Source organism: Sorex fumeus, unplaced genomic scaffold (assembly GCF_029834395.1).
Source record: "Sorex fumeus unplaced genomic scaffold, SorFum_2.1 ptg000151l, whole genome shotgun sequence".
Lineage (NCBI taxonomy): Eukaryota > Metazoa > Chordata > Mammalia > Eulipotyphla > Soricidae > Sorex > Sorex fumeus.
Window position 1 is genome coordinate 4289772 of NW_026606208.1, and position 72089 is coordinate 4361860.

The 72089-nt window shown below is 39.7% G+C and overlaps 2 protein-coding genes across 2 annotated transcripts in view; both read left to right on the forward strand.

The window, feature by feature from the left end:
* The first annotated feature begins 18157 nt into the window (after nucleotides 1–18157).
* SERPINB7 (serpin family B member 7) lies at nucleotides 18158–46734 on the forward strand. The gene is made up of 7 exons (XM_056106988.1): nucleotides 18158–18325; nucleotides 24436–24486; nucleotides 26299–26415; nucleotides 40959–41076; nucleotides 42812–42954; nucleotides 45539–45685; nucleotides 46336–46734. The coding sequence occupies exons 1-7, from the start codon at nucleotides 18158–18160 to the stop codon at nucleotides 46732–46734; spliced, it is 1143 nt and encodes a 380-aa protein (XP_055962963.1).
* A 7730-nt stretch (nucleotides 46735–54464) lies between these two features.
* LOC130016301 (ovalbumin-like) overlaps nucleotides 54465–72089 on the forward strand; it is a 24609-nt gene continuing 6984 nt past the window's right edge. Inside the window, exons 1-6 of the mRNA XM_056106975.1 lie at nucleotides 54465–54616; nucleotides 57033–57170; nucleotides 60870–60987; nucleotides 67061–67111; nucleotides 68189–68311; nucleotides 69051–69168. Coding sequence (XP_055962950.1) covers nucleotides 54465–54616; nucleotides 57033–57170; nucleotides 60870–60987; nucleotides 67061–67111; nucleotides 68189–68311; nucleotides 69051–69168 — 700 coding nt within the window. The remainder of the gene's footprint in view (nucleotides 54617–57032; nucleotides 57171–60869; nucleotides 60988–67060; nucleotides 67112–68188; nucleotides 68312–69050; nucleotides 69169–72089) is intronic.

Here is a 72089-nt window from a genome sequence, read left to right on the forward strand (position 1 = left end):
GTGGGCAATGGCACAGCCAGATCATATAGTGCGAATAGGCAGGGTCATATTTTATGCTGGAGGAGGAATTGGTCACACTTCACAATGGGTTGTATAGTATGGGTTGGAAAAGTCAGATGCTGTTCTTGAATTTTATACTTGAAAAAATATGGAAGATTGACTGGGGGAAGTTCCATTGATGGAGAAAGGATAGGTGGTGGGGAAAGGAGGTATGGCGAAGTTATCATTAGGGCAGGTTTTAAAATAAGAAGTTTGAGATACTTGTGAGATGGCAAGTGATCTCTAGAAATCAGAAGTTCAAGGAAAGGTAAGGTCTGAAGAGAAATCTGAGATCCTCAGTGCTGGGAGGTCTTGGAAGTACTTGCAATGGGTACATTATTTTGAAATGTGACTGGAAAAGAAAGAAGAATTGACAATGAGCCCAGGAAGAGAATGGGAAGTCATGGAGAAGGCAGAAGGTGTGGTACAGGATCCTCAGAGAGGACTTTGACAGTGGGACTGGGGAAGGGCAGTAGAAGAGACACTGAACGCGAGTGTTGTGGTTTTGAGCGTTTGTTCTTTTTACAAGTGAGTGCTACGAACACTCTTAGATTTAAAATACTGCTGTAAAGTAAGGTGATTTACTTTTATCCTTTCCAAGCACAAATATTTAAGAGGAGGATTAACTAATGATTCAATTTCACTATTGTAGTACTGTCCTCCCATTGTTCATCGATTTGCTTGAGCGGGCAGCAGTAACACCTCACAACAAATTGTGAGACTTGTTGTTACTGTTTTTGGCATATCGAATACATCACGGGTAGCTTGCCAGACTTTGCCATGTGGGCAGTTACTCTTGGTAGCTTGCCGGGCTCTCCAAGAGGGGCAGAGGAATTGAACCCGGGTCAGCCACGTGCAAGGCAAATGCCCTGCGCAGGTACTGCTGTGCTATCACTCCAGCCCAATTTCACTACATTACAGATTTATTTTTTTCTCAGTCATCTCCAATTGGAGCGCAACACAAGTTATTTAAATGCAATGACAGAACAATATTCTTTAAAATTTTTTTAAATTTTCCCTTTCTTTCCATGTTGCTGTTGTTGCTGCCATGATTGGGGTCATACCCTTGCAGTGCTCACTCACATACTCATGGTTGTGTTGTGCTGGGGATGGTTGACGTTTGTCGTGGTCCTTAGAGTTCCCAGTGGCTGTGCTGTCTGGGTCACTGGTGGATGAGAATCCAACCTGTGTCCTCATGTCTGCAAGGCATGTGGTTGGCCACTGGTCTATCATTGATGCTCCAGTAACATTGAAATGAAGTACTGAATTACACTCATGCTCATACTATAAGAAGATAATTGTGATTTAAGAAGCTAATGAGATTTATGTTCATTTATGCCACACCTTTATTTTTAGATTACTTTAGAAAACAATCCCATCACTTTGTGGTTTCAATGGATTGTGGTTTATCACAGACTTCCTTTGCAGTTATCTGTGGAAAGGGAGAGAAGGATGGATTGAAGTCCATACTGGCTACCCTTAACAGCATCACAAAAACCTATGCTTCTATAAATCAAATGTTGGTCTTTTCCTCTGAGTTGCTACATGCAATCATGCAATGGTTGAACGTTCCAATAGGTTTTATCTGTCACATTTTCCTGCTGTTAATTTTTCTGAAAGAAAAAAAACATATTGTAGAAATATAAGTATTTTGTAAGAAGTAGTAAACAGGTGGAAGTAACTAAGATATCTTTTAGAAAGTAATTCAATCACTATAAAAACTTCTATAGAGTTTATTTATTACCTAAATATTAAAAAATCTTCAACATTTTGTGATTCTATGTCTAGCTGGTCTGTTCTTATTATTTTAAGAAATAGATAAGCTTACCACTTTAAAGCTACAAGTGACTTTAAAAATAGGCTTGTGTTTATTTTACAATATGTCTTGTGAAGTTGCAGGTCAAAGACAAATTTAGAAATGCATCAGGTACTTATGATGCATTGTACCTAATGGGTAATTATTCCAATTATTCCCCTTCCTTTTAAGTAGTTGATGCTAATACATGAAAATAATTTGTGTAGTGACTTTAATAATAGACCCCCAGAGAAGGAAAAGATGAGTTAAAGAATCATAGCCAATATAAGTTAAAGCTTTCAGTGATAACCTTGGATTTGATTTTAATGAGGCAGAATTGACGGTCAATGAGCAATGAATTTCCCTTTGTTAAAATTAGCTCCTTCGATAGCACAGCGGGTAGGGCATTTGCCTTGCACACGGCCAACCCGGGTTTGAGTCCCAGCATCCCATATGGTCCTCTGAGCACCACCAGGAGTAATTTCTGAGTGCAGAGCCAGGAGTAATCCCTGGGCATCGCCGGGTGTGACCCAAAAAGCAAAAAATAAATAAATAAAATAAAATAAAATAAAATTAGCTCCTTGTACCTGAAGTAATTAAATTATTTTAATACATTAACAACTGATTTCTGGAGACTTAAAACTAACTTTTCACCATACCAGCTTTAAGAATTCCATGACTTGGGAATGTTTTCCAGGCCAAGGAACCCAGAAAAGAACAAGTTTGACCTGTGTTTCTAAATGGGTCAACTCTAAAGACTAGCATTGCAGTACAATTACAGATGTGTGCTATTTCCCAAGTTATGAAAACAGAAACTCTGCATGCCATTTATATGGTATGAACTAAATTGAAGGCAGGTCTGAGAATGAAGCTTACCCAATCTTTAGGTAAAAGAAAATAATTCTTCCAAGACTTATACTCTTATGAGTGATGATTGATCTCCTGTTTGAATGAATTTTTTTCAATCACTTAGGGCCTGAATTCTCACTCTTGGGAGTGGAATAATGAGAAGGTGAAGGTATTTGGTTTTATAATTTAGGAAAAGGGTATGGGTGTACACTGTGGTATCTATTCCACATTACTCTAGTTGGGGGTTGCAATGCCATTGTTGTTTGGTCTCTGATTCATATTAAGTAAACATTGGGTGACTAAGTGATTTGTTCTTTCTTGGGAAAAATCACCTTTCTGTTTGTTTGATTTCTGGCTGTCCCATCTATTTCTATGTCCCGTATATGAGCTTCCTGCCCCTCCGAGGTCGTGCTTGAGGTTCTGAGGAAATTTTGTTTTATTCTTCTGGGGTTGGATTGGCTATTTCCTTGAGTAACATATAATTCAACGTATTACTTAAAACCATAGAAATGAATTTCATTATACTCCAACAAGGATGTTTTCCTTAATGAATGAAATAAAATTTCCATGAAAGAAGTGAGCAAGTGAAGATAGTCAGGAATGATTTGAAAATGGCATCTGTTTTGAGGATCTTATTCTATCAAATCATGAAATATCAAATCATCTAGCTTGGATTGATAAAAAGTAGAAAGACAAATGAGTTAAATAGGACACAGCTCAGAAATAGATGGTTACATAGTTAAAATTGAATTTATGATGAATGAGAATCTCACATGATTAGGGGAAAGAGTTTCACGGTCACGGTCACGGTCCTCCCGTTGTTCGTCGATTTGCTCGAGTGGGCCCAGTAACATCTCCTTCGTGAGGCTTGTTGTTACTGTGTTTCGCTTATTGAATACATCACTGGGAGCTTGCCAGGCTCTGCCCTGCGGCGAGATACTCTCGGTAGCTTGCCGGGCTCTCCGAGAGGAGTGGAGGAATCGAACTCGGTTGGCCATGTTGGCTGCATGCAAGGCAAATGCCCTAATAGCAGGAAAATTGACTGTCATTATTGCTATGGTTGAACAAATTACAGAAGGAAATAAAGCAAAATAAATTATATGTGCTCATATAAACAGTGCATGTTCCTTGTCTTTATTTTTTATTATTTTGTTTTGAGACCACATCTGTTGTGCTAGGGCTTACTCCTGGCTCTGTGATCAGAGATCACTCCTGGTGGTTACTGGGGGAATACGTAGTGCTGGTGATCGAACATGGTTGGCAGAGTGCAAGACAAGAGCCCTGCCATTGTACCATCTTTCTGACATTTACAGTGCATATCTCTTACCTTTAAAGATCAATTTTCTGTATGTTATTGTCATCTCTAGCCACACGGTGAAGGCAATTTTCTAATACTTTGCTTGGGTTGGGAATGTATCAATCCAAAAATAGTCGGAAATAACTCTCAATTCTTTTGTTTGCTGTTTTGTTTTTAAATGATCATGTCCAAGGGCTGGAGTGATAGCACAGCGGGTAGGGCGTTCGCCTTACACGCAGCCAACATGGCCGACCCGAGTTCGATTCCTCCGCCCCTCTCGGAGAGCCCGGCAAGCTACCGAGAGTATTCGATATGCCAGACACAGTAACAACAAAGTCTCCAATGGAGACGTTACTGGGCCCGCTCGAGCAAATCGACGATCAACGGGAGGGCCTTTACCTTTACCTTTTATCTCTTATCTTTAAAGATCAATTTTCTGTATGTTATTGTCATCTCTAGCCACACGGTGAAGGCAATTTTCTAATACCTTGCTTGGGTTGGGAATGTATCAATTCAAAAATAGTAGGACACAACTCTCAATTCTTTTGTTTGCTGTTTTGTTTCTTATGCGGTTGTAGAGAATTTTCTATTCCTCAGGTCCTGTTGAGACCTAGTAGACTGCGGAATCTGAGTCAGAACTCTCTTGTGATTCATAAACAAGTCAAGGCTTAACTTCTGTCATTTGACAAAGGGAAAGTCTAAGGGGGGAGCAGCTAGAGATGCTGCGGAAGAACCTTGGATGGAATCTTGGTTCAGTGAGAGAAAGAAGTCAGTTTGTCAAGGGTTTAATAATTCTTCTAAAAGCATAAAGTGTTGATCTCCAAATGGAGGGAAATGATCTCCAAATAATCTTCCTTTTAGCTCATTGTGTATCTCTATGGAAATTATGGAAGAAATGAATCTACGTTTACCTCCCAGGCTATGGAATTGACACATTGAATCAAAAAGTATATATTAAAAATTATTTTTCAAGTAGAAAAATATAGCTATAATGTAGTTTGGAAGAGTTTGCTGAGATTCAGAAAAGTAATTTTGAAAGACAGTAAAATAACAGTGTTGAAAAACTAAATAGATCATTTAAACTTCACCTGGCACGTTGTCACCATAGGTAAAGATTTATGAGCATAGAGGTTTGAAATTTTTATTTTTCATGAAAGATAACAATATTAGAGGGAATTATAAAATAATTGAGGAAATAAAATGGGACAAATAACTGCATTTATTTGGGAAATTAAAATTTCAAGGAGGAAAGTAAATTCTAATTTTTTGAGTAAGAGTTTAGAATTAAATTTTGAGAAATCTCCCTGTTGTCTCCTCATAAATATTATAGAACTAAAAGCTAAAAAAAGGAAATTTCACTGAAGAGCAGTAGAAATGGCTCAACATTATTCTGTTGTACCCATGATGACCTGATCAAATCATATAGCACACATGAATGGAAACCAGTAAGGTCTCTAGAATATGGAATTCTGATGAGAAGAGATTGTAGAAGTTTCAACGATTGTATCCAATGAGTCTGGGGGAGAATACTGTATTTTGGTATTTATTGGAAGTGAAAGCTCGGATTATGCATTTCAAAAGTCAAAGAGAAGTAAAAATGAAAGTAGAGAAAGGAAAGCAAGAAAAGACAGACTAAACATTTGGATGTAAATAAGACATAGAGACCTAGAGTAAAACAGCAGAGCATAAGTCAAAGAGTAAAAATAGAACTACCATGCAAAGTATTTAGGATGAATTAACCATGACACAACAAGCAATTAAGCCACAGAACTTGCTGCTACAAGATTTTATTCAAACAGATAACTGAGATAAATTAGAAGGATTAGACATGGCAAATGCACTTTTTATCAAAATTTGAATGTTTGCAATTCAGAACAAACAACACCAAACAAACATAACACATTGACTTCAACTTTCAGAGAATATCCTGCCATATTTAGGTGTGTAGGAAAATTCCCTAATGTATTATGGCTATTTGTACTGATGAATTTTAATAATTACCTTCACACTAATTTTTATTAGACTATTTGTATTCCCAAGGGTACTCCCTGCAAACAGTAGAAGTGTACAGAAGAAAACTTGATGATGAAAATGAGGATGATTAATTATGTTGACTGAAGAAGTAGTTAAAATGTGCAAACCTAGTCTTCAAGAGTAACTTTGATCAGTCTTTGCTCCAACTCCCAAGCCAATGCCTGGAACCATTAGACACGCAGATCTTCACAGGCACCCAAAATGGTTTCTTTCTTTAGGCTGTTAGAATGTGAAATGTATATTTCTGTTTTCAGGAACTTATTTCATTTATTTTTATGTAAGTTACTTGCATGGATCAAATCCAATTTTAACATTTAATTGTATTTTATTTTTTAATGAAAATTTAAGACATGTTCCTAAGGGTCAAGTCTAAAATAGATGTCTGTATCCAACAACTAGATTCCACAATTATTAACACATGGCTAATCTTGTTTCCCCTCTACCCCTTTACTCATTTCTCATTCTATCAGATTATTGAATTATTCTGAATAAATATTAATAAAATGTTCATTTACTATGTAAGGTCTTCCTAATATGAGCATCTAAGAATAGCTAATTTTGAAATCTCAGTTGCTGCCATTGTAGCAGACTGCTTCTGTCTTTGTGTATTTGGACTTATTATCAGCTTATTGTATGGGGGCTTATCAAAAATAAGCTTTTTGTCTCTGTGCTTAAAGATCATTCTTGGTAGATCTCAGGGGGTCATAAAGGCACCTTAGTCCTAGATTACTTATTTTCAGAAAATAGTGCACTCTTGAAATTTTAAACAATTTGCTCCAATCACAGCTTGCCAATTTTTTGTGCCCTGAGTGCTACCATCACTTGTTTAATAACATCTTGCCTTCTAAGGTGATTTTGTCCATGTTCTTCTGGTTTATCAAGTCCACTTAGTTCTTCTTATACCTAGTGTGCAAAGCCTCACTCACCCTGCTCAGGAAGTTCACAGGAGTTGGGGGATGGAAGTGCCATGTGCTGATGTCCATGGTCCTGAAAAAATTTCTGCTTTGGGAAACTGTCAAGAAAGTTGTGTCTTCTTTTCCCCTATGTTGTCGTGTCTAACCTTGACTTCATGTTCATCATTCAATAGCTCTAAATTCACATAAAACTTTCCTATATTAAAAACTCAACTTCATTTTATCAGACCTACTCTTGAATTTCCATCTGATTCTGCAGATATGTCACTTACCTTGCTACTTACCTCCTCTACAAATATTTAATTTCTAGTCACTGATAGTTGTCTGATCTTTTAAATCTCATTAGTGGTTTGGGTCCTTGTGTAGCTGATACTTACTACAGTAGTGTCTCAAAGATTCTTTTCCTTCTTGCTCTACTTAGGTTCTCTGGGAATTTCAGGATGGTTTTGATTATCCCCCCCCCCCCCACACACACACACACACAGCTAGGTGGCCACTGCCTCAGACCTTATTGGAAAGCCAGAAATGAGCTGGTGGTGATGGGGCAACTGCAGTCTCATGGGAAGGGGGGCAGTACCGGCTTGTCCTTCATGCCCTACCGAGGTCACAAGTTGCCCCCCACGAACGGCTCTCCGGCACGACTATAACACCAGATGCACAGAAACCAATCTCATAATTATCTGGCTCTTGGCAGAAATTCATCCAGACTTACCTAGTAAAATATCAGATATTCAAAATTGCGAGGCCGACATCATATGGTTCTCATAACCAGCTACAGAAAACAAATTATTTCACAATGCCTTTTCAGCAATTCTGATTGTGGGGGGGGGGGGGGAATTCTAAACAACAATGTTGCATCTTTTATCAAAATAATGAATGTAATCAATGTAGAGAAGAGTTAAGTGGAAATCATCGGCCTCACAGGCATTGGGAGGGGTAGGAGGGGGGTATATTGGGGTTCTTGGTGGTGAAAATCAAGTACTGGTGAAGGGAAAGGTGTTTGATCAGTGTATGACCGAGACTTAATCTTGAAAGCTTTGTAACTTTTCCCACAGTGATTCAATAAATAAATATAACAACAACAACAACTCGATTTGCTCGAGCGGGCCCAGTAACATCTCCATTGGAGACTTTGTTGTTACTGTGTCTGGCATATCGAATACTCTCGGTAGCTTGCCGGGCTCTCCGAGAGGGGCGGAGGAATCGAACTCGGGTCGGCCATGTTGGCCGCGTGTAAGGCAAATGCCCTACCCGCTGTGCTATCGCTCCAGCCCCCTATGTGTCAGTCCTCCCCCTGCCCTTTAACAAGAACATTTTAAAACTGGGAATTCTTTTTGAGCATCTCAAATTTAATACATCCACAGTCAAACATATTACTTCTCTCTCGCCATGCTTAATCTTACTGCTGAATACTTGGTCTCTCTTGATAATATCATTCAAGAAGCAGATTCTAGATGGATAGCCCTTAATATCTCATTTTAGGTGCTTAATAACTATTTCCTGAATACATCACTCACATTACTTCCCAAAGGCTTTTACTTATGGTTTTTTCTTTTCTGGGGATACTTTTCACTTTCATTTTTCAAGTTCAAGATCAAATACTTGCTCCTTTGTGAGTTCTACTTAAGACTCTTGTTTCCAATGAATACTTTTAATTTTTCTCTCTATTCTTTTATTTGCTTGTCTTTGTGTCATAATACTTATTTCATTCGAGGTAATTTAACAAACAATATTTGTACAGACTGAACACAGTAAACAACATTGAAATATAGATGGTGAGTAGGATCAGGAATGCTTTCTTACCTACCTGTCTCCTACTTTATAGAATACATAGCTTTATAACAAGAGACACTTATGTATTGAATTTGATTACTTTTTTTTAAACCGTTAAACAATGATAAAAATGTTGTTTATCTAGTTCAAGAACTATCACTACTATCACAACTATTGAGGACTATCACAACTAAAATATACCTTTACTCATAAAGCTACATATACTGAATGCCTATACTTGGAGCAGAGAGTGGCTTATTTCTATGTGGACCACTTTGCAATATTTTCCAGTTTTCTGTTATTTTTTTATCCACTTTATAATATGCCTTTGCAGGGGTTATATTATTATCAATTTATTTGATGATATACCTCAAATAGGCTCTTTATTTAAGATATCTAAGTTGAGTAATTTGATGCTATATAGCCCCTTATCCCCAAGTTATAACTACTAATGTAATTGAGGCAAGACTTTTATCCAAGGTTGATTATGTATTAATGTCCATGGATATTGGACAAGGGAGAGTAAAGTAATGAAGAATCTCTTATTTTTTGACCATAAGGAGAAGCATTAACCAGATGCTGTCTGCATGATATGCTCTGGGAGATGTGGCCACAGTAAGGTTCATAATAACTTGTGAACCAGTAAAACCAATGGCAAGGTAAATTGTCATTCTAGGACAAGGAAGGAGAATTGAAATGACAGTTCCCATGGATGAATTTCCTTCTTAAACTTATGCCAATTTGGGATTGGTTAGTTCTAAATAAGCTGGTGCAAACATGAGTGGGAGGGTTGTCTGAGTTAAAGAGGAGAAGCAAACAATGGTGAGAAAACCTTTAATTATGGTTGGCTCCTGGTAATTCTGGGAAGATTATCCAGGGTGTCACTCATAGTCCTTGCTTTGTACCTACACGCCATTTCACCACTTGAAAGTACTTTGCCTTCACCACAACACCCAAAAGGAGAGAACAAAATGGTATGTCCTGCCACAGAAGCAGAGTGGGATGAAGGGGATGGAGGTGGGAGGGATACTGGGATCCGTGGTGGTGGGAAATGGGCACTGGTGGAGGGATGGGTATTTGATCATTGTATAATTGAAACCCAAGCACAAAAATTTGTAAGTCTACAACTGTACCTCATGGTGTCTCACTAATAAAAATAGAAAATAAAATAATAAAAAAAGAAAGCACTTTGCCCTCTCAGTAGGTGGATAATAGAAAGGAGGTAGAATTAAAATATTTCAGCTCCCTCTAGCCAGTTCCCACTGCCATCAGAATACAGAGAAGAGGAATTCCATGTGAATATTTCCATTTAATAGCATTATATCTCAGAAAATTAACTGTAATCACTAAATCAAAATTCAATTTCAGGGATTATTTCTGATGCTATTTTCCTTACTATTAAATTGCTCTTAAATCACCATGGAAGTGAACAATAACTATTTGATTTTGGATAAGTTGACCACAAGATCTTCTTCCTGGAATAGAGGCAAAACTAGACAAAATGGGAAAGGAAATATGAGGTGATGGAGTATTTTAGTTCTAATAACGTTATGACAAATGTTAGCTATACCTTGGAAACCATTTAGTCACAGAACTAGACTTACTACGGTTTCACTTGTGACCAACTGGCAAGGGGGTAGGGGTTAAATAGATCTGGACCAGAATGTATGACCATACTTGTTCAATTCTTCTGGCAAATATGTTGCCGAGAAATCAATCCTAACCTACCTTTGCCTATATCTGGCCACTTTTCAAGGGGCAGTGAACTCTAGCTTAATAGCAGGGAGGATCTGGGTGTTGCTGATGTGGTTTTCCATTGCCAGATCAGAAGGGTGGAGAATAGACTGGCAGGGTGACAAGAATGAATAAACACCTGAGTTTCACTCCTATCTGAAGTTTCTGAGTTCAGGGAATCATTTAGTGAAGCCAGATGAGATTACTAAGCCAACAGACATGTCTCTGGAAAATTCCAAGCCAAAAAAATTTGGGATGAAGAGGATGAAGGGTTGGGAAGACGAAGAAACAGGGAAGCTAGAAAAATAATTTGGAGGTCCAGATGAACATCTGAAAATATTTCATTGAATTATGTTTAAGACTCTTATGTCAGCGCATGTATTTTCACAGGGTAGGGTTGAAAGAAACTAGGCCACAAGAGGACAAACTGCAATAAAATTGTGCTGTAGGAGCGTCGAATCACTGCAGTCTTTAACTGATTGCAGTTCCCTGCCTCAAACTGAGGCTCTTTTTTGAGACAAGTCCATATATGCTGTAGATGCAGAAGTATATTTGCCGGCCTACACTAAACCCATCGGTTTTTAAAAGAAGATAGATGGGAAAATGGTCTACTCTGATCTGATTCACATATAAACTGAATGAACTCCATAACGAACATCTTAGTCAGATGATGTTTTGAAAGTTGGTGTGAAAACTACACGCATACAAGCTTCTCTAGGGACAGTGCTTACTGTGAGTCACAGGGAAGCATCCTGACACACATCAATAAGCAGATGCTCGGGCAGGGTGGACCTAGGGCTAGGCTCTAAGGCCAAACCCGAAACACTTGCTTTTAGAATCTACTCCACTTGGAAATGCCAGCTGGGTTTCATGGAATGGTGGTAAATCTGGCATCCATCTCACTGTCCATCAGTGACTGCAGGGGAGACTCTGAGACAGAAGACGCGGGGAGTGAGGGGATGGGAGATAGGTGGGAGCATTTGTCAGGGAGGAGGGACCCCTTCATCCTTTGGGGAAGGAGATGAGGTGCTCTTCCCTCTTCTGGGTGTCAAAATGCTGATGTGATCACAATTGTCAGACCTTCTTCAGAAAGACATGAGAAAGGGCCAGCCACCCTGGCTGAGACCTGGAGTCCTTGCACATCAGCATTGGCCTTTTGGTGGAGTTGATTGCCCCTGTTCACATCGTCAAGTTTGGGGGAAGCTAGAGGAGCACTAATACGTGAGTCTCCTGTTCCCTGCTGTGGCACAGCATCATGGGTCACCCCCCAGTCCTTTTGACACTCTCCTTGTGTTTCCTGGCCATATTAAAGCACCACCAAGAACTACTCTTAGCTCTGTGGTGGTGCTTGGGAGACCTTATGGGATGTTGAGAATCAAACCCAGGTCAGCTGCATCCAAGGCTGTACTTCCTACCCACTGACATCCTATCTGTTATACCATCCATCGCTTGAGCTCCGGGCACTCTTCTTGACCTCACTGCCTCTCTGTTTATGCTCAGCTCAGAGCCCCGTTAATCTTTCATCCAAACATCATCTCAGAATGGGCGAAGGTGTGGGGGATGAGCTTCAGCGGTCGAGCAGTTGCTTTGCATGTGTGAGACCCTGGGTTTGACCCTGACACTGGAGAACAATCTCTCAGAAATAGATCAGTGATCAATTTTATACAGTGCTCACCAATTCTGTTTTGAGGGAATTTTTTTTATCTTTTAAAAGATATGAAATACAAGTTGGAAAAATAAAAGGGCATCCATTGTCTGCCGATCTCTTGGCAACCCAAATAACTCAGGCCTGCTAAAATCTCTGAGGCTCTCATCATTCCACAGACACGATACTTCCGTTGTTCCTCAGTGGAGCTGCTGGAGATAAGGAGAGGAAATAGTTTCCTTCTCCTAAATAGCCTTCTACCTGAGCGAGAATCTTTAAAAATGAATTGTTGCTTAGCTTGATCTTCTTGACAAGAGGATCTTTCTATGCGTATTCTCGGGTTTTTCAGCTTTCTCTCTCACTATGGCATGGTGAGTTCAGTGAGCAGATGAAGCCCATGTAGGGAGTCAGGGAGTATGATATGTGTCTTAAGAGATGAAAATTAAATACCACATGCTGTGTGAAGCGTGGATCCGCAGTTTACTAGTTCCATTATGGCCAATTTCTTGTCCCAGTAAGGAGAGGACAGAGTTTAGTAATATCCCACTAAGACAGTGTTTTCCAGGATGTGGCAATTTTAGTTCTCAAACCATGAAAGTCCCACAAACCGAAGACCAGTAGGTCATCCTAGTCACAATCTCCCAGTCATCACCATCACATTTGCAAGTAAGTAGAATTTACTACTTAACTATAAGCTTTAACTCTTGACTCCCACCTGCCCATTTTTGCTGAAAGCCCTATCCACACCTTCTGTGATAAAAATACCCATGAAGAGGCTATTGCATTATTGCTTCAGAGAAATAGCAGCAGCAAAAACTCAAATTCTAGAAGTGGGAAAATATTGTAACAATGGACAGTTCCTTAGACTGTAGATGATTATAGATAATATAGGAGAATAGGGGCAAAGTTGAGGTGGAGCAGAGGTGAGGGGATTAAAATTATATCCTGCACCAAACACCATGCTGGCGATTCTCACGTGTATTCAAAAATATCTTACAAATATTTTTAAATGAAAATACGAATATAAATATAAATGTTTGAAAGTATTTTTTGAAATGAAGGAGTAAATGAAGCATGGAGAAACTAAGTTATTTGTTCAAAAAACCATAGTGAGTAGAATTGCCAATTTCGTATTTTAACCTTCAGATTCAAAGCTTCTCTCTGATCTAAATGGTGAAGTCGTAATGAGATTATAGAGTGTCTCAGGTGGGGCAGCAGTCTTTGCCTCCTCCTCCTCCTCCTCCTCCTCCTCCTCCTCCTCCTCCTCTTCCTCCTCCTCCTCCTCCTCCTCCTCCTCCTCCTTTTCCTCTGCCTTCCCATCCTCCTTCTCCATCTCTCCTCTTCTTCCTGCTCTTCCTCCTCCTCTTATTTCTTCTCCTCCTCCTCATCCTCCTTCTTCTCCTCCTCTTCCTCTTCTTCCTTCTCCTCCTCCTCGTTCTTCTCCTCCTCCTCCTCGTCCTTCTCCTCCTCGTCCTTCTGTTCCTCCTCCTCCTCCTCCTCCTCCTCCTCCTCCTCCTCCTCCTCCTCCTCCTCCTCCTCCATCTCTTCTCTTCCTCTTCTTCCTCCTCCTCCTCCTCCTTCTCCTCCACTTCCCCTTTCTTCAAAACTGGGAAACTCTCACCTGCATTGTCTTGAAACCTCTTTGATGAGGTATAATTGTGGGGAGCTGTAACACATGTCTGTACTTATATCCAATCTCAATTGCTTTTAATACTGTTTCTTGTACCTAAATAGTATGCCAGTGAGGCTCTACTTTGCTTTTAGAGTCTGTCTTCGATTATTTGTTTTTCCTGGAAGATCCCTGTGTTTCTTGGATATTGTGTTTCTGACCCATCGCATACAGTGTTCTGTTGCTCCTATAGAGATACACATGCTGTTTAGCTCAATATTCAACATTTAATCATTGCATCTTAAGAGAATTATCCACGAATAAGCTATAATGTGTGGTATGCACTTCACATATACACTTTACAATGTAATCTTTTTATTCACTAAGATTCGCAGTTCATGTTGCCACTAGTTTAGTTTTCTATGCTCCCGCCACTACTGATGTATCGTCTGATAGAAGCAGTTCTCTCTCCTTGTGCTTAAAATATTTCAATGTGATATTAGAGATTTCAACTCTGGGACAATCCACTAGAGCATTAAAACAGGCAACACAAATGCAGGCAGCATGGCAAAATTACTTAGAAATGATGTATCAGGGTCACTGGGGGCCTGGATTCTTTAGACTCCCTGGGAGTACCCCCTAGTTTGAGAGCTGGAGTAGCTCTTGCCCCTGGTCCTATGCCCCAGGAGCCTTCAGTTTGTCCAAACTGAAAAGAAGTGTCCTGAGAGACACAGTCTGCCTAGTTCTTGTGTAAGGAACCGAGAAGGAATAACAAAAAAAATCCTGGCAAAAGTCAGCAGTGGAATTTGAAAAGCATGCCATTCCAGATGTGAAAATACCAGTTGTACCACAATGGTTGGCTACCCACACGTACTACACAAAAATACGATGGGCTGCTAGTATAAAATTCAATGAAACTTCATGCTAAAAATAGATGATTTTGACGGCTTAGAATTGGTGTGCAGCTAATCCCTGTACATTTCTTTCAATTTGCTCTGTCAAGGGCCTGAACGTAATTCCATTTGAATGACATTTAAAAGTACCATGGTCATCACAAAAGGAAAGGGAGGGCCTGAGTCAGAGGCTTTATATCCCAGAGTAATGCAAGGAACTCTTCAGACTCACCCAGCCGGCTGCTAACTTCCTCTATGAAGAGAGTAAGGTAAATATTTCTGAAGCACACAGCTTAAATCTGGAGGGGCGGGGAGACAGAGGAGAGAGAGAAGTTAGAGCATAGTGACTTCTCTATACTTGAGTCTAAACTCATTAAATCATATGGCATTTGTGTGAATTCTGTTGTTAGATTCTCTTGGTCTGAACTGCTTGAGGTTGACTTTATGTGACATGTTGTGGGAAGAATGACAGGTACCACCATGTAGAGAGAGTGACCACAGACTTCCTGTTCCATGTGGGGAGTTGTGTACAAACTAGGTTCTGTATTTCCACTGTGAAAAGTGTTGATTTATTTGGTTTGCTTTGGGACCACACCAGGTGGTGCTCAGGGTTTCCTCCTGGCTCTGAGCTCTGGGATCCCAGTCCTGGTGGTGTGCAGGGATGGAGCCAGGGTCAGACTTGGCTCTGCAAATCAGGTGCCTTACCCCTTTGCTGTCTCTCCAGCCCCACAATTTTTAATTTAGAATTGAATTTTGTTTTAATCATCCAATGTGGTGCTCATCTGGTTAGGGATCTATCATGATTGAGTTCCATGTTTTTAAAAGAAAGGGAAACATTTGAAAATATCTTTGTAATGAAGAAACTGCACAGCATACAATTTAATTTATATGATGGGGTCGAAAATTAAATGTGTTCACTAGTAGTTACCCATTTTCTCCCTGTATGTATATATGCATGTTTATAGTTTGGTAGATATAGTTTGTTTCAAAATGATGTACCACAAAATACTATTTTCCCTTGTACAGACAATATTATAGTAAAAGTAGATAATTTTTTAACGAAATATTTATGAAACATGATTTTTTCATTAGTTATGATAATTTAAGTCTGTAAATGTTTATCATACTTTCATGTTTAATTCCATTTTTTTGTCCTTAATTTTTCTTATGTTTTATGAAAAATATTTTTTGCTCTATAAAAAGGTTATAAAAAGTTCGATATAACATCAAAAATTAGTGAGAACATAGGTATTTTTTGTTTTGCCATAGGTAGCATGTTGACTATAGGAAGTTTCTTAGATTAAAATCTATCATAAATAAGAAACAGTCTTCAAAGACCCACTGGTTTTTAGATTCTTAAATCTTGTTATTAGGGACTGAGAAATCATGATTATTTAAAAATTTGTTTTGACTTAGGAAACTTTAATTTGACCACATACCTGTATTTTAAGTTAAACATTCATGCAAAGAACTTAGGATATGGTACATATTCATAAAATAAAACAATAATCTAGAACAAAGTTCTTTTGTAATTTGAAAATAATTTTCTTACAGAGCTATGTCAGAGCAATGGTATACTGGTAGAGTTATAATAATATTTTTGTTAAAATAACATTGTTTTCCTTTTCAACTTTCATTATGCAACTGGGACTTCAGTCATTGGATGTTGAGGATGGATTGTTTGAATTTGTGCTTGTTAATACCTTAAAATTGTGAAAAGTAATTAAAGGGAAAAATTAGAGTTTTGGTATCAAGCTAATATTTATTTGACACCTTGTGATAAATGTTGAATATTTGCTGGTGGAATTCAGACTTTACGCCAGATATGAAAGAAACATACTTTCAGTTTTGGCTTACAGAGCAGTTATATAGAGAAAGATAGTAAAAAAAATAATTATGTGAGGTGGAACATACACTTTGGTATTTATTTTCAAAGTGGATGAACGTGTCTTTACAAGAATGTTAAGGATATATCATCTAGTGCCATTTATCATTTTAAATGTTATTGCTCAAGAATTTACAGTGGTCTAGAAGATCTCACTCAACTTTCTCGTAGTGATTACTTATCTAGTAGCGTTTCTTTGCCATTATTTTAGCTGAGACATAAAAGTTTGTATGCTTTTGCCTGAAGTAAACAAATTTATATATGGTTGTTCTTTTTTTCAAGGAAATGCTAGTTTTGTGAGAGGATTTCTAGGATGATTAAAATAAAGGCAAGTGAAAAATTGTGACTACTACTTGTTAAGTTATTTAAAGAATGACTTTTTAAAAACATGAAAGGGTCCTATCCTTAGGGTATAAAATAGTAAAACAAATTTATAGGAGAGATGGGAAGAAGCTTTTTTTTGACTCTGGAGAAGCCCGTGTTCTCTTTTGAGAACATTTCTCTCTCTCTTTTCAAAATTCTTTAAGTAGCTTTTTAAAAATAAAAGATATTTTACTTAAAAAAATTGGGGCATGAAATGAGAAAAACTACACTATAAAGAGCATTTATACTTTGTGATATGAATCTGTCAAGGACCTCCAGTGAACCTTGGAGGTGGGTAACAACACAGGCTTATTTTGAAGTCTTTCTGGTTTTTTTTCTTACCTACATAGCATGATGACATATACTTACAGTGCGCTATTAAATATTCTTCTAACTATAAATATTTGGAAATAATTATTATCATTTTCGATTTTGAAATTACTTTCTAAGAGTGATTTATTTCCTTTACTATAATTTTCATCAACCAGCAGCATCAAGTCTAGGAAGTAGTTTGATGAGAGACCAAAAGAACCTAACATACATTTTTGCTCTAAAATTAAGGCAATTATTTAAAAACTATTTATCCCAAATTACGATGATTGAGAAGGTATGCACTAGAGCCTACTGGAGGGAGTGTTGAATGTAATATTAATTTGATTGTAAGTAGTATTTCACTCTATTTAAGCTTACAAACACAGGGTGATTTGAGAGTATGAATAATGGAATAATAGCATATCACATATATATGTAACAGTGTAGATAGGGGTAATAGCATGTAGTCATTGTCTCTAGATGCATAAATGAAGCTGTAAAAGTGCCGAAGACAGACATAGCATCAAGGGGAAGGGCAGATGAGTCCTGGCTACGAGTCTGAGCCCCCTGGCAGAAACGCAGAGATATTGCTCTGAAGAATGTCAATGTAGAAAAGACTCTTATCAGGCCTGCTAGAAAAGACAGTTTCACAGGGATGTAAGAGGTGTATTGCCCCCATAAACGGTATCTCATCACTCTACGTTGTTGGCTAGAGCCAAGGCAGAAGAAATGGAACTTCACCTTTAAAAGTCAATGAATAGGGGCTGGAGCAATAGCACAGCGGGTAGGGTGTTTCCCTTGCACTTGACAGACCCGGGTTCGATTCCCAGCATCCCACATGGTCCCCCGAGCATCGACAGGAGTAATTCCTGAGTACAAAGCCAGGAGTAATCCCTGTGTATTGCCGGGTGTGAGCCAAAAAAGTCAATGAATATTGAAAGCCTAGTTCTGACAGATAATGCTTCGATACTCATTTCGTTTCCTTCTTGTCCTATAGGCTGCACTCCCTTCCACAATGGCCTCCCTTGCTGCAGCAAATGCAGAATTTTGCTTCAACCTGTTCCGAGAGATGGACAATAACCAGGGCACTGGAAACGTCTTCTTCTCTTCTCTGAGCATCTTCACTGCCCTGGCCCTGGTCCGGCTGGGCGCGCGAGGCGATTGTGCTGCCCAGATTGATAAGGTCAGTTGTGGAGGTGCCACCGCCCATGGCTTCAGGCACTCGGCATGACAGCAAATTGTTTTTCCCCTAGAGCCTTACTCCAATGGTCCCTGGAAATGATAACACATACCTTTAGTACTGTTGGGCTCAGTTCTTCGGTATTTAGGTGCTGGTCTCCCCGCCCACAGTCCTCGGATCCTCATTCTTGAGTTCCACCAGCTCTGGCTTGAAGCTGGTTGAATCAATGAATGGATCTATGCATGTGACACCAGTGGCTCCCAAGGAATAGACCCTTAATTAGTCATGGATTTACAGCATAATATTTTCCCAAGCGTTTCCTACGGAGGCAGCAGCAACACCTGGAGAATCTGTTGAGATGTAAAAGTTTGGGCTTTACTCCAGATTCAAATGAGTCAGAAATATTTTCCCAGGACCAGCAATGTGTTTTATTTTTTAAATAAACTCTCCAGGTGCACATGAAAGCAGGGATCACTGCCTAAGACATGTGGATGAGAAAGAAGTCAAAGGAGAGGCTAATGAAGTCCCAGTTTAGGTGCAATTTAGGAGACATGGACACCAATGACATATTAGCAATTGCAGAGAGTTGCCTGCCTGGGTCCTCATCACAGTGTCGCCCACACCAAATTCAAAATGCTTATGAACTCACCTGTGCATGTCCCTGAATCAGACAGCGTAGCCAGTGACGGGTCAGGCTTTCCTCCCCCGGGAGCTAATAGGCCACATAGCAGGTCCCAGCTCCATCTGCAGACCTTGTGTCTCTTTCTACTCACAAATGCCTCTCCTTATTTTAGTTCATAGATGAGAGCTGGCCTGAGAGACCCTGGTGTAACCATCTCACCCAAGGACTCATGGAGAATTATTTGCATAGATAATATAGTTAGATATATCACGTAGATATATTGCATAATATATCTCTGTGACTAGAGTCTTAGGGTGCCATTTTCTCAAGAACTGGAGTGGTTCACTAGTCCAGGTCACTGAGCATTTCACACTTAAGCTCCTGAATAACCAACCACTGACAACCAGCTCAGAGTCCGGCTCTGGGATGACTCTGTGAGTCTTACCTTAGCTTGAATTCATACGCTGGAGTAGGTAATAACTCCAATGGGTAAAAGGGGCGTCAGTCCTTCTCTCTGATAGTGAATGGCAGAGCTACAATCCAAACGGAGTGAGAGGATTCTAAGCAGGGCTTCTACCCCTCACTCTATTGACACTTAGGCTCAGACAAATCTTTGTGTTGGGGGCTGTGGTCTGTATTGTTTGAACTTTGTTAGAGTTCTTGACTTTCCCCCCTTTAAGTACCATTGATGTCTCTCTCCAGTTATAGCAAGCAAGTTTATCTCCAGAAACTTTCAAATATAACCTGCAAGACAGAATCACTCTCCCTCCAACACCTCACATTGAACACCTTTTACTTTATTTATTTATTTGTGAATCACCATGAGATACAGTTGTAGACTTACAAGTTTTTGTGCTTGGGTTTCAGTTATACAATAATCGAGTACCCATCCCACCACCAGTGCCCATTCTCCACTCCTACCAATCTCACTATCCCTCCCACCCCCCATCCCCCATTCTACCCTGCCTCTGTGGCAGGGCACTCCCTTTTGTTCTCTCCTTTTGGGTGCTGTGGTTTGCATAAGAGGCATTGGGTGGCAATCATGTTCGGTCTAGAGTCTACTTTCAGCATGCTTCTCCTGTCCTGGGCGGATCTTCCCAGCACCCTTTATTTGGTGCTCCCTTCTCCATCTGAGCTGCCTTTACCCCTAGAGTGGAACACCTTTTATTTAAAATTACAAGCTGAAACAGTACAAAGTGTATGATTGTTGAAATAAAGCCAGTATTTTGATAAATGTAGAGCCTTTGAAAAAAATCTAGCAGCTAATATAAAGGGATGAATTCATTCATAAAAATACATGTCTTTCTTACAGCTAAGTGAGGCAACTGTTTAGAGATAGAGCACTGGGAGTTAGATTAGATCTAAATCCTAACCTTAGGAGCATTAGTTCATCTTTGTGGGACTCAGAGTCCTCACCTATAAACTAAGGGATTTCTTCGATGGTATGCGATTGAAAACGTTTTAAAGTGGTTCCTTTATGAATCACTTTAAAATGGTCCCTTCAGTCTGTGGCACAAAATGCATAGGGCTCATACCAATAATGGCACTTTGGCACTAAAAAAAGATACAGCTATTTACTATTAAATGATTTCTAGGCTGTTGTCTGTGGCATTTTCTAACACTTTTCTACCATGTAAAGGTCTGGTAGACCAGGGTGAAAGTTCACAGAAGGTGGGTAATAATGACTCCATGAGTTGACACCCTATTAAATCCTGCTCCTTCTTACCATTGATTACTACATGTAACTTCTGTTATTACAAATTCCTATAGGAACCACACAAGAGAATAAAAAACGCAACTATAGTTAAATATTTTTTTAATTTAAAATTTTTTCAACTACTTGAGGGGCTGGAGCGATAGCACAGCAGTAGGGCGTTTGCCTTGCGTACAGCCAGCCTGGCCGAGCCGGGTTTGATTCCTATGCCCCTCTCAGAGAGCCCAGTAAGCTACCGAGAGTATCTCACCTGCACGGCCAAGCCTGGCAAGATACCCATGATGTATTCAGTATGCCAAATACAGTAACAACAAGTCTCACTATGGAGACGTTACTGGGCCCACTAGAGCAAATTGATGAACAACGGGAGGACAGTGTTTGTTTGTTTGTTTTTCAACTATTTGTACAAATGTTCATTCCTCTGAAAATTATCCTTTCAGAAATGAATTTTCAGCTTCCCTCCCGTACTAGCCCAGTTAATGTCTCACTGTAACCTGGTCCTTGACAACTCATATTGTATATAATGTGTGTATATTAGAGAGAAACCCAGCCTGAACCCATTTCAATGAGATTTCTAGCTTCTCCATAAGATGCTTTTCTTTAAGTATCACTATGGACTGCTAGTCTCTTACATTTTGATGCTCAGATCAATGATCCCTTTGAGATTAGGAGAAAGCTCTATAAATGTGTCATTTTAAAGCAATACTTCAATAGGACTCTTCACCATCTTTCCTTTCTGACAAGATCTTCTGGTTTTGTCTTGACTTTTCCTGAGTCTGAGGAGGCTCAGCTATACACTATGAGGTCCTTGTTTCTTTACCAATAATATTATCAAGATAGTATTAGATAGTGGTATTAAAGTCCAGAACTGGCAGGTGGGAGAGTAAATGAACTTAAAACTCCATGGAACCTCCTCTCCTGTGGAGTGCGGTGGGGAATCCATATTTATGTACAAGATCACATGTTCAGCTCAAGCATTTAAAAATATTTAATATTATTGCATTTTATCTTCTTTTTATATAAGAAGCTTTAATATTATCCTCCCCTTTCTTTTCTCTCATGTAGCATTTCCACTGGAACGTGTCAAATATTTTTTCTACACCATGGTTTCATATCACAATACTATTTGACAGTTATACAACTTTGTATTTTCTAAAGCGATATTGGGTTTTGCCAGAGGCACTTAAAATAATCATCATGATATGGGAATAATTTGAAATAAGAGGGAAAGAGTTAGAATTCTGGAGAGCAAACCATCATTCAAAAGATTTTTCCACAAAACTATTTGTATCTTATTCAAAATAGAATAGCCCAAGGATCAATATAATTTTTGATACTTATGTCTTATTTGGTTAATTATTCCTCCCTCACCAGTTTCAAAAATCTGGAACTGGACCCTCCCACCCTAAGACTCTCATTTTAGGAAAGAAAGAGACAAAGGATCACCCAAATTCAAGATTGGTGGACACGGGCTGATGGCGACTGGTGCTCTCTCACACTCTCTCAGGGAGGCAATGACTTCCGGGGGCAACACCTTCTATTTCCATTCTGGAGACACTGAGAGAGAAGCATCGTCTATTTTCTAGCATCAGTATTGCAAAGGAGTAAGAATGAAAATAAATGAGAGTGATGTAGACTCATGCTGTTCTTTCCTCCTCTTCTTATAACAAAATAAGCAATTCCATTGAAGTGGATGTTCCTTGTTGAACTTTCTAATGACATGCTAGCACTTCATTGTTCACTCATGGAAGGAGGCTAAAGGAGCATTTACCCATGGTGAGAGTGTTACTTAATGACAACAAATTGACTTTAAAACTTTGAAGACAATTGCTTAAGACTTGAGTCTATGCAGTGCCTCCTCTTTCTATCCATTGGGAAGAGATAATGAACACATTCTTTAGGACATTGGAAGCATTCATGCTTGGCTCAGGACACAATGAGGGAGGTGACTTACAGTTTTCATTCTCCACAATAGCATGGAGCTGGGAGAGAAACAAATGACACCTGGGCTGTGTCCAGCGTGATGTCTTGATGCCTGCGAGGACCCCAATGGTAAATTTTAAATTGACCCCTAATTCATATCTCAAATTCATTTTGCCTAAGGTCTCACCTCATCTCGTGTGAATTATTATTTTAGATTAAGAAGCTGTGAATAGAAATTGAGGTAGGTTTCATATCTCTGTGACCAATTAAGATCAGATCTAAAGAAGTTGCTATTAGTGAGGTAGCTGAAGCTGTGGAGTTAAAAGTTTTTCACAGAAGCACTGGTAGCCACCTTGTCTAGTTTCCTTAAAGCCCTCCCCAAATCTCTTCAGCCAGGTTAGAAAAGTCTTTCATCCTTGGTCTTTGCTCCAATTCCTTACTGACATGGCAAAATTCAAACATAAGCACAAATGGGTCCCCCAAAGTCCAGAAGCTAATGGAAAATCCAATCACTGAGATTTTTGGAGCCACAACAGGGTCATCAACATAAACCTCCATCATCTGACACTTTTATTAGAACTTTCATACATTTGGTCGGAGGAATGTAAGTTGCACGAACTCTGGGTTGGCACAGTGTATTGTTTATCTATGCTGGAGGGGTGGGGTGGGATGGCACAAATTCAGTTTGCCTTGAATAGTTGCGTAAGTGACTGCCTATATGCCATACACATTCTATCTCTCCATAATAGAAGAGTCATTTGCATTCAGGTCCTATAGAAATAAGAACCCAGTGAGAATTGATAGAGAGTAGTAGGAAAGTCAAGACCCAGCCTGGGAGTCATTGATGAAGTAATGGAAATATGAGAACCATACTTTTGAAAGAAAACAACTAAAACCTTTTAATTTTAATCAATTCCAGGAGCATAAACTTCAGCCCTCAAGTTTCAATTTGGTTTATATGTAAAATTTCCTAGATATTCCATTTTTAACTCTTTTTCCAAGCATAGAAAACCTTGGTGCCTACACAGCACCCGTCTTTGCCTCCTGTTTGACTATGCAAAATTTTCACCTAACAATTCTCCTCCTTTTAATCCTTTTCCAGATTTAATTTGTAAATAATTATAAATTGCTGCTCTTGAATGACCAAACTAAAATAATCAAACGCATTTCATTCTGTACCTATTTACTTACAAACTCTCCCAGTCTGTGTGCCTTCCTCATGAACAATCTGTATATCAGTCAAGTCAATCAGGACCTTGAGAGCTTGTTGGGAGGTTCTAGCAGGGGAGCCCAGCCACTCATTTACCCTCAACAGAAGACCGGCCCATCTCTTTTTGTGGAAGGCCGCCCTTCCAAGCAGCTTGACAGGAACGCACATGGAGGGGTGAAGGAGTAAGGGATAACTACCTAGCCTGCCAGAGCAGCTGAGTCAACTCTGGAGATCAGTGGTGTGAGATGTTGCAGCCAGATAGCCCTCACAGCCTTGTCTAGTCCTACCTTCTCTGTGTGCTAATGAATAAACACTCCAAACTTACTCTTAGTAATGAAGTGGCAGCTCCTCATTCTCTAACTGCATTTTTTGGGAATAGGGAGAAAGGAGAGAGAAAGAGAGAGAGAGAGACAGAGAGACAGAGAGAGAAAGAGAGAAGGAGGGGCTTCCATGTGCTGCTCATGAGTTCTAAGGGTCCTGCTGGAGGGCTCTACCCACCAGTGCTCAGAGGTCTCAAGGGCTGTACCTAGTGATGCTCAGGGAACCATGGAATGTTAGGGATACAACTGGGACCGACTCCAAGGATGCCATGTGCCTTATTTCTTTGTCCCCATGAGCTGCTAACTTCCTTTCTCATTCTACAGATGCTCCACTTTAATCCCATTTCAGGACGTGGAAACTCTTCTAATACTCAGGTAAGGACAATATGCTCTTCTGGAAAAGAGACTGTGAGACGATCCTTAGAAAAATGAACAGGTCACCAATTGAGTGTCAATAATGCTATCGACTCTTTTACCTTTTTTTTGTGGTTCCGGTGTTTCATGTCAGAGATCTCACACATGCCAGACTTATGCTCTGAAACACATGTCCAGTACTCACCATCCTTATTTTGTTATTATTATTTTTTTAATTTTTATTAGTGAGACACCATGAGGCACAATTGTAGACTTACATATTTTGTGCTTGGGTTTCAATTATATAATGATCAAATACCCATCCCTCCACCAGTGCCCATTTTCCACCACCACAGATCCCAGTATCCCTCCCACCCACAGCCCCCCATCCCCCCTCCCTCTGTGGCAGGGCATTCCCCTCTGTTCTCTGTCTCCTTTTGGGTGTTGTGGTTTGCAAAAGAGGCATTGAGTGGCAATCATGTTTGGTCTATAGTCTACTTTCAGCATGCTTCTCCCATCCTGGGAGGATTTATTTTGTTATTTTTAAATTTAATTAATTCATTCATTTTTGAATCACCATGAGATACGGTTACAAAACTTTCATGATTTTCATGATTGAGTTTCAGCCGTACAATGATTGAACTCCCATCCCTCCACTATTGTACATTTCCCACCATCAATGTCCCCAGTTTCCCTCTCAACACCCCCTCCCCACCCCACCCCCTGCCTCTATGTCAGGCACTTTCCACGTTACTTTCTACTTTTAGGCATTATGATTTGCAATACAGATAGCGAGAAGTCATCATGTTTTTTTTAAATTTAATTTTTAACTTTTTCTCTCCGTCCTTTAAAAATAATGATTGAGAGCTCATTATGCATATCCCACATGCAATAAAATTAAAACGTTTCCACCACTTTCCTTCGTTGCTATCATTGTTGTTGCAATGACTGGGGGCTGCCCAGGTGTCCTAAGTTGCTGAGACTTTCCCAGGTTCTCAAATACAATATTTGATAGCAAACTCACGAATTGTAATTCATTCATTCATTCATCATCCTGTTATTCGTCGATTGCCTCGAGCAGGCCCCAGTAACGTCTCCTTCATCCTAGCCCTGAGATTATATTCAAGGCTCTTTAGGAGAATGAGACCCATCATTGTTACTGGTATTTGGCATATTGGGTACGCCACGGGGAGTTTGCCAGACTCTGCCCTGTGGGCAGACTACATTCGGTAGCCTGCAAGTTTGTCCAAAGTAGGAATGAGATAATAAGATGTCATAAAAAGATGTCCTGATAAGATGTCCTTGGCGCTGTGTAATCCCATCAACGGCCAAGACTCAGAGACTATAAAATCCAGCTCATGAATTGTAAGTTTACCAATATTTTACTGGTGTGTTGGCCAGATTTTAGCAAGAAAACAGACCATGAGCTTTGCTTTATTCTTTGATGTTCATAGCTAGCTTATATTGGTAAAATTAACTCGTCCACACTATTAGTCAAATTAATAGTATTCTGGTAACAAATTTAAAATTCATTATTTTTATTTCAGCAAGTCCTTGAATTAGCTTTTCCTAGCAGACACTACTATGGGAAAAAGTGAGAGGTCACAAATTTAGGTAACATTGTTTGCTGCTTTTTGAGACTCAATTTTTCATCTTTTAGGGTGCTTGAGGGGTATTCCCAGCTTTGGGGTCATTCCTGTTGGTGCTTGGGGAAACCATACAGTATCCAGGATAGAATCCAGACCTCAGCACGCAAAGCATGTGCTCAGCTCTTAGCATATCTTTGCAGTTCAAGAACAGATTTTAATATATATTTTAAATTTGAAATAACAGGCAGGACTCCAGTCTCAACTGAAAAAGGTTCTCTATGATATAAACTCATCCCACAAATATTATGATCTCCGCATCGCCAATGGTCTTTTTGCAGAAAAAGTGTTTGACTTTCATAAGGTAAGTGCAGTCTCCCATGTTAGAAGGTTATTTTTACTCTATTTCTCACCTCATCATTTACAGAAAAGTCTGTACCCTTTATTTTTAGCCACACAGGCATAATTTTTCTCCCTTTTGCCACTATGAATTATGTGCCTGGGGTTTCAAAATGCCATCACCCCGTTTCTCAAAGTATGCCTGGTTTCTTCACGGAAGTATCGTACATATCCAGGTCATCACGCAGACAGGTCCCAGAGAGAAGTCCCCTGGCAGTGATGTCGGGGTGGGATTAAAGGTGGGATTAGAATGGCAGGAACCAGTGGCTGATTTAGGATTGCTCTTGGATAATAGGAAAGAGTTTATCTTCTTTCCCTCTGAGGTTGGAGCCCACTGCGGTAGACTTGGTCCTACTTCTTCATTCCCTTTCTTCTAACTCATGCTTTTTTATCTCTCCTTCCAGCAGTTATTATTATTATTGGTATTATTATTTTTTTCACCGGTTGAAAAGTTTCTAGTTGGAGACAAAGCCAGGTACATCCTGCCATTTACAGAGGAGCTTCTCAGCCTTGGCACAGAGGTGGGGTGGGTTCCCTTGAGGTCAGCAAGCTCAGTTTAGTAATTTGATAAGAGTGTTTGTGTTGATCACTGAACACAGAGCTTGCGCACCAGTAAACCAGAGTGATGCAGAACTCACTCCAGATGCTCCTACCCGAGAACACATGTTTATCACTGACCACAGCAGCAGCTGGGTAGTATCCTTCAAGCAGGCACTGTGCCCACTCTACTGACAGTTTGCTCTCTCTCCCAGTTCTTCTCTTCGTAGACTACTAACACGCTCTGTCACGGAGCCTTATATGGGCTAATCTCCACTTGTGTCTTTGCCAGCTCTCTGTGTTCCACCCACCACCATTGTTTCTTCTGTCATCACCCACTCAAATTCTTTGACCCTCCCAAGTCCTTTTGCAACTTGTCAATCATGAAGCATTAAGTCACCTGAGTTTTCAGTCATCCCAAGAGAACCCCACAGGAGTTTATAGAGACATCCCTGGATGTTCAGCTCAACACTTGATTTCTTTATTCCTGTGCCTGTAAGTGTGTCTCTGTAGGGTCAGCCAATTATTTTATTTAGTCTTATTGTTTACTCAGATTCTTTAATTTTTGGTCACACATGGTGGTGCTTGGGGTCTACCGTCAGTTTTATGCTCAGGGGTTGCTCCCAGTAGTGTTTTGGGGACCATGTGGACCCCAAATCAACCTAAGTTCTCCTACATGCAAATCTTGCACCCAGTATTTTGAACTCTAATCCTGGCTGATTTAAAATTTATTTTTTATTAAGGTGCTGTGATCACAAAATTATTCATAATAGTGGAGAGCCCGGCAAGCTACCGAGAGTATTCGATATGCCAAACACAGTAACAACAAAGTCTCCAATGGAGACGTTACTGGGCCCGCTCGAGCAAATCGACGATCAACGGGAGGGCCTTTACCTTTTTACCTTACCTTAGTGTTTCAGGCAGAAGTGTTCTGACACCAATTCCACCACCAGTGTCAACTTCCCTCTGTCCCTAGGACCTGCTCCCCTTACTCGGACCCTGATTGGCTGTTATAAGTAAAGTTACGTGTCTCTTATCCTACTACCTATACCAAATTTCCATTTTTGAGGTGTGATTAAAAACATGGAAAATAAAGACATTGAAAAATTTCCCTCCAAAACACAAGTTAATGATTCTAAAAATTTGATAAAAATTTGGTTATCATCAATTATTTTCCATCATTCAAATAAGTTCAAAAATAATTTATGTTTTTATATATTTTGTTTTTATAAACTTTTTACACTCACATCTGTTATGGATAAATTTATTCATGATAACTCAAAATTATTATGAGAAGACTCTAACAATGTATAAATTGTCTTTACAAAAAGCATACTATTATCAAATACTTCATCACAATCTTTGTTATTTTGTTCTTTCCTTTTTGCTCCAATCCATGACAATAGTCACTGGATCAGACCTCCATATATTCTTCAACCCTGTCACCTTTTGGGTAACTTCATTGCCCCTGTAGATGTTTCAGCTTCCTTTCTCACAGTTTCTTGCTCTTTTTCTTCTTTTAGTAACTGATACTTCTTTTAGTAACTGATACTTCTTTTAGTAACTGATACTCAAGACATACCCTGAAACTCATCAATACCCAGAACTCTTCCACTTCTAAAATCTACACTCCCATTCTGTGACTACATTATTGTAAAAAACTATGCACGCAGAAGGTTGTGTGTTTGCTGGCTCTCTGGACGGCTCTATCTTACCGCCAGCGTTCGGTGACCTAGAGCTGCTCTGTATGGCCTGGATCGGGAAGGCTGTTGGCTAAGGGCAGATGTAGGAAGAGATGAGCGCCAGGCTGGTTGATCTTAGCAGCAGTTAATTACCAGAACTTTATCCCATAGAAAAAATTTATGTTATGGTTCTCTCAAGCACTTGTTCCCCTTGCTAGTCTCTCCGTGGTCCATCTTGCAGCCCTGCTCTCTCCTCTCTCCAGCTCTCTTGTCTCTCCAATCCCCTTGCAGTCTGGGCTGACACTCCACCCAGTCAGGTAGCCAAATCAACATAAGAAAGCCCTTCCTGAGGGCCCATCTAAAAAGTTTTCTAAAGCCCTTCCTGACTGCCCAAGGGCAAAATACCTCCTAAGGTGTTTTTCTCTTTTCCTCAGTTCAATAAATATCAACATATCAATACTAGCTATTTTTGCATGGACACAGTAAGAGATGACATTGAGACTTGTAGGGCAGCTCTCCTGGGAACATCTTGCCACAGACAGACTACAGAGCTCAGGCCAGATTAATCATTCCTAACCCTAGCAGGGTCCAAATCTAGTTCTTACTTTTTGGATCATGACAGCATTTGTCCATGACCAAGCTCTTAACTTATAGTTAGGCATTATGGCGCTTTGTCCAGGCGCATCTCGATGCCAGGGTAGCACATGCCTTACCTGCTTGCCCTGGTTCCATCCAGTCCCTCGTTGGGACCCTGCTTTGGGGGCACTAGGAACTGAGTGCAACTGAGTTGAGAAAGCAGATGCCCAGGAATTGAAATTATCACTGAGAGTCACATTACAAAAGCATGTCTTGTGTCCATACAAAAAGGACATTGCTCTGAATAAACTATGCAAAGGACTTAGGGAGAAGAGAAAAAACAGTATTTACAAGTCAACATGATGTCGGTGGACCCCATGGGTGGCTCACAAGAGTCGGGAGGAGAGAAAGATGATCACTTTCTCTCACTCCGCCTCTGCCACCCGAGTCTCTGGGTAGGCTAGGATTGGTAAAGTCTGCAGTGAGCACCTGCTCTGCAAGAGCCTAAGCCCCGCCAGCCCCACAAGGTGGCCGTCAAGCCACACCTGAAGTCCGCTTGGTCTTCTTGGCACGGGAGTTTATCCCCGCCACCCGATTACTTGGGGAGCCATGGACTCAAGTTGGGGAGAGAATTTGCTCTTTGCAGGAAAGGAGAGACCAGTCCCAAGCCTTACCCGGAGTTTCTAGGGTTCTTGTCTCGCTCGCAGAAAAGAATTTCAGGAGTAGACGAGCAATGAAGTAACAGATTTTATTTGGAGGCTTTTGGAGAGGGAGAGAAAAGGATAAGCAGATGAGTGGGGGGATGGAGAGTAAGAGAGAGAGAGTAATGCGTCCAGAGAGAACCCAGGCTTCTCCGAGGGTGGAGAGAGCCCCAAATGGGCTCTTGAGCTGGCTCTTATAGATACTTCTGACTCAGAATGTTCTGGAATCTCCTTGGGGCTGGGTCGCTGGAGTTAACCGGATTGAAAGGGAGGTTCGAAGAACCTTCGAAAAGGAGGAATTTCATGGGGAGGAGGCCCATATCTTTAGGGTCTGGGGATGGTATTATCAGGTCTTTGTTTTCTGTATCCACAAGGTGGATCAGTCCTAGAATTCTTCTTCCATGAAACTTTGTTAATTCAAGTTTCATCACCAAGGGCCTTTCCCTATCTTCCTGCCTACATCAAACAGAGCACAAAGAAGCTACAAATAAACACAGAGGAATGAGAGCACTGTGATGGGAGCAACCCAACAAACCTAACCTACCCGAGGCTATGCAGGAAGGACAAAACAGTGTTATCCTACACATTATCTCTTGCTTTTACTTCTCTCCTTATTTAATCCCCACTCTACTGCCTGCTTTTAATAGCGCATACATTCGCTCTAAACACACATTTTTCTAAAGATTTTTTTCTTTTGAAATCTATCCTATGTTTCTGTTTTTATTACCCTGACGATAGCACTGTAGCACTGTTATCCCGTTGTTCATAGATTTGCTCAAGTGAGAACCAGTAATGTCTCCATTATGAGACTTGTTGTTACTGTTTTTGGCATATCGAATAAGCCACACGGGGAGCTTGCCAGGCTTTGTCGTGCTGGTGGGATATTCTCAGTAGCTTGAGGGGCTCTCTGAGAGGGACCCCGGAATCGAGCCCGGGTCGGCCGTGTGCAAGGCAAATGCCTTACTCGCTGTGCTATATTTTCCAATGTATGGAGCATACTATCTTATTTTTCACCTTCTTTCCTTCCACAGCAGTTGCAGTTTGGCCTCTAGCTCCTTCTCCCAAAACTGCCTTTATCAAGGTTAATATTGATAAAGTTCCGAGCCATAAAAACTTGAATCTTTATTTTATCTGTACTCAGCACTACTTGATGCTCCTTGGGACTTTCTTCCCTTCTGGTTTTCACGGTATTGGTTTCTGGGCTACCTTGTCCTTTGTTTCCTTTTAGTCTTCCTTATCTATGTTCCTCTACTCATCTCTAATATTTTATGTTCTTTAGAGCTCATCCCTGAAGTGTCTTCCATTTTCACTCTCCCTGGAAGAGATGATCTACTTGGAGAGTCTATAGTTCCTTGACTATTCAAGTTTCCCAAGCTCCATAACATTCTTCCTCCCACCTCCAAGCCACACACATCTCTGTCCTCAGGTGTGAATGTGCCGATTCTTAACACTCCCTCTTTCCTCATCCCAGCTCTCTGTCTCTTGCTTACTTTCAGGGAATGATTCAGTTTTTCCTTTTTCCTAAAAATAAATTTCATTGGTGAATACCTATCGGATCTTCTTTTTTAATAAGAAAATATTTGAATTACTTCAAACTCACACAAAAGTTGCAAGTATTATTAAAATAACATTCTCTCTCTCTCTCTCTCTCTCTCTTTGCTTTTTGGGTCACACCCCGCAATGCACAGGGGTTACTCCGGGTTCATACACTGACTGTGCTCAGGGGACCATATAGGATGCTGGGAAACGAAGCCAGGTTGGCCATGTGCAGGGCAAACACCCTCCCCACTGTACTATGGCTCCAGCCCCACATTTTCTCTTTTTTGCCTGAACTATTTGAGATACCTTATCACATTTGAATAACTTGATATGATTACTAAAATGGTGACATTCTACGTAACAGCAATATAATCATACAATTCAGAAAACTAGCATTGTTGTACTGCTACCAGATCAATTGAGTTTTACATTAGTCTTTATTACAAAAGTATTTAGTTCACAATCACACATTATTGATTCTTATATCACTTCAATCTCCTTCAATTTAGAATAATCTCTTAGCCTTTTCTTGGTTTTTATAATTTTGACATTTTTAAAATATATTTTTTAAGGTCTATTATAGTTTAGAATGTCCAAAAATATAGTTTGTTGGATGTTTCTTAATGATTTGGTTTTCTTTTACTAGTTGTCTTGATATATAGTTGATAAATAACATTGTACAAGCTTAATGTGTATAACATGTCAATTTGATACCCTTTTATGTCGCTAAATGATCATCAACACACTATTAGCTAACACTGTTATCAAATTTTATAGAGCTATGATAGATTTTGTTTTGTTTCTATTATGGTGCTCTTATTGTGCTCTAAAAGGATTTTGAATTATCCCATTACAGGTTAGTGTTACCTCTGATGACTTCATTCAAATGTTGTCTTCTAGGTTTCTCTGCTGTTAAACTATTTTTCTTTTGCTGTTAAGAGCTTTGATGGAAGTCTTTTGAGATGTGAACAGTCTGTCATTGTTAAAACTTACTTATTTAAAAATTTATATCAATATGCTCATCCTCAAATTACCACTTAAATTTCATTTTGTGTTCATTTCACATGTACCTCTCTATCTTTGAGTACTTTATCAATTTATGAAACTATTAAGGTTTTATCTCATCTTTTTTTTTCTTGTCTTTTTTGGGGCGGAGGGACACATCCAGTGTTGCTTAGGGATCACTTATGGTAGTGCTCATGGAACCATATGTGGTGCTGGGGATTGAAGCTGGGCTGGCTTGTGCAAGATGAGCGCTTAAACTTTTGGTACTGTCTCTCGAGCCTGATATCTTTCATTTTGTTTTAGCTATAAAATCATGTATTTCCCTTGCACAGTTTTTAAAAATGTATACAGTTAAATTAGCATTATAAAATGCATCAATTCATCCTGATCTCTCCAATTCTAATTTAACCCAAAAGTCTTAGTTTTGTTTCTTTTTATGTATATTTATGACTTCCATATGTGACAGTAATAAATCTAAGACTACATTTTACACATACACACATACATATGTATATATATATAATTTCTTACTTCTCTATATGTTTCAAAATAATTCAAATTCTTGCCAGTGATCTGAAGTACCAAGATTCTCCTACACCTATGAGAGTGTTTATTGATGTTATAACTTTTCCCACTGTCTTATGTGGCTTCTTTTGAGGCTCATTCTTTTTTCTTTTTGGGTCACATCTGGTGATGCACAGGGGTTACTCCTGGCTGTACACTCAAGAATTACTTCTGGAGGTGCTCAGGAACCGTATGGGATGCTGAGAATCGAACCTGGTTGGCTGTGTGAAAGGCAAATGCCCTACCTGATGTTCTATCACTCCAGCCCCTGAGGCTCATTTAAAATTCATTTTCTCCAGGGAAAATTCTATGATCTTTTATATACTTATAGAAAGCCCTGTGCACTATAATTAGCTAATCTGCGGACTGAGAAATGTCCTAAGGCAATATCTGTAGCCTCCACTTTGAAATATAGCAGTCAATATTTGTTGACTAAATACTTACGGGGACTTGAAATCACAGAACACTTTGTTCCTTAAGATCTTTCTGCCTCTATGAAACTTTTGGTTGTTTCATAGAGGGACAGGCACAATCAAAATAAATTATACTTTACCAAAACATCACATACTAATTGTGGATTTATGTCTATAAAATTATCATAAATAAAAAATGCCAAAATCTCTCCCACAGGGAAAATTTAACAGGAAAGTAGCTTATCTGATTAACCATCAGTTAATTAATTTATCTGATTATCAAACTGAATTTCTTGGGAGTCAAAATGATAACTCTTATGTCTTTAGGCCAAAAGTCCCCTCGTCCTTTGGCATCATAATGATTAATAATAATGATGACATAGGAAGTGTATAAAGCAATTAATTCATGCAAGCAAAAAAATCTACATAATTTTTCTTCATCAAATAGACAGGGAATTAAAAATTATCATGTATAATGAAGAAATAAGACTTCATCCAGTTATTATTTGATTGTAAGTAGTACTCCTTTCACTATAATTTGAAGATTATCAACAATTTTAAAAGGTGAAAAAAATTGCTGAGAGGGATGTTAGCATCATGTCTGTCTGGGATGCTCCTTATGTTTCTCCCCTTCGGTCTACAAGTGGTAAGATACTCTTTTCAAATACTCTCCCAGATTGAAGAGTATGGAATACTTCCTAATTTATTTCAAAATAGCCAGTATTACTCTAATATCTAAAATGAACTAGGACATCAGAAAAAGGGAATAATGCATACCAGTGAATATAATAAACATAGATGCAAAAGTCATTAAAATATTAAGCAATTCAAAAAATTAAGCAATTCAATGATACATTAAAAAAGATCATGCATGTGCCATAATAAAATTGAGTTTTACTGAGACATTAAAAATACTTCATCTTGTGCAAATCACTGATATGATACCTCACATTAGCAAAACAAATGAAAGCTGTCAGATGTGCCAATAAGTGCAAAAAAAGCATTTGATAAAATTTAACAATTATTTTAATACTCTATACAGAACAGAGAGGAAATGAATGTACCTTATACAATGAAATCAAGTAGTGTGTGGAATTAATAAAGAACTAGTATTATTACTCAAAGATAACAAAATGAAAACTTTCCCCTAAGATAACAAGATAAGGACATTCGCTTTCTTTTTAAAATTACTACTTTTAGAGTTACAATGATGCTGAAGTGTTTTGTTTTATTTTGTTTTGTTTTTTGCATCACACCTGATGGTGCTCAGGGTTTACTCCTGGATCTGCACTCAGGAATCATTCTTGGTGGGCTCAGGGAACTATATGGGATGTCAGGGATCAAACGACTTGGGTCAGCTGAATGCAAGGCAAGCACCATATCGTTATACTATTGCTCTACCCTCACTACTGCTCACGTTTGATATCAATGTAGAAGGTGATATAGAAGCTCACGTACCATTTCCACTTAATTCCCATGACTCTCCTTCCCCATTTTCAACTTTAGTCCAACCTTCCTTTCTTCCCACTTTTCCCCCATTGTTGACTGGCAGTTATAATTTTGATACATACTGTTACTTTCCCTAGCACCAACATGTGCTCCAAACCTTCCACCTGAATTACTTGCAGTCAACCCAGTCAGAACTCCCTTGTCTCAACCTGGTAGTCTCAGGTCTATATTTTAATAAGGGATGGTTGCAGTAATACTACTATGATACTAGAACTTCTGGCCAAATCAGTTAGTCAAGAAAAATAAATGAATGGTACGTGCTTTGAGAGAAAATAAATTATGACTATTTGCAGATGATTTGTATATAGAAACCCTTAGAAATCCCAAAAATTCCTAGTAAAAAGCAGATTAAATAATATTAAAATACATGAATGCTTATGTACAAAAATTGAAGTTTAAGAGACAGACTATAATAGCTAGGAATAAATGTAATCAAGCTCATGAACACTAAAAGTGAATAGACATTATGAAAAAACTGAGAGACAAAGAAATGGAAAGATTGTATGCTCATGGAATGGAATATTTAACATTTAAATAAAAAGGTCACTTAAAATAAAAAGCATATCCATTCAAAGAAAACCTGATAAAAATTTCAATGTCATTTTAAAAGACTAGAATAAGCAGGATTTTTATAAATGATTTTTATATCATTTATAAAAATCCCCAAATAGAACAATCACAAGGAGAAAAATAACAAAAATAAATATACTCTATTCCCTGTCTGAAGCTATACTATCAAATTATAATACTAATAACAACATAGTTTTGGGTGAAAACAGACATGTTTTCATGTTAATCAATGAAATGTTAATCAATGTTAATCAATGAAAAAGAAGCGAGGTCCCAGAAACAAAGTAAAAAATATATGGATGACTAATTTATGGCAAAGAAATCAAGAATATACAATGGAGAAAAGATAGTCTTTCAATATATGGTGTTGAATTACTGAAAAGTCACAGGCAAAAGAGTAAAACTAGGCTATTATGCCATACACATAAGTAAATCCAGGGGCCAGAGAGATAGTACAGGTATCAGGGTGTTTTCCTTGCACACGACTAGCCTAGGTTTTAGTCTTTGCACCCCGGATGGTCCAAAGCTCAGCCAAGAGTGATCTCTGAGTACAGAGCTAGGATAAACCCTGAGCTCCACTTGGCATGTCCACAAAACAAAACAAAACAAAACAAAAATTCAAACTGGATTAAAAATTTATGATCTGAAATTATTAAACATATAGTAGAAAAATTACGTGGTAAATTCCTTGAATCTATTTTTTGAGGAATAGATTTCAATGGGAGAGAAAACAAAAAGGAAAAAAATTCCACAAAGAAACATACAAGGACAAATGGAAAAGCCTGTGTACTGTGAAAGAAACCATCATAAAAATAAAAACGAAGCCTATTGAACGGAAAAAGATAATTTTTAATCAAATAGCTAGCAAGCGTATAATATGCAAAATATATAAAGAACTGTAGCACTATCCTCCTGTTGTTCATTGATTTGCTCAAGCGGGCAACAGTAATGTCTCCATTGTGAGACTTGTTACTCTTTTTGGCATATCAAATACGCCACGGGGAGCTTGTCAGGTTCTGTTTTCGGGGCCGGATATACTCAGTAACTTGCTGGGCTCTCTGAGAGGGATGGAGGAATCGAACCCGGGTCAGCCATGTGCAAGGCAAACTGCCAACCTGCTGTACTATTGCTTCAGTCCATATAAAGAACATCAAAACCAATCTAATAAAAAAAATAGGCAGAAGATCCAAACAGACATTGCACCAAATAATCATACAATGGGCACATTAAATCATGACTTATCACAAAGGAAATGGAAATCAAAGCCATAATGAGATAGCATCAGACAGATATTAGAATCAAAAATGTCAAAAGGTAAATCTAAAATGGTAAACTTTTTAGTATAAAAAGCATTAAAAATAAGGCTGGAGCCATAGTACATTGGGGCGGGTGCTTGCCATGTACGCTGTTCCCCCCCCCCCCCCCCAGCACTACCAGGAGTAATTCCTGAGTGCAGAGCCAGGAGTAAGCCCTGAGCATAGCCAGGTATGACCAAAAAAAGAAAAAAAAATACTAAAAATATTCAGAAGTCCAGTAATTCCACTTCTGTTTATCCAAACAAAACAATGCACTAATAAAAAATAGATAAATGTGCCCCCATGATCACTACAATGTTATTTTAAAAATCTAAGATAAGAAGACGATGAATAGATAAAAATGCATATGTGTGTACATATATTAGCATAAAATGAAAGACTTCTCATAGTTTTCAAGATGATCTGTCTTCCCATTGTTCATCGATTTGCTCGAGCGGGCCCAGTAACGTCTCTATTGTGACAATTGTTACTGTGTTTGGCATATCGAATACGTCACGGGGAGCTTGCCAGGCTTTGCCGAGCAGGTGAGATACTCTCGGTAGATTGCCAGGCTCTCCAAGAGGGGCGGAGGAATCGAACACCTGTTGGCCATGCAAGGCAAACGCCCTACCCACTGTGCTATCGCTCCAGCCCAGTTTTCAAGATAAAAAGCTTAAATTCTGCCATTTGTGACAACATGGATGGAGCCTGAGGACATTTTACTTAGTGAAATGAACAAAATAAAGTGCCTTACCCACTGTACTTATTCTGGTCCCCAAAGCAGTAATTATCTATTTATTTATTTAGTTTTTTTCTTTTTGGGTCACACCTGACCATGCATGGGGGTTACTCCTGGCTCATGCACTCAAGAATCACTCCTGGAAGTGCTCGGGGGACCATATGAGATGCTGGGAATTGAACCTGGGTTGGCCTTGTGCAAGGCAAATGCTCTACCCACTATGCTATGGCTCCAGCCCCAAGCAGTATTTATTTTTACACTTTATTTATTCATTTTTTAATTGAATCACCACGAATTATAAAGTTATTCGTGATTGATTTTCAGGAATAAAATGTTCCAACACCAATCGATCCTTTTAAGCAGTCTTTTTTTTTTTTAATTTTTATTAGTGAAACACCATGAGGTACAGTTGTAGACTTACAAATTTTTGTGCTTGGGTTTCAGTTATACAAGCAGTCTTAAGCAAGAATAAGAATAAGTGGATAACATAGACATGACTGTAAAAGATGTAAAAATTTAACATAAGCAAAGCCTGGGCATCATATGCTCTGCTTTCAAATTATATTCTAAATATATAATAATAAAATCAGTGTGATAATGCCATAAAATAGATACAAGGATTAATGGAACAGATAGAATACCCAACAATATGCATATGTATCATTTAATTTATGACAAAGGGCAAGAACATGCAGAAAAGTACAATATACAATAAATATTGTTTGGAAAACCGTGACATAATACACAAAAATTAAAAGTAGACTGGGGCCGGAGAGAAACTACTGTGGATAGGGCATTTGTCTGGCATGCAGACAACCAATCTTTGGATTGATTTTTAAGTGTAGAGCCAGGAATAATCCCTGAACACAGTTGGGTGTCACCCCAAAACAAACAAACAAACAAACAAACAGGAAGTAAGCTAATACTTTACACCAAACACAAAAAATTAATTCAAAATAAGATAAATACTTGAGTGTCAGTTTTGGAAGTTCTAAAAGAAAATACAGGGAGTAAATGTCTTGACGTGGACGTTGCTTTCTTGGTTTCTACTTCAACAGCAAAGTCAAAAGGCCCTCCCGTTGATTGTCGATTTGCTCGAGCGGGCCCAGTAACGTCTCCATTGGAGACTTTGTTGTTACTGTGTCTGGCATACCGAATACTCTCGGTAGCTTGCCGGGCTCTCCGAGAGGGGCAGAGGAATCGAACTTGGGTCGGCCATGTTGGCCGCTTGTAAGGCGAACGCCCTACCCGCTGTGCTATCGCTCCAGCCCAGCAAAGTCAAAAATAGAAAATAAATTAAAAAGACTACATTAAATAAGAATCTTCTGCACAATAAAAAACCATTTCAAAATGAGAATACTGTGGGATGAGACATTTGCTAATCAATATCTGACATGAGGTTAGTCTCCAAAATATGTGAAGAACTCATACAAATCATTAGCATTAAGAAATCTGATAAAAAGTTGGCTACCTACTCTGGAAAATGGTTTGGAGGATTCTCAGGAAACTGCAGCTAGAGATTACATGACTCAGTGATTCCACTTCTGAGCGTCTATTCAGGTAGCCCACATATTAATTTGAAAGGACACTTATGCACATTTATGTTAATCACAAAATTATTTATAATAGCCAAGATCAGAAACTAATCCAATGTGTGTGTGTGTGTGTGCGTGTGTGTGTGTGTGCGCGCGCGCGCGTGTGTGTATTCACACAATGGAATACTACTCAACTATCACTTGATGATTCCATTACGCATCGATTTGCTCTAGCGGGCACCAATAAGTCTCCATTCATCCCTGTCACGTGCTACTGCAGCCCAATGGCGTTTGCTCGTTCTAGGAACACAAAGACCCTCAACTATGAAAAAGATAAATTTTGCAGTTTGCTGCACTTTGTATGAAATTGGAGGATGTCCTGCTAAGTGAAGTAAGAAAGTAAAAGATCAATACTGGAAAATCTCTTTCATATGCCAAATACAATGAAACAAAGAAAGGGTTTATACAATCTCCATTGAAAACAATTCCTGAGACATGATCATTAGAACTGGGTACTTCAATGAGAGAAGTGCAGGGCCGGGGGTGGGGGGAGCCTTGAGCCACTAAAGAAGGGTGCTCACTTTCTGCTGCAAGTATCAGTTACTTCCATCACAGTGCAAATGATGGGACCTATATAGAGGCATAGACTGTGGAGATATCTATCACAAATTGAGGTTCAAAACAGATATTCCATCAAGGAACACGTGCAGATGGCTAGCAGGCACATGAAAAGATATTCATCATCACTCATAATCAAGCAGCTATAAATCAAAACCATGAGCTATCACCACGTGCCTGTTAAAATTGCCACTGTCAAGGCAACAAGCTGCAACAAGCACTGGCAAGGATGCAGAGAAAGGGAACCTTTGTCCACTGAGGGTGAAAATGTAAACTGGGGCAGCCACTGTGGAGAGCGGCATGAATATTTTTTTAAAAAAAGTAAAAAATAAAGCCACCCTCTGGTATACAATATGGTGCATTTGTGAGAATGTTCTTACTTCGGTCTATGTGTCTGAAGGAAATGAAAACACAGTAACAAGCAAGACAAACATGGTCCTGAGTTTCCAGAACGTTCTGTTTGTAAAGAACTCAGAAATTTTCATCTGGATGTAGTCTGATAACAGCTTGTGAAACAACGAAAGCAAAGGGAGAGTTAGAGAACTTAGGCTGGACCTAGGGCCGGCTTGTAGGAAGAACAGACATCCATGCTGGGAACTAAAGGACAAGGTGAATAAAGGGTCTCTGTAGGACTTTCCAGGTAGAAGAAATATCTTTCAAATGCATTGAGAGGGAGGGCGCATGTACGTTAGAGCAGCTCAGAATAGCTGAGTACAACTGGGTACAAGCAAAGCAGGAAGGGAAAAGTATCTAGAAATGAGGTGAGGAGCGTGCAGATCCTCAGAGCTCCGCTGGTCAGCTCCAGGGTTTGCCACTGCATCTCGGTGCAGGTAGTAACGGAAAGATTTTCAGCAGGAAAGAAGTGATACAGCAAAGGAGACAGGTTAGGAGGGGCTGAAGTGTTGGTGGGGAAGAGAACAGTGGTTAGAACTATCAGGGTGGGCATTACTTATGAGCAGGAACACACTTTCCCAATCCGTTTAGAGAAACGTTAAGCGTTAGCATTGTGCTTCCTATTTGCAAATCCAGCTTCAGCTCTGCTTCCAAACACTCTCCCACACTTCTTGTCCCCGTTCCCACTCGGAAGCAGGAATGAATCACTGAGCCAGGCAGTGAAAATAAAAAGAGAAGTTCAAAGATACATTTCTTCCGCTTAGTTGGTGGTGATTTGTAAATAGAAGAACTGTAGATCATGACATAGGATTTATATTTTTTACACGTACAGAACTTTATTGGGTGTGCTGAAAAATTATACAATGCCAAAGTGGAACGAATTGACTTTACAAATGATGTGGAAGATACAAGATTTAAAATTAATAGATGGATAGAAGATGAAACACATGGTGAGTGCCATTCTCTGTTTTCCTACAAAATTTGTTGGTGGCGTGTCCATACTGAGAGCTCAAACTTAAAGTTAGGTGTGTTTTATATATGTTATAAACAGCTGTTTCCCATCCAAAGTAACAGTTGCTATTTAAATTGCTTGTTTGCAATGCTCTTTTTAGTAATCTTATAAATTACATATTTTATACACTATGCAGAAAACCCATCTATGGAAAGACCTCATTTGATTGGAAAATGAATTTGTGTGACAAGTGGATTTTATTATAACCATTTTATAAATTAATGAAATACATAATTTATTTAGTTAAACTCCATATCTTATACCTAAGTACTGAACAAAGCTAGAAGACAAATAAAGCAAATTTTTAATGACTATAGCATAATATTTCAGTCTAATATTTATTCCAATATTTTACAGCTTCTTCTTGATCTTAATAATATTATTTAAATTTGGAAAGTCTACCATCTATAAAACGTATTTCCATATCATTACTTCTTATAAAGAATGCAGTTTATCTTTCATTTAAAAATTATTTTTTTTACTAAAATAAAAATATGGCAAAGGGAGTGACTATAAAAAAGTACATATCTTTATTTAGTCTCACAACTAAAAATTGAATTATGATTAAAGCCTAGGTTTAGTATAAAACAAATAAGAATATTTGTTCATGGGTTTTTTTTAATCAAAAATGAGTAATTTCTTTTGCTTCCCATTTTTTAAATAGAATCACCATGGGATACACAGTTAAAAAACTGTTTATGATAGAATTTCAGTCACACAAAGTTCCAACACCAATCTTTTTACCAGTGTACATTTCCAATCATCAATGTCCCCACTTTCCCTCCAGCCCAGCTCCCCTACCCCAGCTTGCCACTAGGACAGACACCTTTCTTCTGTCTGTCTGTCTGTCTGTCTGTCTGTCTGTCTGTCTGTCTGTCTCCTTTTCCCTTTTATCCTCTTCGTTTGAAATACAGTTACTTAAAAAATTTCATACATATCACTTTACCTCATTTTAGTACTCCGTTCTTGTCCATAGTGATCATATCCAACTATCATTATCATAATGGTCCCTTCTCTGTTCTAACTACACCCCCCCACCCCCACCTTGTGGCCACCTTCCTACCATGGACCAGTTCTGGCCTTATTTCTGAAAACTGAGAACTGAGAAACCAGTGGTGGCACAAACTCTCTATTTCCCAGCTCTGATTCATTTGAAAAAAAAAAAGTGCTCAGTACTTAGTGCTGATGTGGTTAATGCAGAATATAGGAAATAATTAGCTTATGAGACAGAACAGAGTTCCATTTTGCTCGTATTGTGGTCTCATCGATGCGATGGGCAGATTGGTGCCTCTTGGCAGGAAGGGGCTCTGAAAATAGTCTTCCTGGGTCAGGATTCTTGTGTGTGACTTTTCTAATCTCCCTGTGCTCTGGCTGCCTGCACATGAAATAGAAGCAATAATAATAATGATGATGATGATGATGATAATAATAATAATAATAATAATGCTCTCTCACAGGAGGTTTGTGAGCACTAAAACTAATATTGCACATAAAGGGCCAAGAAAAGGCTGACACAGTAATTACTCATGGATAATTACTATATCGTCATTATTATTAGGCATATTCTGCAGTGGGATATAAACTCTTATTCCCATGTAACTGGTCTCTGAAGATATTGTCTTAAACCGTGCATTCAAAACTAAGATTTTCTTTTCTCAATTGGCTCCTGAAAGGCAAAATCAAGAACATCTTCTCAGAGGGCAGCATCAGCTCCTCGGCGGTCATGGTGCTGGTGAATGCCGTTTACTTCAAAGGCAAGTGGGAGTCGGCCTTCACCAAGAGAGACACCCTCAACTGCCATTTCAGATCCCCCAAGGTATGGAAGCCCATTGAGTGGAGAGACGTGTGGTTGATTGTGTTCTCGTGTAGAAACTGTTGGTGTTGAGACAGACAAACACTGGACCCCCCATTTCTCTGACTCATTTCTTCCCCTGCTTCCTCAGACGAGATGGTCATTGCTTAGAAGACAGACTTTCTATTTTCTCACTAATGCAGGTAATGGAGCACACGTGGCGGTATCCCATAAGTGGGTATTTCCTAAAGCATATTCAAAGTTACAGTTTGACTTCATTTTGAGGTGGGGACCCATAGGAAGAAAATAGGACAAAAATGTAGTGTGCATTTTGTTATTCTAACTTTGAGTATAGAGTTGGAGTATTTCTTCTTTGTCCTCTTCCTTCTCATGTTCCTTGTCCTTCTGCTTCTTTCTCCTCTTTTCCTCCTTCTACTCCTCCTCTTCCTCCTCCTCCTCCTCTCCTCCTTCTTTTCCTCTTCCATTTCTTCCTCCTCCTCATCTTGTCCTCCTCATCTCTTCCTCCTTCTCCTCCTTTACCCCCTCTCCTTCTCCTTGACCGCCCATTCTCCTCCTCCTCCTCTTCCTCCTCCTCCTCCTCTTCTTCCTCCTCATCCGCCTTTTCTGGCAGACTTGCCTCTAGCAGCCTGCTTGGAGGACATCCAGGTTGGATGTCCCTGACCACAGAGGTGTAGGCGAGCCTGCTAGAGCAAGTCTGTCACCCAGGTGTCTTTGTGAGAATGAGAACAGTGTAGAGCTCGTTTGAAAATTACTATATAAAACAATAGCACAATAAGTCTAATGAAATACAACTGTCTTAGAGATTCTCATATGAAGTCATTGCCATAGGAAGCATATTAAGCAGAATTTTAGTGATGGGCGGGCAGTATTGATGAGAAGTGAGTTTTCATTTCCCCTCTTTCCTTTCAGTCCGTTGACTAGTAGATTGCTTGTGTTGACTCATTTCCATCAAAGAAGACAAAGTGTACCTGTCTCCTGCATTGTTTGCAGTTTTTTTTTTCTTAGCTTCCCAAGAAGGTTTTACTTAGACTAATATTAATATATATCTATTTAAAATAAATTTGCTTATATTATACTCCTTATAATATATAGCTTATATGACAGACTCTAGAATTTGTAGTAGTGATGTCAGTTTAGATTTTAACACTATAAAAATTGTTCAAGTGGCCTCTTTGCTGGAAGGTATGGCCTGACCCTTTCTTCAGCGAAATCCAGCCATATGTTTCTTCTCTTCCAAGTGGGTTGGAAATGGGGTTCCCTAGCCAGGCTGTAGCCACAGTGTTCGCAAGGCTGTGAGAGGAAAGAGGGGCAGATTTGAGAATAGAGATTCAATGGGACTCGACAGGTATGAAATCTCAGCACCCCTTTGCACCAGGTTCAGCGTGTCTGCTCTGTATCATGAAGCAGGTAACTGTCACTGCTCGCCTTGGTCTTTCTGAGTTTTACAACCCAAAATAAAACCTCGGGCAGGGGTGTGGCTTAGTTGTTGAATACTTGCCTTGCATGGGTGAGGCCTTGGGTTTAGTCCCTGCGCTCATTCCAAAGAAAAACAAAGACAATCAGCAAAGACAATCTTTCCAAAGGGACACAGGCCTTTGATCCAAGCACAAGGCAATATTTATTGTCCCTTCTCAATCTTGCCATCCCATTGGGAAATAAAACATAGGGGAAGATGACAATTTTAAGAAAAGAATGTTTTACCTCTCTGGGGTTTCCTGATCTACAAATGGTGTCCTTGAGATACTTGGGAGTATTCTACAAGCTAATTGGATATTTTTAAATATTTGGAAGGATTAAAACAATTTTTATAAGACCTCATTACTGTTATTATTTTACAGTGCTGGGGTAGAAGCCATGGTCTCAGTAATCCAAAACATGTGTCTAACCACTGGACACAATCTGGTGTGCTGGTGTGTGTGTGTGTGTGTGTGTGTGTGTGTGTGTGTGTGTGTGTGTGTTTGTGTGTGTGTTTGTGTGTGTGTATGTGTGAGAAACACCTAATGATGCTCAGGACTTATTCCTACCTATGTACACAGGGATCATTTCTGGCAAATTTCAGGGAATTGCATGTAGTTCCAGGGGTAGAAGCAAGGTCAGCTGCATGCAAAGCAAATGCCTTAACCCTTATACTATCTTTGTCGCTCATGGAAAATATTTTACTGATGATGGAAGAAAACTATACTATTCACTTCTTATTATAATAGTATTTAATAATTATTAATTACTTTCTATGTAGACTTTTAAAGTGTATTACTACAAATAAGTCGGTATATTAACTCAGCTCATCCTTACAAGAATCCTGGTCGGTAAGGGTTCCTCTTACACATATATGTGAAGGAAGAAATAGAGGTATAGACAGTGAAGTAATTTGCTCAAAGTCACCAGTGGGGGACCTTTAACATGGGCAATTACAATCAAAGTCTGCTTTTGTAGCACTAAGATGTATAGTAATTAGACTCCTTCAAAACATGTGAGGAAAAACCTACTGGGTCAAGTGAAAAAAGCAGAAACACTGTTTTGACTATATGTAGTAAAGAAATGAAATAAATTTGGCTTCTCAGGAAACCCTTTTTGACTTGACTTCCAGTGTCCTAGGAAAGCAGTGTCCATGATGCATCAAGAACAGAAGTTCAATATGTCTGTCATTAATGACCCGTCCATGCAGGTGCTTGAACTCAGATATCATGGTGGAATAAGCATGTACATCATGCTACCTGAGAACGACCTTGCCCAAGTAAGTGTCTCTTGCCACTTTCTCTATGAGGGAAGACTTTCAGGATTGGGTTTGTGTGTGTGTGTGTGTGTGTGTGTGTGTGTGTGTGTTTCTTCCATCAAGTGATGAGTAAGAGCATTGATTTGGATTCAAGCTCCCAGACAGTGTGGATGGTTTATGCTGCATTATGATATTGATCACCAAAGCCCACAAGTCTAAAACTTTGAGGTTCTTGTCTGGTTCATATGAGCTTTCCATTGGTTTGTCCCTGTAAGCGGTGAAAACAGTCCTTTTCAATGTCTTTTGAGATGAAAAAGTAGTCAGGAAACACAGACTTCAGTAACTCTTAGCACCTCTAATACTGTTTATGCATTTATTCCTTCACCTGTCCATAATGGAACTTGTACTACAAATGTTCATATATGGGGGGGGGGGGAGAAATACCCTCAGATACAAGTTAGTCGGGCATCGGTATAGCAGAGAGAATTAGCCATGTGGCTGAACTATTGCTTTATTTTAATGATTTCCCCTCTAGCACCCAGAACCATTCTCATATTTCATACAAAAACCTGGGAGAGGACAATTATGGAAAAGCCATCTATCTTAGTGATGACTGTTTCATCTGTTTCTTAATCATGTGGTTCAAATTTTCACTTTAAATATTCCGGCAGATTGAAAATAAATTGAACTTCCAGAACCTAATGGACTGGACCAATCCAAGAAAAATGAAGGCACAGTATGTGGAGGTGTTTCTCCCTCAGTTCAAGATTGAGAAGAATTATGAAGTCAAAGACCATTTAAGAGCTCTAGGGCTGAAGGATATTTTTGATGAGTCCAGAGCTGACCTGTCTGGCATAGCTTCAGGAGGCCGCCTGTACATGTCAAAACTGATGCACAAATCCTTCATAGAGGTCACCGAGGAGGGCACAGAGGCAGCTGCTGCCACTGGAAACAACATCGTTGAGAAGCAGCTCCCTGAGTCCACGGTGTTCAGAGCTGACCACCCATTCCTGTTTTTCATCAGAAAGGATGACATTATCTTATTTAGTGGCAAAGTTTCCTGTCCTTGAAAATCCCGTTGGTTTCTATTTCACCAGTCTTTTCACAGCCCAGGAACCTGCACAACGCATAGAATAGAGTTTAACTGAAAGCACGTGAGGTTGCCTTTCCATGTACTTCCTTCTCACACTGGTCGGCAAATGGTTTTGGTGACTTGACCCTTCTCAGACAAGTTGGTTGATTGTTCTAATTCCTGCTCTTGGTATTTCTTCCACCAATGCCTCTCTTGTTTCTAATTTCATTATTTATCTAGCCTCTATCATGCCTATCCATCTCCCCCACAGGCACTTGCACAGATCTGAGTATCATATCTGCAATTTTGGGGTGCTCCCTCAGGAATGGAATGTGAAACCAGCCCAGAGGGGCTTCTCTGCAGTTATATATATTCTAGTCTCACTGTAATCAAGCTAGGAAGTAAGACCAGTTGCTAGACGTAAGTGTGAAGGATAAATTTTCCTAGCTGACCACAGAAGTTTTTTTAAAAATTAACCTGTCAGATTCCAAATCAGATATTAGATATTAGAAATGTGGACTTTGAATTGGGAAACGACCAAATATTGCATGAATAATTTCAAGTTTATGTCTAATGGGTTTCCTTAATAAAGACTTGATATGTACATAGTTTTCAAATGTTAAATGTCTTTTAACTGTTACCAGTTGTTATTAAAAGTATACTGTTTTAGATGCTGTGTAGTTTACAAGTTATTTTCTCTATTTATCAGAATAAAGAAATACAATATACTATATGATGTGATTTTTCTCCTCTTATCAATTTGTTACTTGAGCGGGCCCAGTAACGTCTCCATTGGAGACTTTGTTGTTACTGTGTCTGGCATATCGAATACTCTCGGTAGCTTGCTGGGCTCTCCGAGAGGGGCGGAGGAATCGAACTCGGGTCGGCCATGTTGGCTGCGTGCAAGGCAGACGCCCTACCCGCTGTGCTATCACTCCAGCCATTTGCCATCACTTTATTTTCTAGGCCAACAGACAAGTGATACCTAGAAAATTCCTTTTAAACATAAATCTGGTTTACTTCAATGGTAATAACTTATCTTTCATAAAGGTCATTTTTACAGATACTTACGATACTTACATAGACTGATGTACTCATTTTAAATACTAGCATTTAAATTTATAAGAACAGAGTATATAAACATATACCCATATTTTCATATAGAAATATAAACCAAAAGTACCTTTATGAATCAAATAGAAACTTAGTAGACCATGCTGATTTACTTAGGAATTTATGAACAGCAGTGAACTTAAATTTTTATCTCAGAAGATATTTTACCTAAACAGGAACTAGATAATCCAAGAATGAACTGTATCATGTAATATTTAGTACTAAACCTGCAAGATACTTTATTTTCAACAATCATTTTGAAATTCATGAATATGACAAGAATGAATTAATGTGGCATATTTAAATGATGTAGAAAATCCTCTGTCCAAAACAATTTGATTAACCTCCTTCACAGGAAATAACTGTCATGTCTTTCGGAGACCTTTATGTGATGTGAAATTAACTTGTATCTTGTGGTACATTTTGGGAGAGTAACATATTTTTCTGGTTAATCGTATTCCTACTTATTTCATTCAAAAATAGTATTCCCCCAAGACCTTGTCCTTATGTGGTATAGGTACAGAATTGAATCTTATCATAAAATCTTATGGTGCCCTGTAGTTTAATGACTTGAACTTGTGGTAAGGGAGGAGGTCATGCAAAGAGGTGTTGCATTGTCTAGTTATTATCTAGGCTCATTTTGATGGAAATTCCACAGTTCCTGCTGAACATGTGGCAGTCGTGAAGCATTGAAACATTCTGTTGAGTATTGTCAACTATGCACAGGTTCTAAGATAGCGAGAGTATAGCTGGTCAACCTCATGGAACATCCATGTCTGATATAGTTATGTATCTCCACGCCCTTTCAGTAATATTTAACATAGTGATCTCTCATATTTATTCAGAATTGATAGAGTCCTTAGTCTTGAGGACCTACTTTGGGATGGACACAAGACTTTGGGGTCTATTTCAGTATAAGACCAAGTCATTGGTCTCATAATGTTTATTTATATTCAAGGGTAATTTTTTTATATTGTAGGTTCTTGTCTTTTCAATATGATTTTTTAACTGCTAGTGCTTACAAAACTTTATTTTTCCTTCATACTCAAAAATCATCTGTCTATGAACCCATCTGATCCCAAATCTATAATAATAGATGATGTGTCACACAAATTCAGAAAAGCCCCCAGAACACATCTGATGATGTTCGGGTGTAAAATTAAACCAAGTAGCTAAAGTACATCATGAATCAGTTAAACTTTCTAGGGCACCCATAGTTTTAGGGGCACTCTCAGAGATACTTGTCCTGGTATCTTATGGCTTAGTGCTTAGACCTGGCAATGCTCAGGCAATGCCAAACCCTGCAGTGTGAGGAATTGCAGCTAGAGCTTCGAATAATCCAAGCATTTGCCTTATAACTTGACTCAGATCTTTGGACTCATTTGGCACACATAAGGATAAATAATGTCTTGGACTTTAGGCTCATGGTTTGGTACATATTTCTTCTTTTACACATTGGAATTGTGTATTGGTATATTGAACAGTATCTTGAACCTCTCTCCTTTGCTTCTTTTCCATCAGAATAATTCTAATTTAGTTTGTTTAATTTTTTGTAGTGCTCTGCCTATCTGCCTCTTGGTACTTTTATTTTCCTCTCTGAAGTCTATGAAAATAATTTTTGTTTTATCTACAAAGGCCAGTTATCTTCCTAAGACAGAGAAAACACTGAGTAATCCTATTAAACACAGATAACATTTACCCACCAGAGACAGAATCTAAACTCCAGAGCACAGCAATGTGTTTGGCAAGCTTACTTTATCATCCTTTCTCCTTTGGTTGGCCTCTTTCTGTCAACAAAACCATCTCCATTCAACACTCTTAATTCAACTGTACTAATTGAAACCAATTTAGTTCCATGTGTTACTTTGCATTCCCCTTCCAGAAAATACTGTCACCCCATCTTTGTCTGATACCCTTTCAATAGTTTTAGTGCCTGGTCATAAGCTTCTTCTTAGTGAAGGTCTCCACTCACTGGACTTACCATCACAATCGACCTCCTCTGATGAGAGTGAAGCCCAAATTTCTAGCTTCATTTTGTTTGTGTGTGCAGATGGGTATTCATGTGACTGATTAGATGATACTTTTTTTTCTTTTTGGGTCACACCCAGCAATGCACAGGGGTTACTCCTGGTTCATGCACTCAGGAATTACTCCTGGTCGTGCTCGGGGGACCATATGGGATGCTGGGAATCGAACCCGGGTTGGGCCGTGTGCAAGGCAAACACCCTATCTGTTGTGCTATCACTCCAGTCCCTAGGTGATACATTTTTTAAGGATGTGATCTACATGTGGTGTATATACCTTGCTTATTTAAAATGAACACACTCCCTCAATGTCCTAAGAAATGTCATACCGAGCATTTTCAAGCAGATAGGGACTGTCAGGTGCCTTTCTGTATCAGCACTCCCTGATTCATGCTGTTCCTTGAGAATTTCCTGTGTTCTTCTTCTTGTATGTCAAGTCTGTATTAGGGGCAAGACCTCTAAACTGAGCTTACAGCATTACTGCACCATCTAACTTTAAGGGGACGGGATAGCTATCTCTTTTCTTTTGATGAGAAGGAGCAATTGCATCTTCACTACCACCTTCTTCATAAATGACACAGCCTTATCATCTAGCACGTGTTGTCAGAGATCTAATCTTCGTCTTCAACCTCAAAAAGAACATTAACATTCAGAGAAGTTTGGGAGTTGTCTAAGAGCATGTGTGCTCTCTCCATCCTAACACACTTCCTTGAACTCCCTAATGAACTTCTGTGGCACCAGGTTTTTCCCAGAGTACTTTCAACTCAACCTTCAACACATCATAGGGCTTACTATTCCGACATGAATCCTGAAGAACAATTAATGTCTTTGGTGACTCCAAGTGTTTCGGGAATACCACACCTCCTATAAATTTGGGCTGATTCATAATTACATGGCTACATGTTCTTCTGTTTGGATCATTTATACTTACTGGCATGCTATTTGTCTGGATACTATTCCTCCTAATAATATCTTTTCAGAGAATATATGACGATGACAATCATGATGGTAATCTCTTCTAATAATAAAATCTCTAGGTACAAGCTTGGAAGAGATGGTTATCTTCTACCCCCTGGTATTCCTCTCTATCACTTTTTATTCCCCTTCACTGATTGTTAGTTTACTGATCAAAATAGCAACATAAATATTTTTAATCACCTGGACATCTTTGAAACTAATGTTCATTTCTATCCTTATACAAAAATCTAGAATGTATAAAGATCTGTGATAGAGCAGCATTCATGAGATTATCTACTCTGATGATTCCAGAGCACCTCCAAGAAGAGAATGTCATAGTGAGTTTTCCCACAAAGGTTGGCTACTGGCTGGTTCTCAGAAATTAGTGCAAGAGATGATCCTATGAGATTTCTTTCTTCTTTCTCTTCCTTATCATGACATGATGACCAAAACAAGCACATCACTGTCCTCAAGACATCTGAGTCCTGTAATGAGATGAGGCTTATTTTCCACAAACAATGAGCTTGTTAATGACTTCCCTTTCTTTAAAAATTTTTTATTAGTGAATCACTGTGAGGTACAGTTACAAACTTACGAACTTTCATATTTCAGTCATACAATAATCGTTTACCCACCCCTCCACTGGTGCCCATTATCCTCCACCAATTTTCCCAATATCCTTTCCACCACCACCACCCAATCCACCACCCACCCCACCCCGCCTCTGTGGCAGGGCATTCCCTTTTGTTCTTTCTTCTTTTGGGTGTTCTAGTTTGCAATAGAGGTATTGAGTGTCCATCGTGTTCGGTTTATAGTCTACTTTTGGCACGCATCTTTCAACCTGAATGGATCCTCCCAACATCCTTTACTTGGTGTTCCCTTCTCTATCTGAGCTACCTCTTCCCCCAGCTTGTGAGACTGGTTTCCAAGCCATGGAGTGGACCAGGAGTCCTTATCTCTACTACCCCTGGGAGTTAATCTCCCATTCTGTTACTTTATATTCCACAGATGAGTGCAATCTTTCTATGCCTGTCCCCTCTTTCTGACTCATTTCATTTACCAAGATACTTTCCATCTTTATCCACTTATATGCAAATTTCATACCTTCATCTTTTCTAGCAGCTGCATAGTATTCCATTGTGTAGATGTACCAAAGTTTCTTTAACCAGAATGACTTTTTAAAAATTTTTTTATTAGTGAAACACCATGAGATACAGTTGTATATTTATATATTTTTTTGTGCTTTGGTTTTGATTATACAATGATCAAATACCCATCCCTCCACCAGTGCCCATTTTCCACCACCATGGATAATATCCCTCCCACCCCCATCCCCCCCATCCCACCCTGCCTCTGTGGCAGGGCATTCCCTTTTGTTCTCTCTCTCCTTTTGGGTGTTGTGGTCTGCAAAAGAGGCATTGAGTGGCAAACATGTTCAGTCCATAGTCTACTTTCAACATGCATTTCTCCTCCTGGGAGGATCCTCCAAACACCCTTTATTTGGTGCTCCCTTCTCTATCTGAACAGCCCTTTCCTCTAGGATACCCGGCTGGCCTCTAAGTTATGGAGTAATCCTCCTGGTGCTGATCTCAGCTGACTTTTCTTTTTTAAGTAAAGCAAAAATAAAAACTTTCATTGTTTTCATTGTATCAGGAAGGCAATAAATACATTCAGGGTAGAAAGGAAGTACAGAAGAAAAAAGGGACAGAAATGCTTTATAGAGTTTTGAATCACATCTAGTGATGCCTGGGATCACTCCTGGTAGTGCTCGGAGGGCCATTTGGGATGCCGAGGATCGAAAACCAGATCAGACACATGAAAGGCAAGCACTGACCCACTGCACTATATCTCCACCCCCAAATCCATTTTAAATGTGAATTTCTTTCCAACTGGGCCTCTTCTAATTGGCTTGTGGGTGACGGAGTCTGCCTAGGCTGGAAGGAATCATCGTAATTTTCACAAGCTGTGGCTACCTGGTCAGTTTCTCGGAGCAGAACAGAGATACTTTAGAGGAGTGCAACAGGGACTTCCTGCTGTAGTTCACACCTGGAGGAATAGTGGAGTTAGGATAATGGGGGAAAGAGGGGAGAAGATTCTAGTAGATATAGCAGGCTGTTCCAAATCCTGGAGGTGAGAGATCTTGGCCTCCTCTGGAAGCTGCCAGAGCTACTCCAGGCTGTAAAACAAGGTCAGAGCAGTGGGAACGTGGATGAACAGATCTCACATGATACTGGACGGGAGCAGTTTGGCCTTGAACTAAGCCTTGGGCACAGCACGGGAGAGTTATTCTTTCAAGTTTGTGTTTGTAAGGTTATGTTTGCTGAGGCAGGGCTAGAGTGACAATGCTAGGTTAGGAAAACAATGCCGTGAACAGGTTTGCTTGATGATGCAGCACGGAAGTGAGGGTGACCTGGAGCAGGATTAAGGTGTGGAACAGACAGAGAGATGAGTGAAGTTGACAGATTTAGGTGGTGGTCTCACAGGTCAAAGCTTCGTGATGGAATAAATGTGAGGGTGGAAGAGGAGGACTTCTCAAGCTTCAGCTAGCTGCCTTTAGACGGTAGTAGCAGCAGCAGCCTGAGAAGAGAGGGAAGGGAGGGCTGAGTTTCAGGGCAGGGGTAGAGCCAGTGGAAAATCTCCTTGCAATAAGGCACTAGGTGCTGAAATAAAGCAATCAGATTTTGGAGTATCAAAGCAGGCACGTATACTCAAAGTTGCAGATAAAGGTTTACAAAGTTCAAAGATCTTCTGGAAACCTGCCCCAAAATCTACTACATTAAAAGTTCTTGTTATCAAAAGGAGAGAGAGAACACAGGGGATTGCCCTGCCACAGAGGCAGGGGGAGATGGGGGTATGGGGGTGGGGGGATATTATCCATGGTGGTGGAAAATGGGCACTGGTGGAGGGATGGGTATCTGATCATTGTATAATCGAAACCCAAGCACAAAAAATTGTAAATCTACAACTGTAAAAAAAAAAAAAAGAAAGAAACAAAAAAAAAAGTTCTTGTTATCTACACCTAAGGAAATGACAGCAACCAGGATGGAAGCCATAAGCATAGCACAGAGCTGACCGAGATCGCTCAGGTAGCTGCCAGTTTATCTCCCCTTCCATGCTGCATTGGCCACACACCTTGGCCTTCCGTACTGAACTGTCGCGAGGAGACCCTGGCTACCCCAATCACATTAGGCCAATAACCCATTAGCCTATTCCAATCAACATATCCCCCTGTAGCACTCTACAACTCTCCTCCTGTTGTTCATCGATTTGCTCTAGTGGGCACCAGTAATGTCTCCATTGTGAGACTTGTTGTTACTGTGTTTGGCATATCGAATATGCCACGGGGAGCTTGCCAGGCTCTGCGTGCAGGTGGGTTACTGTCGGTAGCTTGCGGGTTCTCTGAGAGGGGCGGAGGAATCGAACCCCAGTCGGCCGCATGCAAGGCAAATGCCCTACCCACTGTGCTATGGCTCCAGCCCAGCATATCCCCCAAACTCACATAAATAGCAGTGAACACAGGAATCAATACAACCCCAATCTAAAAGTAACAGGAAGTTCAGGCCAAAGAACATGTTCCCTGAATCAGTGCAAGAGGCCCCACACAAGTCACACAGGAGCATCAAGGAGGGAGGTAATGAGGGAAGGGGAAAGAGGAGACCACAGTCTACCAAATGCTTTCACAGTCCTCCCTGGCAGTCAGAGGATTCGCCGATCAATGTACTGGAAAGATCCACCTCCAGACTACCATGGCATGGAGACTGCACAGATCCTCTCCATGAGGAATGGGTGAAGAAAAGAGCCCTGAACTCTCAACAAAGAATATCCACATATATAATCTTTCTGATAAAGAATTTGGAGATGAAATGGTGAGGATGTTTAATGAGCTCAGAGAAAAAGTGAAACAGACATCCAATAAATTACAAGAGAATATGAAAGAAACAGAGGACTGAACAGTCAATAAAATACAGCAGGAAATGACAGCAGATATAAGAAAACTAAAAACAGAAGTGTCATTAATAAAAATTTTGGTAGATGTAATGAAAAGTCAGTGGGTGCCCACAACAGTAGAATGACAACTGCCAAAGACAGAATCAGTGAGTTTAAAGATGAGCTGCAGAAATCATTCAGACAATAGCAGAAGATGAAAAAAAACAGACCTTAAAATAGTTCAAGGGCAGGTCAGAGATGTAAAGGGATTAATTCAAGAGGAACAACATAAGAATCATCGGAGTACTAGAGGGAGAGGGAGGCAACCCCAATGAGGTAGTAATAGTTAAAGACATCATTGCTGAAAAGTACCCAGAACTGCAGAAGGCAGGCATCCAGATCCAAGAGGCCCGAAGGGCACAGCTAAAAGAGACCCTAATAAAAAGACTCCCAGACATATCTTAATCAGAATGATGAATGTCATAGGTAGAATCACAATACTGCAAGCACGAAGATCAAAGGAGGAAATTACATACAAAGGAATATCCCTTAGATTTACAGCAGACATCAGATGAAACCCTCTGGGTCCAAAGGCAATGGTGGGATATAATGAAAAAACTCAATGAAATCAATCCCTCACCAAGAATACTTTACCCGGCTAGACTCTCATTCAGATATGCAGAAATGATGCATAGCTTCATGGATAAACAACAACTCAGGAACTTCATAGACTCAAAACCAACTTTAAAAAAAGGTAAAGGGGCTACTGTAAGGCAAGACAAACCCCACAAACACAACAAACTACAGAAAGATGGCACAAAACCCCATGACAGTAATCTCTCTCAATGTTAATGGTCTAAACTCACAATTACAAGACACAGAGTGGCAAAATAGATTAAAAAAAACTGAATCCAACATTCTGCTGCCTACAAGAAACACATCTGAACAGACAGAGCAAACACAGAGCCAGCCAAGAACAAACACAATGAACCAGTAAACAGGGAAATTTCTTCTGAACTAGGGTGCCGAGGTGACCGTGACCATACAGAGTGATCTATCCATTCAAACATTCAGGACAATAGTCTGGGAGACACACCTTCACCCCTAGCTATTCGCCTTTGAAAAGAGACTTTATGGACAAGAGAAACCGGTAAATGTTCTTTGTTAATAGAGTGTTTAAGGGTAATCATAGCACAGAAGTCTCTGAGCACGCCCAGCCATCGGGAGGAAATATCCCCTTGTTCTATGAATTGCTGTCTGTGCATTCTGAACTGTTCCTTGGGTCTCAGGGGGAACAGCACTTACATATGACATCAGTGAAGTCACTGAAATGTGAGACTCCACTTCTCTTTTGCCCTAGTCCTCCTTGCACCTTGAATATTCTGGTGCTATATTGTTCTCTTTCAGAATTAGAGTCCAAAGTGCTCGGTGAGTATCCTTTCTATGTTTGTCGTGAAATATGCTTGACATTGTCCTCGACAAATTTTATCCCATTCCTGGATGCCTCAAGGACAGAGAATAGAGCATTTCCTTCACTGTGTCTCATCTCAGGAGTCAGGGAAAGAAAATAGTTCCTGAGACAAAATGCCTCCTCTTGGAGCTGGGAAGATGGCTCACGTGCGAGAGGGAGCACATGCCTGGTGTGTTCAAGGTCCCGAGTTCAATCCCTGCACCACACAGTCCTTCCACATACCCCCCCCCCCCCCCACATACACACAAATAGAAACTGTGGAGCACCCACTCATCCATCAGGACCAGCACTGCAGTGTTTGTTCTCTATTTTAAAAGTATTGCAATCTGGGAGATAGTCAGGGGATAAGATACTTACCTTGCTCACAGTCAACCCATTGGATCCCTGATTCCTATGGTTCTTGGAGCACTGCCAGGAGAGATCTCTGAGTAGAATCAGGAGTATCCTATATCTATACAGACAAGTGTGGCCCAAACACCAGGAACTCAAACCAACACCAACCTTTAAAATCTTCATTTTAGCTGGCATTTAAACACCAATGATTTGTGGTCCTAGCAAGATGGGTGTGTGTAGTGCATACTCTATTATATTTTATTTTAAAAAGTCTAATACATTTTATAAGCATAAGGGTACACTTAATTATATAAAAATTATATAAAAATCAATGGCCCCAAAATGCTTTGTTTCCTCTCTTCTTTATCTCTTGGGTCATGTGATGACCTAGATGTGTTAATGATGTGTACGTTATATGTCAGTTTGCTCACTCTCAGCTTCCGTGTATAAATACTTTAACTCACTTCTCAGTGTGAGGGAAAAGGACTTGTGCAATCAATGTCTGCGGAGACAGGAGGAGCTTCTGTGGGTGCTGAGAACTGAGTGTGAAGGAGTATTACGGACAGCTCTGGGCTCACCACACGGGACTTTGGCCAACCACAAGACAAGGTAAAAATGCAAAGCACTGAACTGCCCTTTCTTTGGCATGCTTTTTTAAATAATTGGTGATGACCTTTCTTGGAGGAGAAAATATTGCATAGCCCTCCCAGGAGTAAAATAGTGAGAGGGGCAATATTTGGGAATAGTGGCAGAAAGGCACACATTTCAAACAAGATAATGTCCTTTTTAGTAATTTGTGATCATTCAGCAGTCTGTAGTGTTTGAGGTGAGGAATTTAATGACAGACAGGTTGAAGGTGAACTCTGTTAAGCAGTTAGTGATATACAAAGGAGAAGCAGGCTATTTGATTCCACAATTGAGATCATCCTTTTCTAGATCATGTCACTTGAAATGGAGAGTCAGCTGCTGGATGGGGAATCAGGAATCGGAGTTTTTATTCTTTATTGGGTGATTTCTAAATCAGTAGAAGTAAGTAAATTATATAATCCCTGTAGACTCATTTCAACGTCCCCATTGATAGGTTTAATTTTGGGACCTAATACTTTCCCAAATATATGTCTCTTTATTGAGTTAAATCCATATTCTTCTGAAGGACCAGAGAGATAATTAAAAAGGATATATCTGTTATTAGAGACTTCGTATTCAATTCCCATATCAAATACTGCATTAGCCTTCTCAGGTATCTCTTTCTATTCCTATTTCTAAACACAGGAACTTACAAATTTATATGATAAATACAGACTCAGAAGACAAATAAATCTAATACTCTAATGCTTGCATAGCCAAAGGCAAAGTTTATATTAGAACTCATCTGAATTATAACTTCTTTTCCTTTTAACTAGTACAAAACATCTATGTAAAATTTTAGAGTCTTATTCGTTATATAAAATTTTAATTGCATGTCTTTTTCTACAGAAAAAATACATACTTATCTTAAAAAATAAGGTATAGAGGCTGGAGTGATAGTACAGTGGGGCAGGGCATTTGTCTTGCATTCAGCCAACCAGGTTCAATCTCCGGCATTCCATATGGTCCTCCAAGCACCACAAAAGTAATTCCACAGTGCAGAGCCAGTAGTAACCCCTGAGAATCTCTGGGTGTGACCCTAAAAGCCGATATATATATATATGTGTGTGTGTGTGTATACACACACATATATATACATATACATATATAGGTGTGTATGTATGTATGTATGTGTGTGAGTGTATGTATGTATAAACATATAATGGTAGCCAATGCTACACAAACAAAAATATTAAAATGAGTCAATATTTAAAGATATATCCAGGGCTAAATCTGGTTCAATGCAAGAGATTTTAATACAATTTAGGGTACAAAATATCTCTCATGGAGATTTTGTCCATGCTTTGGGAATCTGTATGGAGGGCGTTGAATGAACAGCTCTTCAATGAGTCCAAATGTGTCAAGGGTATCATTTCCTCTGAATATTATTACAAAATAGGGTTTATTTGGTTTTATTAAATATCTATTTTTATCAACACATGTTTGATAACTTATTTAGTAAAGCTTTAGGAAGAATTGAAATTCGATTCCAAAGCTCTGTGTTGTAGGAAGACTCAAGGCTGGACGCTTCTATATGTTTCTTCACCAGAGAAAACATGTTTCTTGGATTTTTTTTGGACCCAGCTTGAACGGCCTGATACTGTCAGAGGATGTTTGCTGATTTTAGGGTAGTCTTGTGAGCTGCCTGGGCTCAGTTTCCTGAATAGTTGAATTGAGGATTAGAGAAATTTGTCTCACAAACGTTGAAAAAATAGATCCAGGTCCTCAAATCTATGTAAAGTTTTTGGTGAACTTGATTTTTTCACACTCCCTTTCACAACCCTCCCACCTCCACACTAATTTCCATATCTGGGATATGTCAGGTGATAGGCAATAGACAAGTACTGTCTAAGAGGTAAGATTTATGGCCCCTGTGAAATGTCCACTCACCTAGCCCTTTACTGCAACTGGCTCTTCTCTGTACAGGAATTCTCAAAGCTATTTTTGTAGCACCACACCTCTAGGCTTGGAAGAAGTGCTGCTGGGCTCTGGATTTTGGCAAGACATTATACAAATTAAATACTTTAGATGAAAGTACTATGGTTATTCTATGTATATTCTCTCCCCAAACCAGCAGCTTCAAGGTCTCTTTTGGTTTGTTTTGAAAACCTTACCATGGTGAGTGTACCCTCCCCCTTCTAAAATAGGCAGGTCGGTCACACATTTTTCTAGGAAGCTGATTTTCCTGAGTCTGAGATGTAACAGTTTCGTCACAAAGCAGTTGCATGGAAAATCACTGTACTCTCAATATCTTTTGGAAGCTCTTTACCGTACTTGAAGTGCAACCTCGAATACCAGTAGAGCCACCAGAAATCTAGTTTTACAGTCTGATGTCTCCCAAACCCTGACTCAGTAACGCAAACTGAGCCAGGTTAGAGTTAGGAAAGCAAGCTTCTCAAGGGTGCAACACATACTTCAGGAGACATTATTGCACCTGGGTACTAACTAGGTTCTTCATTTTACTCTATGGATAGCTGTATCATTCTTTTTTAAAACTTAGAAAAAGATTGAGATTTTTTGGTTTATAATAATGTTAATAGTGGTTTATCATGCACATACTTCCAACACTACATCCATCAGCCATGTACCCACCCCCCACCCTCAAGCAAGCACTCCAATGCGTCTACCTGTTAACCCTTCCCACCAACTCAGTTGTGTGGATTAGTTCTGTTATGTTTCCTCTGGACTTCTGTTGCTACCTTGTTGTGTATCTTTAATCCCAAAGAGAGAGATTATGATGCATCTACACCTTTCCTTATAGATTTATTCAGCATGATATTTTCTAGTTCCATCCATGTGACTGAAAATTGCATAATTTTGTTCTTTCTTAGAACTGCTTCATAATCCATTATATATATATCATCACAACTTCTTGATATTCATCTGTACTTGGGCATTTAATTTTTTTCCATAGTTTGGCTATTGGACAAATGCAGCGATGAACATGGGTTTGGATACATCCTTTTAATTGAATGTTTCTGTGTTTTGGTGATAGAGTTGGATCATTCTTGGCGATAGAGTTGGATCATTCCCCTAAGAGCCATTCAGTCTTAGGGGATCCCACCTATGGGATAAAACATTTTAGTGAGTCTTTAAGGGCTGGAGTGATAGCACAGTGGGTAGGGCATTTGCCTTGCTTGCAAGTGGCCAACATTGCTGAGCCGAGTTTGAATCCTCCACCCCTCTCAGAGAGTCCATCAAGCTACCAAGAGTATCTCGCCTGCATGGCAAAGCCTGGCAAGCTCCCCTTGATGTATTCGATATGCCAAACACAGTAACAATTGTCACAGTGGAGATGTTACTGGGCCTGCTTGAGCAAATCGATGAACAATGGGAGGATGTGACAGTGACAGTGAGTCTTTATATTTTGCATCCTGAGCCTGCCAAATCCCAATCCCTGGGGTCATAGAATTCACAGAATCTTTTCAAAATAATAAATCACCTAATGTCAATATAGCATCTCCCCAAATACTAGTTTTGAGGTGGGGGAACCGTATTAACCAGAAAGAGATGCAGAGCAAGGTTACATAATATTTGGGGTATACTAACCACCAATCATCAAGTCAAAGAAGAAATGCTGAAGCTGACTCAACTATCCCCTGTCTTCACACCTCCAGGCAGTGCTGGAGGAATGGACTCACTCATTGCCGCAAATGCACAATTCTGCTTTGACGTCTTTAGAGAGATGAACCAGGACCACACAATGGAGAATCTCTTCCTTGCACCCCTAAGTCTCCTCTCCACCCTGGCAGTGATCCTCCTTGGGGCCAGAGGTGACAGTGCCTCTCAGATGGAAAAGGTACGTTACAAAGGCACGTCCAGCCATGTCTAAAAGACCAGGGGTTCCCAACTCCGTCTTGGTATGGAGAGTTCACAGCCACCCGACTCTGTTACCTACCATATTGCTTTCTCAAAAAAAGATGTGAAGGGTCAGATCTTTTCATTACTGTCTTCAGAGGGGTAAGGAAGAAGATGGTTGCATATTTTAAACAGGACACATTCAATATGGCCCGCCTGGCCCAGGGCAGGAGCTCCCACCTCCAGCCCTACTTTTGTTCTCCAGAATTTTCCAGGACCTCTTGCTTTAAGTCAGCAACCCCCCAATTTTTCTGAATGTCAGACTTTCTTTCTTTTGCATTGGGGCCACACCCTGTGATGTTCAGGGATTACCCCGGCTCTGCACTCAGGAATCACTCCCAGCAGTGCAGGGTGAGGATCATATGAACTGGCAGAGATCAAACTTGGGGTGGGCACATGCAAGGCAAGTGCCTTATCTGCTGTACTATCTCTCTGCGTCCCCCAATTCCAGACCCTTTAATAATCTCCTAGAGGAGAATCCCTCACTAAGATTCTGCTTCTGGTACCTACCCTTGACCACATATGCTCCAAGGTCAATCATGGAACAAAAGTTTTTCTTGAAAACAGGAAGATGTTTATTTGTTCCAGCAAATTGAAACAAAGGAAAGGGAGAGATCTCACATTTCAGCCTGTCCACTGTGTGGAGGGAAGTATTTATGCTGGAGAAAAGGAAAAGCAGATGAGTTATTGATCAACTTGGGCATCCAAGAGTGGGAATTGGTAGTAGTTAGTCATAGTCACAGGATTTGATTTCTCCAAACTTTGCCACGTCTTGAAAGTTGTTGATCCTACATTTTCTCTTCTGTCACACAACCATTTCCTAAGAACGAACTGAAAATGAACTCAAAAGGCCACAGAGATAGTACAGTGGGTAGGGATCTGGCCTTGTACGTGGTCAACCCATATGGTCCTCTGAGCTGACCGTGAGTGAACCCTGAGCACAGAGCCAGGAGTAAGCACTGAGCACCTTCAAGTGTGGTCCCCCAAAAAAACAAAATAAAAGAGGAGGAGGAACCACAGTTCAATTTTACTTGGTTTCTGCTGTCAGGATAGGGAAACACATTCCAGAAAAATGGTGATGATGATTTCACCATTCACAAGGGAAAACAGGGCAATAGAAACTACAGGGACTTCGGATGGTCTAACATTTTCCCAAACAGAACTCTTAGTTAAGGGAGCTAAAAGTAATCTGTTGTAAGATGCAGTCAGACGACTTGGGTCAGGTAACATGATAGAAGAAGCATTCTGGATCATGCCAAGTTAAGTCTGACAATAAGCAAATGCCCAGTTCCTTCAGCGACCTGCATTTGGGAAGCTTTGGGAAATGGTTTTTGACTCAGTGATTGTTGCTTAAATAGACAAACAATTATCAAGCACGTAGGAATATTTTGGGAGGATTTGTAATCTGTGTAATTGCACTTCTGAGATCACAAGGGCTTTTACTCAATCAATAATTGTGGTGTCTGGAAGAAATGTTTCTTAGTAGGACTTTTTCAGCCTGCCTTAAGCCTCTGCTTATTGCAAGGGAAATGATGAGCTAGTGAAGCACTTTTTCCCCGGGGTAGTACTGGGGAGGAAATCAATTTGAAAATGCTGAAGTCAAATTTGAAATGCTGAAATCAAATTCTGAATGTACTGGTAGACTTTTCTACCTCAACTTGCCTTTTTGGGTAGAACACTAGTAATTTTGAAGGAGTAAGCTTCACAGAAAGCTGTAATAGTGAATGGATTGCTTTCTTTGTTTCCAAATCTACCATCCTTATAGCAAAGAAAATACTTGTTCAGACACCCGAGATGCTTCTATAAGTTAGCCCTCTTGCACAAGTCTTTTTCTGAGCCCAGTATTCTACTTTGTGTTTCTTTGGTAGCACAGCAGTAGGGCGTTTGCCTTGCATGCAGCCAGTCCGGCTGAGCTGGGTTCAATTCCTCCACCTCTCTCGGAGAGCCCAGCAAGCTGCCAATAGTATCTTGCCCGCATGGCAAAGCCTGGCAACCTCCCCGTGACGTATTCGAGATGCCAAAAAAACAGTTACAACAAATCTCACAATGGAGATGTTACTGGTGCCCACTCAAGCAAATCGATGAACAGCAGGAGAACAGTGTTTGTTTGACACTGCATTGTGATATTATATCTGATTTAATATGTTTTTAATTTAATCACCATGAAATACAGTTACAAAATTGTTCATGATTGAGTTTTATTAATATAATGTTCCAACATCAGCCCCTTTACCAGCGCACATTCATTTCCTGCCACCAATGTTTCCAGTTCCAGTTTTCTCTTCCCACCGCCACCCTGGCTCAGTCTGACTGTATGATGCAGATACTTCTCTCTCTCTTTCTCTCTCTCTCTCCTTTTTCTCTTATTTTAGGTAACGTGGTTTGAAATAGTTATGAAAAGGGTATCATGCATATCACTTTACCTCCTTCGGCACTCATTTTGTGTCCAGAGGGATCATTTCTGACTATCATTGTCATAGTGTTCCGTTCTCTATCCTAACCGCCCTCTCTCCCTGCTTTGGTATCCAGCTTCCTACCATGGACCAGTCCTCCTGGCCCTTGTTTCTACTGTCTTTGGGTATTATTCACATACTGTAGCACTGTGGCACTGCACTGTCCTCCCACGTTGTTCAGCAATTTGCTCGAGTGGGCACCGGTAATGTCTCCATTGTGAGACTTGTTGTTACTGTTTTTGGTATATTGAATATGTCATGGGTAGCTTGCCAGGCTCTGCCGTGCAGGCAGGATACTCTCCGTAGCTTGCTGGGCTCTCCGAGAGGGATGAAGGAATTGAACCTGGGTTGGCTGGTGCAAGGCAGATACCCTACCTGCTGTGATATTGCTCCAGCCCATTTATATACTATGTTTTAAAAAAATTATTATTCTATCTGTTTCAGGTGAAAAGCAAACCAGAGGGGAGGATAGAACTGGTCCCATCTGTCCCACGGGCGTCTGTCCCTATGGTTCTACTCACTGACCCCTTCTTTCCACTTCCCTCTTGAGAATTGCTACTTTTTTTTTTTTTTTGCATTTTGGGTCACACCCAGCGATGCACAAGGATTACTCCTGGCTCTGGCTCTGCGCTCACGAATTACCCCTGGTGGTGCTCAGGGGACCATATGGGATGCTGGGAATCGAACCTGGGTTGGCTGTGTGTAAGGCAAACGCCCTACCCGCTGTGCTATTGCTCCAGCCCCATGATACTTGGTTTTAATGGTGCATTTAGACTAAAAAAAAATAAATTGAAAAGCTCTTATCCTATTTCCCTGCATTTGAGGGATAGGTCCCAAGTGAAAATTGTCCATGATAAGAGCTCAGGAAGACCAAGTGGTAGGGAGGGAGACACACAGGGGTGGCGCCCTTGAAGCCATCTGGGATGAGAGCTTGAAGTCATCCTGCAGTTCCTTCTGGGGGAGAAAAGAGAGCTGACAGGGCTGCAGCACACTGGACCTTCAGAGACACAGCCAAGACCAAGGCCAGCAGAAGCCTTTATTGATTCTTCATGGCTCTTTGCCATGACATTCAACTACTGAAGGAAAAGCTGAGAAATTCAGGTCGAACCATATGTAGTTCTGACAAAGCTGATGATGAGCAGGATGACTGAAGGAGGGGCGTCTCCATGCAGAGTCCCCCCTTGATCAACAATCTCAGAACTGGAAGGACTCTGAGATTCAATTCCCACTCTCTGTTGTTCAGCTGCTGTGAAGGGCTCTAATTAGGCAGAATGTAAAGATGTGTGGTAAAATATTGACTTTCACCCAGCTCTGTTTTGGAAAGTTCTTCCTTGCCTTAAGCCAAAGTCTATCTTTGCACAACTGTGGCTCATTTATCATTTCCCAGTTCTTAAAAGACACCTTCAAATTAAACCCTATTCCCTGTGTATTTTAGAAGTTATAATACCACCCCTGAACCTACATCCTCCTTATCATCTCTCCACTCCATGCACTGATGCTTTAAGTATTTGAAGAGAGCTGCAATATTTTATTTCAGCTGTTCTCTGATGAAGGTCATAGAGAAATATAGTAACAGTTAAGTCAATGAGAAATAGTAACTCAGTGGAGAATGGGAGAGACATTATTGTAATCTCCAAGTAATTCTATGAGGATTGAATTATACAGTTTGTGAAAACAGCTCAAAATAATTATCCATTATATAATATACATTTAATTATTTCTTTTTAAAAAATATTAAAAGATGTATTGAGTCACGGTGACTCACAACTTATTGTGAGTCACAAGTTATTCATGATTGTGTTTTAGGCTTACACCAGTCCTTTTACCTGTGTCCACTTCTCTCCATCAATGTCTCCAATTTCCCTTCCAACCCCTGCTTGGTTGTGCCCCTACAGGCACTTCCTCTCCCCATTTCTTTTGGGGTCTTTGGTTTACAATGCTATTACTGATGGTGTATCATCTTTCTCAGTGAGCAACAGATGATATGAAGGTCCAGTGATCACCTCAATTATTCTATATTGACAAATCTTTATGGACTTCTATTATATTTTTTTCTACACTGGGGGTCTTCCGACTTGTTCAGTATGAGACCCAGTGATGCTGAGCTTCTTGGACTTTTCCCAAGGATCACTCAGGCTGTGTCTAGCATGATGTGGAGCTAGGAGTTAGAACCAGTGTTTACTTATGCAGGCACGAGCCTTAACACCGTGCTATTTCTCCAGCCCTCTATAATGTCTTAGAAATGGAAACGTAGACAAGGGCATCATTTCACTGATAATAAAAGTGAGTAAGCTGGATTGATTTTTAAGCATCCTTTAGAATGTTCATCTTTTATTCTATCAAAGGCTTATAAATAAAAATTAAATTCATATAGGAGTGTTGCAGGCAGAGAGACAAGGGGCCCTGGGTAATACATGTGGGAAAACAACACCTGAAACCTAAACCATCCTGAAGGCATGGAGGCCTTTGACACTAAAGGCCCATCTCAGGAACCTGGAAAGCTACTGAGATGCAGAATTCCAGTCCTCAACAATGATGGATTCTGGCTGTCTGAACTCCTGTGAGAGATGCTCCGACTCTGGAACAAAGGCTATGCATGGAAGATCCAAAGACCACCAGCTGCTTCAATCTCTTCCCTTGGTAACCACAGTCTGGAGGAGGCAATTTGGGAAAAGTGCAGGTAACTGAGCTGAGCAGAGGAAGAGGCTCTCACAGGCTGGCTGGCGTCTCTGCTCTTGCCACGTGCACCCCTGCTTGGATGCACCCTGGCTCTCTCCAGACTGGAGAAGCCCATGTTCTCTCTGAGAATGTCTCTAAATATACCTTTTCTTCTTGCCTCCCATGATTTCCCCAATAAACTTGTTTTTCTTCACTATTTGTCTTCTTCCGAAAGTCTTTTCTGTGAGGAAAAGGTGAAGGACTCAAAAAGCCTGGGTAAGATTTAGGACGGACTTTCCTTTCCTGCACAGAGCCATTCCTTTGCTTTAGCCTGTACCCATGACTTCCCAGGAAATCAGGTGGCAGGGAGCATCTGTCTCTCCGTGCAGAACAAGGGGATGTCAGGTGCAGCTCCACAGGGTCGGTGCCTGCAGGGGCTGAGAGCAGACTTTTATCCATCCTGACCCTCCCAGGCACTTCCCTGAGTCACAGAGGGAAAAGGCAGATCTCCTCCCTGCTGACACCTCTCTAATCCCCACTTCACATAAACCACCAGGAAACACTGCTGCTCCCCTGGTGGGAGTCTAGTCTCCCCTCCCCGACCACAGCAGGAGTTAATATTCACACTTTATGTCCAACACTCAGATTCTCATGTAAGCTCATGAAACATACTTATCCAATTCACCTTTCTCTTTGAAATAATATCTCCCCCCTATAAAATGCCTGTAAAATGACAGGCAAAGCTACTAAACTGAGATGAGAAAGTTGGGCAAAAAAATACATGTTTCATAAAAATGTAAGAGTTTTCCATTTACAGCAAGCAAGTGATTTCCTATATCACTGTCTATCTACAGGAGTGGTATTTGAATAGCCTTTGAAAATAGTTGTTTGCTTTCATTGTAGGTACTTCACTTGAAGGACTTTGTAATGACTTCAAATTCATCCAACACAAAGGTAAATGTAGTTGTACTTTGCTCTTACTATTATGAGCATATTTGTTCCCTAAGGACTAAAAGTTCAATACAATTAAGTGGGGAGTTTTTCTCCTAGATGTTCTTGAGGTCTATAAATGCATACAAACTCCTGCCGCTGTTACTTTTTAAATTTTTTTTTTTACATTTTTTTTTTTTAGTGAATTACTGTGAGATCTAGTTACAAAATTTTCATGGGCTGGAACAATAGCACAGCGGGTAGGGCGTTTGCCTTGCACGCAGCCAACATGGCCAACCTGAGTTCGATTCCTCCGCCCCTCTCAGAGAGCCCGGCAACCTACGGAGAGTATCTCGCCCGCACGGCAGATACGGGCAGATACGGGCAGATACACCCGCCAGGCAGAGCCTGGCAAGCTACCTGTGATGTATTCGATATGCCAAACACAGTAACAACAAGTCTCACGAAGGAGATGTTACTGGGCCCGCTCAAGCAAATCGATGAACAACGGGAGGACCGTGATGATGACCGTGATGAGTTTCAGTCACAGAATGATCAAACACCCATACCTCCACCAGTGTATATTTTCCACCACCAATGTCCCCAGTATCCCTTCCGCCTTTCCCACTTCACCCACCCCTGCTCTGTGGCAGAAAATTTTCTTCTTATTCTCTCTCTACTTCCAGGAATTGTGGTTTGCAATATAGTTACTGAGAAGATTCGGTCCTTTATCTACTTTCAGCACACATCTCCCATCCATCATTGGACAACATAACTCAGCAAAAGGCATACTTTTTTTTTTGCTTTTTGGGTCACACCTGATGATGCACAGGGGTTACTCCTGGCTTTGCACTCAGGAACCACTCCTGGCAGTACTCTGGGGACCATGTGGGATGCTGGGAATTCAACCCAGGTAGGCTCCATGCAAGGCAAAAAAACACGCTACCTGCTGTGTGATGGCTCCAGCCCCAAGGCATACATTTTAATTAATTCAAATGATTTAAGTCTTCAAAGTCTTAGTAAACTTGAGTCACTTGGTCTTTATTTTTAAATGTGTATAGCTGTATTCCCACTTTCAAGTGCTTTCTAACTTCAACTTAGTGTGCACAAGATACAGGAGTCCATGCGGGCATTTCTGCGCTCCTCTCTGAGATCAAGGCCAGCCACAGCCGGTTCCATATGGTGAGTGGAATGTTTACAGGAGAAGCCCATCCTTTCCTTCCGGTGAGTGAACTAGCGTGTTTCCACAAGTAAGGCAGAAGTCTTCCCTTCCTGTTCTTTGTTAAATTTGTTCTAGTGCTATTTGTGCTATTAAAAATGTAGGAAAGTAGAAAAGAGATTTATTTAGATACAGACATCCTGCATATAAATGATACAATATGAGAAAAACTGGGCACATTGGTGGTGGGAAATGTGCACTGGTGAAGGGACAGGTGTTGGAATACTGTGTGACTGAAACCCAATCAAGAACAACTCTGCAACTGTATATCTCATGGTGATTCAATTAAAAGAAAGTATGGAAGGGTTTGGGATTTTGATTTCCAAATGCTAATTCATCAGAGTCAAGTTTTATAAACCTCAAATAATACATATAAAGCATACATTTTACACTGTTTATGATTAAAACCAATTGCAACATTGGCAATATTTTGGTAATAAAAGAGGAACTGGTATCCTGAATCCCAATTTGGGGTCGCTTATTATCTTAAGTCTAATAGTCATAATTGAATAGTTATGGATGTAAGGTATGGTCTCAAGAACTGAAAAGAAAATGCCATTCTTAATTATATTTATCTCTATCAAGCATGACAAATGTGTACATTTTTATTACTTGGCACCTGATCCAGTAAAGCAGTGTTTTATAAAATTATTTATTTACCTGTAGTTAAATATCATGTATGGTCTGAATAAAAAATAAAAATATTTTTCCTCTGTCCTTTTTCCCCCTCTTCTCACTTTATAGAAATATTTAGACTGTATTGAACATTTATACAACCTGAAACCTGAACATTTGGATTTCAAAAATAATTTAGAAAAATCCAGAATGTATATTAACTCATGGATTGAAAAGAAAACAAAAGGTAAGAGATTTATGCTTTCTCTTTCTCTTTCATCTTTTACTTCATTTAACTAGGCATAAATTACATATAGGGAAATGCTCAGGTCTTAAAAATTATACTTGGACAGTTTTGATAAGAGCATATCATCTCATAAAACATTGTCATTACCTTGATAGAGCTTCCATATCTGTTCACAAGCAACCACGGGTTTGACTCTATTATTAATGTTGCCTCACCTAAAATCCAAATAAATGAAATAATATGGTCTGTACCAATGTCAATAGCGCCTTCATTTATCCACTTCTTCTATAGGCATTTGTTTACTTCTAGTCTGGGGATATTAGAAATAAAATGGTTATACAGATTGTTGTGAAAGTCTTGTTCTCTACATATTTTTTCCAGTTCTTTTGTTATAAACACTTAACAGAATTATAAGGACTAGAGTAGAGAAAACTTTTTTCATTTTGTTTTGTCTTTGGACTATACCTGGAGCTACTTAAGGGATCATATGTGGTACCTTAGGCTGAGCCAGATTGGGTGAGTGCCCGGTAAATATCCTAACCCCTGTACTCTCTTTAACTCCAATATTTAACTTTTTTGTTTGTTTTGCTTTTTGGGTCACACTCGGCGATGCTCAGGGGTTACTCCTGGCTCTGTACTCAGGAATTACTCCTGGCAGTGTTTGGAGGACCGTATGGGATTCTGGGGATCAAACCTAGGTCGGCCACTTGCAAGGCAAACGCCCTACCTACTGTGCTATTACTCCGGTCCCATATTTAACTTTTAAGAAACTGCCAAATAGTTTTCCAAAGTGATCATACTATTTTACATTATCATCAACGATATAAGAACATTCTAGGTTGTCAAAATCTTCTTATTTTTTGGTGTTATAAGTATTTGGCATTTACGTGTGTGGTAAAATGCAGAATTAATTCACATTTCTCCTATGACGAATGACATTGAGAATCTTATTTTCTATTGTCTGCTGGGCCTTACTGTATCTTTATTGATGACTTGTCTCTCCCAGTGTTTTGTTCATTTTCCAGTTGGTTGGCTTTTCTTTTATAACTGAGTGGCAGGAATTCTTTATATATTCTAGATTCCAATATTTTCATGAGTTCATATTTTGAAATGAGTTCATTTGTCAGTTACTCTTAGTTTCTAGACGTCTGTGTCTTGTGTATTCATTCATCAAACTTAAGTTTTGATAATTATAAAATTTATTATATCAGTATTTTTATGATGTACTTGCTGTATACTCCCTAAAAATGTTTGCTTATTCTAAGATTTCAAAGATAATCTTTTCTGCTTTTCTCTAAAGGATTTATTGCTTTAGTGTTTACATTTAGTTTTATGATCCATTTCAAATGGACTTATTATTATTATTATAATTATTATTATTTTTAGGCCACACCTGGCTGTGTTCAGGGCTTACTCCTCACTCTGTGCTCAAGGATCACTGCTAGCAAGGCTCAGGGAATCTTATGCAGTATTGGAGATGGGCCTGGGTTGAGTATTTGCAAGGTCAAAGCCTTATCCACTGTACTATGTCTCTGACACCGCAAATAGACATTTAGATAGGATATGAAAAAGGGTGACATTCTTTTTTGAGATGGAAAATCAGGAATTCTACAGCTATGGACTGAGATATAAAGACATATCTTTAATATTTCATATGTGCAATATTTTTATAAGTGAAAATCTATGATTTTAGAATAATTTGACTCTTGGGAAGTAAGAATACATACAAAACAGAAAATCTTCTTTCCCAGTTATGTTTGATTTTATTTCATTTTTTGTTTTGTTTGGCCACACCTAGAGGCACTCAGGGCTTTTTGCTGACTCTGATTTCAGGAATTACTCCTAGGGATACTCAGGAGACTATAGGAAGTGCCAGGGTTTGAAAATCATTGCTGGGTAATAGTTATATGCAAACCGTCAAGTCATTTATTTTAGGTAGAGGGTATACTACTATAAAGATGTCACAGAAAAACAAATGATAATAGTTAATGTGTTAGTTAGCTATAAACTTCCTGTTAACCGGGTAGCTTAATTGTTCCATAAATTAATCAGGCATCCTGACTTCAACAGCACACCTTTCTGTTTTAATTTTGTTTTGCTGAAACTGTTAAATAGTTAAATAGTGGTTATAAATATTCTTGCAATACTTAACCTATCACACCATGTTCTGTGCATTTTACATTTCTTATTTCACTTAATTTCCCAAGACATTATAAGTTAGGTGCTATTACCATTTTACTTAAGAATCAATGAGACCTAGAAAGTGTAAATAAGCCAACCAAGATTTCACTCTAGTAAGTAGTAGAATTTGAGCTCTGAATCTGAGCTCTATTACGTGTGCTCAATTCTAGGCCATCTTGCCCGATGAAGAGGGTATATATGAAATAAGGTAATTTTTCACTTATGGAAATATTTTCACATTGGCTGTATAAGAGCTACTCCCATTTAAAAATGCATAAAAATTGGAAATAGTTGCATTATTATCAAAATGCTTTTATTGAATTAACAATGCTGTAATTAACAGTTTATATAGACTAAATGGATTTTTCTCTTGGTTTTGGGGGCCTCATCTAGAGGAACTTGATGCTCATAGGTGGTGGTCCTCCAGAGACCACCTGGGGCTGGTGATCAGACCCAGGGCTCCTGCATGAAATACACACTCCAGCCCTCTCACCCAGCACTCCGGTCCCAGATGATTTTCAATCATTCTCCTTCCAAATGCAAACTTTCAAATATGTGTTTATCTTACGGATATCCTTATCTAATATTCTCTGTACTGGGATGATTTGTCAGATTCTCAGGTGCAGGACTGCTGGTTAAAGAGAAAATATTTTAAGTCTCTTTTTAAAAAAATCAGATTTTGAAAAAATCTGTAATAATTCACAAATTCACAAATTCCTTTTACCAAAAATGTTCCATTG

What these genes read in the sequence shown, in the direction of transcription:
- SERPINB7 (XM_056106988.1), top strand. Translation starts at nt 18,158, where the DNA reads ATGGCCTCCCTTGCTGCAGCAAATGCAGAATTTTGCTTCAACCTGTTC. An exon ending in GAAACTCTTCTAATACTCAG is followed by an intron (nt 24,487 to 26,298) that starts GTAAGGACAATA and finishes TTGAAATAACAG; the next exon opens with GCAGGACTCCAGTCTCAACT. An exon ending in GATAGAAGATGAAACACATG is followed by an intron (nt 41,077 to 42,811) that starts GTGAGTGCCATT and finishes GGCTCCTGAAAG; the next exon opens with GCAAAATCAAGAACATCTTC.